Source organism: Amaranthus tricolor, chromosome 10 (genome assembly GCF_026212465.1).
Source record: "Amaranthus tricolor cultivar Red isolate AtriRed21 chromosome 10, ASM2621246v1, whole genome shotgun sequence".
Classification (NCBI taxonomy): Eukaryota; Viridiplantae; Streptophyta; class Magnoliopsida; order Caryophyllales; family Amaranthaceae; genus Amaranthus; species Amaranthus tricolor.
In genome coordinates, this window is record NC_080056.1 from 11,562,702 (window position 1) to 11,634,483 (window position 71,782).

Genomic DNA, 71,782 nt, shown 5'->3' on the forward strand with positions numbered 1-71,782 from the left:
TGCAAGAGTTTATGTTTTGAAAAGAGGAGCGTGAAGACCTGCATTCTACCCAAGAATACATGTTTCTGGTTGGAAAGAACGTGATTGAATTAAGAAGTATAAGTGGACGATAAACGGTTTACTATTTGTGCTTATGTCTTATGAAATCATCTTATGTTGTTTTATAATATAATGTTATCTAGTAGTTACGTGTACGTGTTTGTGTTTATGTTTGATTGTTGATGACTTTCTATGATTGTCCTGCTATGACACATTGGCCTTTGGTCTAATGTCGAGCAGCAGGAGGATCATAGACAGGCGTAGCAGGTATTAGAGCTTCTTTTACATTACATTGCATTGGGGGAGAGTGATGAGGGCAAAGCATAACCTGTGTCATGCCGTTATCTTTCGATTTTGTAGCTCTTTTTTATCTTTTGTAAACTTTGGTTGTATATGTTTTGTTATGAGGCCTTGTGTCCTCCCTTGTATATTTGTATTTCCACAGCGTAGTTTATAACTTTTTATGGTTGAGGAGTTAAGTCATTTTAAAACGCAAGCGTCGACACTGGAACCACGATCCATGCTTGGCATGTTGATTTGAGAAGCCGGCAACGAATCATTCCGCCGGGGACTACTAAATCAACCGGACATAATCCAATTGAGTCACGCCAGCTAATAATAATCTAATACTTTATCAGATGGGAATAACTCCCACTTTCGACTATTAATGAGCGCCCTGAGATAGCAGCACGCCAAAACCCACTGAGCCACTCAAAAAAATATGAAATTCACCTATAAAGGAGTCATTCTAACTCCAAGTGAGGCATAATCCAATTCTTAAATAAATAAAGGGGGTGGTCCCCGCCTCCAACTAACATTCTCATTCTCTATAACTATTCTAAGCGCAAGGATTTCATAGTCGATAGTTTTTCGTATAAAGTGTATTCACTAGTACCTTATAGTTTCGATAGAATGCATATTATCACAATAAACAATAACGTCTTAAAGAAAATTGTATATAAAGGTTCGTTACTGCGTGTACTTACCTGTAAGCGTCACTGGACGACCAAAAGTTACAAAATTCATCCAACTAAGGTTCTATTTTCCTCTTATGAACTGGAAACCTATACAAGTTAGGAATAAAACTAATAAATCCCGTTAACTACTTTGTCATACCAACTAAATACCAAAGTAACCACTATCACCTATTTAACATGAGTTCTTCGATTACTCTAGCACGTACACAACTCATTTAATACAAGTCAAAATCATTAACTCAACACAACGTAAGTCTTTTCACCAATTTAAAAGTAAAAGCATATGTGAATCGTTCCTTTTTATCAACAAATTTTGAGTATATCGGTTCGCACTACCCATCAATAACTAATCACAACTAAGCCTTACAATTTTAATATAATACTTATTCAAAGATAAGGCAAATCTTAGAGTTATCGAATCGCGATATCATTTGTTACTTTCTCCAAAGCTAGAAAGAACTATAATCAAAACAACACGACAAGTAACGTTAGCAACCATCGACGATAAGTTGACATTATGCTCTTGGCTTACTAACATTATGCATTATGACTTCAATAACAACCTAATAAGAGTACTTGTAATTCACAACAATCAAGCCACAATATTAGTAACTATTATTCCCAATTTAACAGCCAAAAATCACTTCCATAGTCAACTAAAATCATCACCATTACTAATTATCACAACAATAACCAATCGACTAAGTCTTAAAACAACTTTTAAGGTTATTTAATAAATTATCACCACAATAGAGCATAAAACACACATCATTAGTAATTTCATTTCTAATCCAAACCCTAGTCATTTCATGTTCAAAGATAATACTTTTAACCATTATCCATAGCAAGAATCAATAAACTAATACACCAACAGAATGTACATGAAAGCCCACACTATTACTAATTTCAAAGATAACACCTTTAATTGTTACTCATAGTAAAATTCAAAGAAACTAACACACAATCAACACAACCCATAATTTCTAATCACACTTCAAGGTCCTAAGTCATAAATATGTTCAATTTATCCATTAAACTATTACCCACAAAAAGATTCAATAAAAATAATACAAAAATCAATACTAAACTCATAAACTTGATAAGAATTTCAGTTAAAGACAAGAGGAAATCAATTAGGGAAGAGGATATAGCTTACTTAGGTGAACAAGAAAAAATGGGTGAAGAGAGGAGTGATTTCTGGGATGGTGGTGACACACAGTGATGGGGAAGACCGAGTCCACGGTGTAGGCGGCACGTGGCAGCCGCTGCTGCTGGTTGTTGGGCAGGAAACGCAGCTGGTTGCTGCTGCTCGTGGAGGAGGAAGTGCAGCATGCTGCTACTGGTTGTGGGGAGGAGCACTGCAGCCTGTTGCTGCCGGTTGTGGGGAGGCGGACCGCAGCTGGGCTTGTGTGTTGCCGGTTGTTTGTGAGGGTAAGGGAACGTGAGGAAGAGAGGGAGAAGAGTGATGGCAGCCGGGTTTTACAAGGTGAGGGAAAGGTTATCTCACTTAAAACTCTAGCCCATCCTTTTTATTTTGTTTATTTACTTATTTATATACATCTTCTTGCGAGGCCCAATTAAGAACTCACCTCCGTATGCTCACACATTTTAATAAAATAATTATTTTGATTCGAACCTCTTTATTTAGAAATCGTAGTTGTATTTTTAATATAAATATATGCTAATATTTAAATTCATATATGAAAGGAATTTATTAAAACTACTTCAAAATTAATTTAACATAAAATCCCCAAAAGTTATTATTAATTAATAACGTCAGAAAATCTCGGGGTGTTACACTTTTCCTTTTCTTGATATCCCTTTTCCTTCTTTTTCTCCTATTAGAACCTTAACTAAATAAGTCATTCCCAACACTCTTCTTTTCTTCCCCCTCTCTTCTCACCATGAACCTATCATTCCTTCTCAACACCGCCAATGCTTGATCAAGAGTAATAGAGTCCCTACCTATGAGCAATGTTTGGACTATGTTTCTATAGTCCTTGGGAAGTGAAGCCAATAGGACTTAGATTTGGTCCTCATCCATCCATTTCTCATCCGCATTGCACACCAACTTGTTAAATGTGTTAATGTGGTATTGCATTGTTGTATCTTCATCCTTTATGAGTTCATACAACTCCCACCTCAAGCAAAGTTTGTTTGTTAGGGATTTAGAAGCATACACCATTTGTAATTTCTCCAACAACTCATCGGGATCGGTCTCCTTCAAGTAGTGATACTTGGCTTCGAGTGCAGTGGGAAGTCGGATTCTTATTACCGCCTTCTTTCTCATTTGTATCCATTTTGCCTCCTCTACATTATTTGACCTTTCCTTTAAAAGCGCATCATCGATGCCTTGTTGCACCAAATAATCCTCCATGGAGCTTTTCTATATTGCAAAATTGATCTTCCCATCAAATAATTGAATACAAAAATCTTCCCTTTCATTCATGATGTGTTTTTTGCTCTTATAACCTCACTTTCTCACACCAAATAGCCCAAAACACTCTTCTGCTCTAATACCAATTGAAAAGAAAGCCTCAAAGAGGTTTAATAATGAAATACAGAATGAAAATTAAATGTAAAGATGAACACAAGTGCTTTATGAGGTATCTTAGATACCTCCCCCTCAAATGTAGTTTTATTCGCTTGAATTCAACAATTGCAAAGTGATAAACCACCCCTTATTTTGAGAACAACCCTCTCAAGATCACAAATTCTAATACTATGACGAACACTCTCAAGTTTCAATAAAGTATAGCTCTCTCAACAAGTTTGTATTTGTGGTGCTTTGTTCTAAGAATGATGCTCCCTTTTATAGAGGAAGACAAGCATCATTCTAGAACCACACTCAATGCACCATCAAAGCACAATTACACACCCAATTAACTATGATAATAATCTCAGCAATAAACATTACAATAAACAATAGAGTAATGCACACATTCAATACACAAAACCGTAGAAAAAAAGAGTCGTTGAGTACCCCTTGACCTGTTGCTCGTTCGAGTGCCCCATATGCTCGTTTGAGCAGTAGGTTTTGCTGCCTTCTAATGCTTTTTGTCTCAGCTGCTCGAACGAGCCGTCCTCTTGCTCGAATGAGCAACTACCTGTTGCACACTACTGTTTTGTTTCACGTTGTTGCCTTGCTCGAGCAATACACCATCCCATGCCTTGACTCGTTTATGGCATGGTTCCTCACTTCAATAAGCCCTTAAACGCTCCATGTTAAACACCTCGTTAATCGTCCAAAACCTCAAACCATCGCAATACGACACATCTTTATTAATTCTCTCCAAAGTACAAGACAAAACATATTCGATTATATGATCATCATTAAGATTATTGCCACTTGCTTTAACAATAATTTTTAAAATTTTTAAACAAAAATTAAAAAATGGAATAATGCGTCATAACTCGTAAGGTGCACAATGTACATACACAATACATTATACATGTACTTATATTACACATTTTGATACTGTAACAACTAGGGGTAGGGATGGCAATGGGTACTGGACCTGACCCGGATCCGTGGATCCGTATCCGTTTTCACGGATCTGGGTCCTAAAAATATAGACCCGTCGGATCCGGGTTGGATCTGGATCCTTTTAAATTTCACGGGTCCGGATCCGGATCTGAAATTAATACCCAGACCCGGACCCGCGGATCTAGAGGACCCGTTTTATTTATTTATTTATTTATTTTAATCTTTTTTATATCTAAAATATATTAACATACTTAGTTACTCTACTCACATACCCTAGCTGCCTAACCCTGAATGAATATGAATCCCTAATACGGTAATACCGTCTCCCAGTAGCTCGGTCTCCCGCCCAAACTCCCAACTCCCAAGTCCCAACTTGCAGTATCCCTCCCAAACTCCCTCCCAGACTCCCATACTTAGTGGTTGATCTCCAACAAGTGCAAGTAATGATACGAAAAGTGCGAATTGCAATGAAGAATGCTTTTGATTGTGCCTTACAAATCTCATTGCCTGATGTTAACAATGGAGAATGATTGAAAGGGGAGAGAAAAATCGGCAGTAATCAGTAATCAGTGAAGTAGCTTTGATGATGATGGAAGATGATGATCCAAAGAAAGAAAGAAATAGAGAAAGCGCGGCACACAGACACGGACTTTACCACTGGATTTGGTTGTCGGTTGTCGGTTGTCCAACGTGTTTATTGGCTTTCTAGACTCCATTTTCGCAACTGGATTATAATTTATTATTTTTCTCTTAAAATGAGGATAGTTGTCTGCCAAATTAAACTTAAGTTAGTTAAATTTTTAAAAAAGTATAAATATTTAAACTGCTTGTATAGGCTCGTTTCATCGTAAGATGATTAATACAAGACTTGTTGATAGCTTATTAACATTAGTCTATAAATATCACTTTATTGCAATCTAAACACATTTTAAAAAAATAAAAAATTAAAACAGGATCCGTTTTGGACCCGGATCAAGAACTGGATCCACAGTATCCACGGATCCGGATCTGGGTCTTGCAAAATTAGACCCGTGGATGCGGGTCCGAATCTGGATCCTGTTCTTGAAAACGGATCTGGATCCGGATCCACTGGACCCGGTCCAGATCCGACCCGTTGCCATCCCTAACTAGGGGTAGTAAACATGGAATGATGTGTCATATTATTAGTAATCATTGATCCTTCAAAAAGTGTACTAACTACTCTATAAATCCACATAAAAACCAACTTATTTCACAACCATTCGAAAACTCCTACAATCTAAATAGAGATCAGAAAGAGTTTTCCTTTTTTTTTTTAAAGAAAAAAAAAAACAAACATAAGAGAGATCAAGATGGCAAGGAGAAATGGTGCTTGGGTTCCTATAATTGCCTTTCTTCTTGGCCTTATTGCAGTTGTTCTCAGTTTTCTTGCTTATTCCAAAAGGGTTAAGGTAAGTACTTGTTTTTTGATTATTAATATATACTTTAAGTGTAATCTTATTATAGTAACATGTATGTCACTAGCCTTTCTCTTTTCAGACCCATCTTTTTGGGAGATTATTTGAGTGCACATTCGGTCCTCTTGGCCCTCTCTTTAAAAGGGTACGGGTATGATATATCTGCTATCTTCCTCCCTTCAAACCCATATGTACGAGATATTGGGTTAATGACTATATTTCTTACTTGAGTTTATAAGAAGTATGTATTAATTAAGTCACCAATGTCGTTTTTTCTTGATCGTTTACTTCTACAATAAATGGGTTGCATCTTATGTTGAATGGAACGGTTATAATTAATTTTTGGATGAGAATTGGAAACCTACAACACTGGACAAATTTTAAAGTGAAAGTGACTAATTAAATTATTATGTACTTTTTATAGGATATAAAATTGCACGTTTAATAATTAAAGTAAAACATGCTATATCTCATAAGGTTTTTTTAATGATTAAAAATAATTTTTTTATCTCAAATGTAAAATTGTGTATATTCGACCTCTTAAATTAGCCTATATAAATATTATTTTTAATAATATTAAAGTTATTACTTAAAATTTTAAAGTAATTAATTGATTATAATTTTAAAATAATTATTTAATGGTCTTAAAATAATTACTTATAATATTAAATTAATTACTTATATTTTTAAAGGGATCAACTATATGGCTAGGATGTACCGGGTCTCTCATTCAACTTTCCTGTTTCACTTCTCAGTTGAGAGGTAATGAATTAATGGGCCACCCAACTACTGCAAGTTGAAAAATAGATTAGTAGTTGTAGGCCGGAAAGGCTAGAAAATTTGAAAACATCATTATAAAAAATTAAAAAAAAACAAAATAATTCAATTTTTAAGTTATTTTCAAAAATTTGTGGTTTGAAGCTGTTCGCAGTTAGTAACTGCAAACAGATAAAGAAAACAAACTAGTTGTTTCCACTAAGTAACTGGAAACAACTTTAACTTTTTTTAACCTGTTCGAAGTTAATAACTACGAACGAACCCAAACCATATATTTGAAATTTTTACGCTTAGTTTTGAACTAAATTGAAAATTATATTATTTTGTTCTTTTTTATTTTTTGTCTTATTATTTTCAAATTTTCGAAAGGCTAAGTATGAATTGTGATGCATACGGGCTACCTAACTGTTGGCCCAACCAATAAATTCTCATTTTCATATGTGTGATCCATGGACTATTTGGAAATTTCTAATTCAAGAGCACTTCAAACTATGGCTTTATTTAAGCTTTCATAATACCTTTTTTTTTTAATACAACTTGTCTTATATGAGACCGTCTCACTACGAGATAGACTCATCTAATTAGCCCATTTCTTAATTGATTATTTCAAGATCGTAGATGATTGTTTTAAGGTTATAAATAATCACTCTAAAACTATAAAACATGAATATTTTAAGATTGTAAGTGATCATTTTAACGATATAAGTAATCACTTTAAGACAAAAAGAATATATTGGGCCAGCCCAATAGAGATGGTCTCACCATGAGACCGTCTCATTTAAGAATTAGTGTTTTTAATAATGTTTACATTACTCTTGTAAGAGACAGCCTCTCGATGATACGATTTCAAAACAAGGAAAACGTATACTAATAATTTGTATTAACTAAGCTATTCAAGCTATATTCGAGACACGTCTCTTGATGAGATCGTCTCATATAAGAATTTGTGTATTTGAATTTTCATGATTTTGAATGTAAATATTTTTTTTAGGGCATGCTTGTAAGGAAGATAAATATTTAATAGAAAATAAAAGTCAAACTAAATAAATTGAGATGAATTGAAATGAAATGAAGGATCAAGAATATTAAATATTTCCCCATATTGAGGGGATTAATGCTTTAATTTCTTCTTATTACTTTATAACTATTTCTTATATTTGACAGCAATAATATTTTTATTATTTTCTATCTCAAAATCTTATTTTTTTAGTTTGACTTTTATTAACCCCATTAATATTTACTTCAAATACAAACATGACCATAAATTTAAGAAACCTCAAATATTATGATCTAAAAAAGTTAATCATTAACTATACCTACCTACATACCAAAATCAAATTAACAACTAATTCTAAAATCTAATCGAATTTTACTTGAGTCTGAACTTGAATCGAATCATACCAAAATTAAATGAACTAAAGTTGAGTCGAACTTATAGCTAATTAAAAATATAGCACCCAAATATAAATTCAAATCGAAATGAAAGCCACAACCAAAATTGAATGAAATTAAATCACTTTTAAACCTGTCAACTACCCATTTGTACACAATAATCACCCGCTTACTAAATCTGCTTCTTGTTACAATCCATGGACCAGATAACAATCACCATTAAAGCTCGGAAAAAACCCATTATTTAGGATTTATGTGAAAGAAAAGTATACAGAAAGTATTACTTGAAGAAGAAGGCTAATTTCATTCATAGTACTATTTCCAAGAGGCATCTCTCTTTATAATAAATGCTAAAGAAAGAATACACAGGTTTGTTATTTGCCATAACAGAATACCAAAACAGAAACCAATATACTAACACTTCTTAACCAATCACAACTAATGTTAGAGTATATAACATATCCTAGGGCCTCAACCATCAGCTTTTGGTTGAATTGGTTCCTTGACATGGTATCAGAGCCAACGTGAGAGGTCACGGGTTCGAATCTCAACCACCCCTCATTTAAAGTGGAATATTCAGCGCCTATGCGCATCCACACTTCTAGCCCAATGGGGTCTCGTGTGAGGGGGCGTGTTAGAGTATATAACATATCCTAGGACCTCAACCATTAGCTTAAGCTTTTGGTTGAATTGGTTCATTGACAACTAAGCCGATCCTAATCAATAACCAAACAGTAAATGACTCAAATCGAGTCAAAATAACCCGGTTAAGATTATTAACCAATTTGCAACCAACTCGAATGAGTCACTTATTATATGCTTACTTTTTCTACATGCGTATAAACATCAATATAACTTATGTTGCATTGGCAGTCTGATGATATTGGGCAGAAAGAAAATGGTGCGTGTGAATATCCAAGCAGTGCGGCTTGTGTCTTGGGTATTTTTGCTGCAATATTTCTGTTGGCTGAGCAAATCATAATAAGTAGTGGTACCACTTGCTTTTGTTGTTGTGGATCACGTCTTTCTTCTACTTGTTCTACTATTGCTTCACTCATTCTCTTCATCATTTCATGGTATGTTACAATCTTTTAGTCACTCAGTCTCTTATGTTTTCCTCGAATTTGCTACATTACATATATTAAAATGAGAGTTTTGACCCGTTTACTTATCAAATTCGAGGAAACGGTGGAAGAAATTACGTACATTGATTTTTACGACACTAGCGCAAAACAAAATCTACTGGATCGCTTTAATTGTGTGAGTCCTGATAATGGTCAACTAAAACCTTGTTTTGTTCATCTTAAAAAAAATAAGCAATTAATTAAAGAAAAAGTTTAATCAATAAAAATTAGTTTTAATCATTATAAATTAGTTCTAATTAGTAAAAATTAGTTTTGATCAGTAAGACTTAGTTATAATTGATTAACTAAAATTCTGCTACAATCAGTAAAAGTCAATATCTATTAGTAAAAATTAGTTACAATCAATCAAAATTAGGTTTACTATGTTTCATTCAATAAAAATCAGTTGAACTAAATAGAGCTTAAGAGACTCTATCATGTAGGTCGTAATCTACAGCCACTTAAAAAGGTCTCCTCCTAATAGACACAAAATAAAAATAGCATATTTTGGATCCTAACACAACAATTAAAGCTTTAATTTGATTGAGTTAATTCTAAACATGTATCTGAGTCTAGATCAAGGGCTCGAATCTCATGCAAGTGTTATTATTTCAAGTAGAATATTTAGCACAATATGTATTGCATCGATATTTTTAGTCAAAAGAACTTTTTTAAAAACGGCGTCAGAGTATATAACAAATTCTAAAAGCTTGGTTAGCAATTTGAAATGAATTACATATTGCAGGTTAACATTTGTGATAGCATTCTTGGGATTAATATACACAGCCATTCTTAACAACAAGAGCTACCTAACAAAAACTTTTTCCGGAGAGAATGGCGACATTTGCGAAATAGGGAAAGAGAACTTGTTCCTTGGTGCTGCGTTTTGGTGTATAATTACCATTTTTTTAGGCCTCATTTCTTATGCTTTATGGGTTTGTGGAAGTGCAAATGGAAAGAGTTATCAAAGAACGGTTAATTCAGCTAATCATGGGGATGGTATTGTTATGGGACAACCGCATACAATGCAATAAAAGTAAGGACATTGATCATATCGATTGAAATTTATTTATGTAGACGAGAAACTGATTCAAAAATTGATTTTTATATTTGTATTTTGTGTTCGGAAATTAAAATTATTGTATGAAACAGTCTCCCCGAGAAATGCAGCTCATCTAATATATATTATGAGAATATGAGCTCCTTATTTGAGGTCGTCTCACTGATAGACTATTTCTCATTAGAGTAGCTAATTATTAGCATATGACTTCTATTGAGAAATGATCTCTCACAAAAGTAGTTCTGTTATTATTTAAGATATTTTAATAGATCGGGTTGAATTGGACCAAATAGGCTCGTAACACGACCCAACTTGTTAAGGTTTTTGTCTGAATCGGCCCGACTTGGCTTGTTAATTAAGAAACTAACTTGTCGCACCCCTTTGAATATTTTTACTTTTATTACAGTTACTTAGACAATCAAAATAAATAAATAAATTGGTGATTACCAACATAATCAAAATTGTACATTTTTACATGTTTACACAGCCCTCAAATTTAGGTTAAAATTCATAAACTTAACAATAAATTGGATGTTATTTAATGATTATGTTTAAGCGGGTATAGAACATGTTATTATATTTTTCTTATTTTCAGGATAATGTTCTCGTTCTCTACAAAAATGAAAAGTTGGTGTGGTTGTAGCCCTAATATTAGATTATGAAGCATTCTAATACAAGTAGCAATGATCCAAAAATATACTATAAAAACAAAACAATGGAAAAAAACTTTATGAATAAAATGAAAATAAATAAAAGAGGATATATTAAAGATTGATGAACGCTTTTATACCCCTATTTTGATTCACAATAACAATCAAATTATTCTTAATCTATTGAAATCACAAATCTAATAACTAAGTTGACGTGATCTTCACATCGACATCAATAATTACCAAAAGAAAAAGTTTTCTCAAAAATGATGTAAACTTTTTGTAGAAAAATTATATCATCATCATACCTATTGTATTCTGCTCATAGAAAATTATGGTCGAAGTCTGAGGAGGGAAGAAAGACGGCAGCTCATACCCATAGAGAATAGTGAGGTTAAAGAGTTCCTCAGCTCAAAAAAAAGTCTTTTAAAATAGAGAAACCTACAACTTAAAAAAGAATTATGTGATGTTGGTTTTGTCATACCATTTGACAAGCCTAAACTCAAAAGTCATGTTTTCTCAATGAAGCTTGAAATTCCTACTTCCTAATCAACATGATCATAGAAGAATGGGACTACTTGCACCAAATTTTCCCAAACCAACAAATGAGAACTCACTATCACAAATCATGAAATGTGACCGTTGGTAGCCGTCCCTACTAATATTGAAAATAATAGTTTTATGACTAACACACATTTATTATATGATAGTACATTATAATATTTTTTTGATATTATTTTATTATACGTTATAACATTAGCTCTTTAGTATTATATGGTCCAAATGCCCCCCTTTTAGATTTCTCAACCCACCATTTATTGCATAAAATTTGACAAATTTTCATATCCCTCGTGAATTATATAGCTCTAGGAGCGTTTTCTCCAACTCCTCTTCACATTCCTTTCATTTACTATTGTACTTCTATCATGTCTCCCTATGTCTAAATGCTATATATACATCTACACCTAAACACATAACATATGTTCTCCAAATTTCTCAAAAATTATTTCGATTTTTCGTTCTTGCATATTGAATTGATTTTCAGGTTACAAGTTTATATTTTATTGTCAATTTAGAGTGAACGAGTGCAGATATTAGTTGTTATCTGTTATATGAGGTATGAGCCCTAAACTACGCGATGCACTAATGTGTACGCCACCCAAGCTATCATTGTCCTACCTCCCAAGTCATAAGCCACAAGCACAAGAATCACCATGGGCTTTAACACCACCATTACATCCCATGGTATCCATTCCCTTTCAATGGGAGGAGGCTCCTGGAAAGCCCAGGCCCACTAACATATTGAGCCCATGTAAGCCCAAGAGTGTAAGATGTTTGGAACTTCCTCCTAGGTTATTTGTTGAGGACAATATGTCTTCCTCTCCTACAACAGTTTTAGATGGGCCTCGTTTGATTAAATCTTTATCTCATAGATTCTATGTTCAAGGATTGGGCCCAGAAAGTTGTACTGATTTGGGGTTAGAGGAAAATAAAAATGATGGGCTTGGGCTGGGTCAAGGGAATGGGAGAAGACAGTTTGGGCCTTGGAGAAGATGGGCTAGTGGTAATGGTACGAAATGGAATCAAAAGCTTGATAAGGGTAATTATGGTTTTTCAGATAGGGTAGATAGTAAATATGAAATGGATAATATTGAGGTTAAAATTACAAGATTTAGAAAGAAATCAAAAGGGAGCCTTTACAAATTAACACATGCAAGTTCTCGTGTACTTGTAAGTTTATAATTTTAGCTTATTTATTCTTAAAACTGATTTTTTTAAGATCTAATCTTATGAGGTATCGCCTATAAAAAGTTTATATTTCATTTTCATAATATACATTAGATCGGCTATTAAACTCATGTATAAGGCGCATCTTTCGGTGAGACGTCTAATATAACAACTTATGTTTAGAAAAAAGAAGTTTTATTTATAGAATAAAATTTGACTACAATATTCATTTAGTTATCTTTGTTCAAAAAAAATATTACTTTATTTACATTTACATTATTCATTACTTTATTTTCATTTTTTACATTATACATGAACTAGAGAATAATAAAGAACGGATAGATTACTTGAGTCCTTGTAATTTTCAATTGAAATTCAATTAATAATTGTACAAAAATTGAGCTAATTTTTATTTGAGTCCTTGTAATTTTCAATTGAAATTCAATAATAATTGTACAAAAATTGAGCTAATTTTTATTTAAAAGTATAGTATATTTGTGTTTGAGTTGAATGTTGTATCGTTGGACTTGGATTTAATATAATTGTTATTTTGTAGGAAAATATTGTTGAGTGCCTTAAGCAAATAATGACGCGGCGGCCAAAACAAGAGAACTTAAGAAGTGAAGAATCAGGATAAAATATAATTTTATAATTGACATTATAGAAAATAGCTTTCTTATTATGTGTCCTTTGATAATCAAAATTGTGTAAAGCTTAATATCAAGGACTTCTCATGATCAGTTCACATTAAATAATTTCATTGCTGGGTTGAGATTAAAAAATTTGTAGAAAATTGATTAAACAATGTTAATTAAAATTAATTTTATGGTATATTTGGCAGCGAAGAATTCATTTTAAAATGTTGAATCGATCCAAATACTATACTTAAAAAATTTTGAATTTAAAAATTTGAAATTGAGTCGATTCCTTTACTCCCTTCTGAATAATTCTCGACAAGTTATTAAGTTTAATTGATCAAACTAGAGCTAAGCTCGCAATGGGATCAAAACCTCCATCCATTTGTTTGTCATACACTTCTCTATCAAATACAGCTTCTCAGACAAGGGGTCTTTATAATCTTATCATCATTAATTAAAATTGTTAGAATAGCCTAACGAATGCAGAAGTATTAAGGTGATTTTAACCAAGAAAGGAATGCAAACATTAACACTATGATTTAAGGTGGTTCACCATTAATAAGGCTACATCTACCATCCTAGGCTAATGTATGATTATGTGTTTAAAGGATATACGAGCTTGAAAGCTCATTACAAAGTTGAATAAATTACATCAATGGGGTTGAGTTTGAGCTATACATGAGTAGAGAAGAAAGATAAGTGTGGTAATTAAGGATAGTATGGGAGGCTTAAGCTTATTATAGCTTGGCTCTACACACTACAACATACATCAATATACATATATATAGGCAAAGGGGACTTAGGGTAGCATTGTGCAAACAGAAGGCAAGCTTCGCTCGACTCTTGCTCGATCGGTTGTTCAATTCTTCGTTTCTTGCTTGCCACGTGTCCCTTTGGTCCCTTATGGTCCCTTCATAGTACCCAAAGCATCTACCAACAGTTATATGTACTATTACCTTGGTAATCAAGGCCAATCCCTCAACAAAGCACTCCATGTATTTCTTCCATCACACAATTTGTGTGTACTATTTCTGTGACTTGGAGTGTCCTTTACCATCATCAAAATACATACTTAAGGTTTAATAATAAAAGTTGTTACTTCTAACTTTTAAGTCCATGACTTAAGAGTTATAAGACTCAAATCACACTCTTTCAAAAATGTATGTCTCCATACTGCTCCAACATTGGCAAAGTTTCAGGCATGGAATCACTCTTATTCACTTCAAGATCTTCTTCCACATTCATCTCAGCTATCATTTTCTCTTAGGATATGCTTTTAAGCCTTCTGCATCAGGCGCATTAGATTCTTTATTTCCATATCTACAATTTTGTGTAAGGTAACCATATTATTGTTTACAAGAATAGGTCAATCTTGTTGAAATTTCCATAAAAATTAGCAATCTTTTTTGAAGTGTTTTCTCTCAAGTACTTCACATTAAATAAGGAAATTTAATCCAAATATGAATGAACCTAAGCCCCTTTTTCTTGAAATCCATATTAGATTGTCATTTCTCAATATAAATATAAAGGTTTTACTTTTATCCATTTCGTTTTAAGATGTTATCACACACTGTAACAAATTTAACATTTTGTGACATTGGATTTAGTGGAATGAAAAAAAAATGTCACTGATTTATATTTTTAGTGTAATAATTGTTGGTTTTTTATTTTAGTTCCATTATAAAGTGATTTAGTGACACTTTATTTGGCCTTTAGTGGCATATGTAATTATTACTATAGTCTATAGTAGCATTTATGAGAAATGTCATTAGATCTTATGTCGCGAAAAGCTTTTGTATAATTTTTAATTATGTTGCTAAAGAGCATAATAAATGTCACTAGATCCACTATATATACTATTCGATATTTAAAGTAGTGACATTTAAATTAAATATCGTTAAATATATCCCACTAAAAGCAAATTATGTTGTAGTGACAAAGGCATGTAGTTCAAGTCCAACAAGACCCAAACACAAAATCATTAATTTTTGATGGACCCATATACAAACCCAGACACTTATGAACAGAAAATTTTACACTCGGTGAGTCATGAATCTCGATTTAATCAATTAAATTTAAAGTTTTACCCTCTAAGGGTTCCATTTGTACATAATTCTAATTTTAGTCCAAATAGATATAGAAATAGGTTTGAAACAAACTTATAATTGATTTTAGATTGTGTAATAAGTCGAGTCTAGAGAGGGTCTTACAAGTTTAAGAAGGGTCTAGAGTGTTTGGGTCTTAAATAGGTCCAGAGAGAGGGTCCAGATCGAGACTGAGTTGGAAGATCCTAAGCCCAGATCAAGACCCATTTATTTTTTTTAGACTCGAAAGCAAACCTAGATTGACTGCATCTCAATGAACTGAACACAAACCCTAAAAATAGAAGTAGGGTCAGTCGGATCATGAGCCATGAAATTTTGCTCACAACTACACAAGGATCAATGGTAGTTATGGATGGTCTTGAGACGGGTCTACATTGGGTCGAACTAGACTCAGACTCAAACCCGTTAATTTTTAGAGAACCCATATTCGAACTCAAACCTTTGGATCTAAAAATTTTAGATTCAGACCAAGATCATTTCTTTTTATAGAATATGAATCCATTAGGTCTCAAATAATTGAATATCATCATCATTATCATCATACCCAGTCTATCCCGCTCATAGGAAAACTATGATCAAGGTCTCGAGAGGGAAGGAAGACGGCAACCCATATACTCATAAAGGAGAGTGCAGTCAAACAGTCCCTTAGCTTTAAAAAGATCTTCAAAGAAGCATGAGAACCTACAACTATCCCAAAAAGCCTACAACTTACACAGATGATGACCATTAACAATAACTAAAAAATCAAATAAAATACATATAAATAAATAAAAATAAAAACTAAAACAACAAGTCTTGTATAAGACCGTCTCACCTTGAGATGAGCCCATACGAGCAGCTCAAAGTTAAACTTAAATAGCACTTAACTAAATAAAAAAAAATTATTAAATTTTAAGAAATTTAAAATTGGGCTAGCCTATATTAAGTCGTCTCATGGTGAGACAGTCTTAATAAAGAATTTGTCAAATAAAAATAAAGATAAAAAGGTAGAAATATAAAAACGAGTTAAAAAGCGATATGTAAAAAGCTAGGGACCATGACAACGACAAGTAAGAGGTATAGAGTTAGAAATCTAAGACATGAATAAGGCGCCGCCAACTAACCCTATCCCTAATCAAGTCCTTAGAGAGTTGTAGGTCCTGCAAGGCATTTTTAATTTGTTCTTCCTATGTTCTCTTAGGTCTTCCTCGACTTCTCTTACCTCCACTATGATGCTCTCAATCCTTCTTACTGGGGCGTCATAAGTTTTTCTCTGCACATGCCCAAACCATCTCAACGTGTTCTCACGCGTCTTTGCAGAGAGAGGTACTTAGTTAGAAATCTATCGTAGTGTACCCACACATCCACCTCAACATAGGCATTTCTGTAACTTCCATTTTCTGTTCGAAAACCATCTTTACGGCAATATTCTGTCTCATACAACAAAGTCAGCCTAATCGCAACGCGCTGAACTTTACCTTTTAATCTACTAGGAAACGTTTTATCACAAAGCACCCCAGTTGCTACTCACCACTTAAGCCAACCGTTTGTATTCGATGAGTAACATCTCCGTCAATCTTCCCGTTACTTTGAATTACCGATCCTAAGTATTTGAACTTAGACGTACATGCAACAACTCCTCCCCCTCATGGTCACCTGTAGTTCACCCATCGGTTCTGTCCCACTGAAGTGCATCACAAACTTTTTGTCTTCGTACAACTAATGCGCAACCCTCTATCCTCTAAGATTGCCATCCACTCTTTACAATTTCCTATTAGCCTCCTCCTTAGTTTCTGCAGCCAAAACGATACCGTCAGCGAAAAGCATGCACCATGTTACAGTCACTCAAATAGATTTAGAGATTTCTTCCATAACGATTGTAAAAATGAAAGGATTTAGTACTAATCAATAATACAGTCCCACTTTAATTGGGAAAGACTTTGTTATACCCACCAGTATAAGAATGTTGGTCAATACTCTGTCATACATGTCTTATATTTCCTCCATGTATCTTTGTGAGATATCTTTGTCCTTGAGGCTATCCCAAACGATGCTTCATGGTATGCTATCATACGCGTTCTCTAATTCGATGAGCACCATACGCAAATCCTACTTTCGCTCCCTATACTTTTCCATCAGTCTCCTCAAAATATGAATAGCTTCGATGGTTGATCTTCCTGGCATGAAGCCGAATTGATTCTCTCTAATTACCATATCTTGTCTAATCCTCCCTTCAATCACTCTTTCCCACAATTTCATTGTGTGGCTTAGAAGTTTGATTTCTCTATAGTTCCCACACACTTGTACATCGCCTTTGTTTTTATACAGTGGGATAAGTGTGCTAATTCTCCATTCTTCTGGCATCTTACTTGACCTCAAGATGACATTAAAGAGGTTAGTCAGCCAACGAATGCCCTTTTCTCCTAAACCCCTCCATACCTCAATCGGAATGTTATCAGGTTCATATGTCTTTGTTCTCCCTATCTTTTTGAGAGCTTCTTTCACTTCCTCAGTGGTAATATCTGTAGTCAATCCATACTCAGGAGTTCTATGGATGTCAGAAGTCTTTCAACCCTCCTCCTTTACACCCTTAGTCGCATTGAGTAGTTAAAAAAAATTACTGATGCCACTTCATTTTGATATCTTCTTAACTAGAGAGCACTCTTCCGCCCTCATCCTTGATGTACTTCATTGTCCCTAAGTCTTGCTTCTGTCTAGAACAAGCTTTTGCCAACTTAAAAATATGCTTAGCTTTTCCCCCTCTTTGGTATCAAGCTTCTAATAAAGGTCCTTATACACACAACCTTTTACTTCTACTACCGCTTTCTTTTTCGCCTATTTTGCTTCTTTATAACTCTCTTTCTTATGTGTCCTTTCTTCCTCCTCTGTGCAAGCTATAAGTTCCTTAAATCTCTTGTTTTTGTCATTTATCTTCTTTTGCACCTCCTCATTCCGCCACCATGACTCTTTGTACACCTTTGGTTTCCCTGTCGACACCCCTAATGTTTGATAAGGATTGTTCTTTTGAAAGAAGAGCTACTGAATGTCCAGCATGGAACTCGTCTTACAAATTTTTGAATCACATAAATCAGCGCAAGAATTACAGGAACTTCCGTTCTAATGATTCGTCATCGTTTTCGTGAACACTGATTAAGAGGTTTGATAACTCTATTTTCTCTTCGCCTTCCATGCCATGGCCTGGAGATTACCAAGAACACGAATAGACAATTGCAAAATCTTGGAATATCCTTCACTAGACTTTTTATATATTTAGATATAGTACTAGTTTACTACTTTGATGAGCTTTTCTAATCTTAAACGTCCTACTTGTATTGTAGACAAATATTTAAGCGTCAAATAAAAGTTAAATTACAAAAATAAAGGTAAACAAAATGTATTAAAAATAACAAAGAAAAGATGATATAATGATACGAGAAGGACAAAAGAAATACAAGATTAAGAATTATACTCATCTTATTTTGGATGAAGATGAAGATATACAATCGTAGGAAATCGAAATGAATGAAGAAAAAGTCGTTTAGAAGATTATTTAAGTTGATTTATTGATTCATATAACAAGTTTTAATTTTTTAGGATTAAGACTCTAACATTATTATTATTGTTATTATTTTAGGTTGAGGGATATGAATATTCCTTTTTTTCAACTAAGGTAAATATTTGTCTAATATTTTTGAATGAAACACAAAAAATAAAAAACTAGGGAAGTTTTCTGAATACATAAGGCTCTAAAAATAAGAAATTAAGTTTAAGGGGTCATAATATTAGTCATACTAAATTTCTCACATTCCTCAACAAGAGAGAAAATTAAAGAAAAAAAGCACTACTTAAAAATTGCTTGGATTGAGAGCAAATATTTAAGGAGTAATAAAAGTTAAAGTAGGAATTTAAAGTTAGTTATGTAAATGATTAAAGAAATTTGATTATTAGAGAAGTGAAAGAATGAATTAGAAGGTAATGAAAAATAGAAAAAATAGCAATAAGTTTCCTTATTTTGGAGTATAAATCTACCCTGGGGGGAGGTGGAGGAATTCTTTGCATCCAAATGAGTGAAATCAAACTCTTTGTATTCATCTTTTTTACTCCTATTCTACCTCTATCACAATTATTTCAATAATTTCATTTGCATTTCTAATTAACTTTGTTACATTAGTTTGGCTTTTTTACTACCTTAAATATTTACTTTCAATTCAAGCGACCCCTTATTGTCCTACTAATACTCCTACGATGATCCACTACTAATTAACTTTTATATTGGGTTAAAACAAGCTAAAAGTGATTAGACATAAGTTAATTAGAACAAAATATAGTACTCCTTCCTAATTGAATACTAACATTATAGTTTGCCTTGAATTAAGAAAACACACATGGTTTAGAACTTAAATTAAATCATATGTGAATTAAGACAAAAGGCCCTTCTCTTCTTATAGTTTGCCTTGAAGAATTGTTGCCTAAGCTTCTTTGTGCTTTCATCCAATTCCAATCCTGGCACAAATTGTAATTTCTTCTTGTATTCTTCCAAATAATTCAACTTTTCCATTTGCCCTTCCTCCTGCAAAATAATATAGAAATTTTTTAATATTAATAATAATATTAATACTAAAACATTTCTAATCAGCTTATTATATGAGATTCGAATCTTATTTTAATGTATCCTTTTAAATTATATAATTAACTAAAATTAATATGTTTCTCCATCAATTCTTACATATCTATCATTTTCTCTCGACATAAGCTTTAAAAATAATTAATCAAAATATACAATCCAAATAATTCCTTAGGTTCAAAATTAAGACTAAAAAATATGTTTTGAAATTGAAAATTAAGACTATTAACCAACAATGCTATTAATATAAGGTTGACATCACGAAAATTAACTTTTTTAGAATATCATCTTAAATATCAATAATAAAGTATAAAACTTTACATTTAATGTTTTCAATTAAGGGAAAATAACGGATGATTATCAAAAACCACATTTCTAATACCTTAATTACAACTAACCAAGAGAAAAAAGAATTGAAAAAATAGTACTAACTTCATAAAAATGCAGTCCCATCACCCATGGTTATTGTTATAAAAATGACACATTAATTATAATTTGATTAATATAACCAAATATTAATTAATTTTACGCTTCTTTACACATTTAATCACCTTTATAATAAATAAATCTCATAGCTAGAAAAAAGGAAGAAATAATTCTTGTACATGTTTGGTTAATTATATCTATTGTCAATATTTTTCACAAAAATAATTTTGAACGGAAACATAAATAGTAATTAACTTTTCTTTTATTTTTTTCTGAAATTTGTCTAATAGTTTTTTTTAACAACCCTAATCATCCATTTTAAAAAAATCAAATCAAAAAATTTATTTACCTTAATGGGACCCATTTGAATCTCACCCATCTCTTATTAAAAAATTTGCATCCCATACGAAAAAAGGTATTTTTTTGTATTCAAACTTTTAGTCTAAAAATCTCATGTTTAAGACTGTGTTGTATTCAAACTTCTAGTCCAAATAATTATTATGAGAATCGTATCAAATTCAAAATATAAAAAAAATAAGAAAAATAAAATATGGACGTACCTTAACACTAGTAATTAGAGCTTCTAAGCTCTTAATCTTCCTATGAGGCCATCTTTTGATATTCAACTCCCTACACCTTTTCTTCAAAACTGTCAACCCTACATTCAACTCTTTAGCTGCCATTGAAATTGGCATATTAAAATACTTTCTAATTTCTTCAAAATCAATGGATTCAACCTTACTCGCTTTCGAATTTTGAACTTCCTTAATTTTCTTAACGCCGTCATCTTCCTCCTTTATCTGAGCTTGGGATTTTGCCACAATATGACCTTCTGCGACGATCATTTCTAAGGATTGATCGTCGTAGAAACATGTATTGGTAACTAAAACTTGATTGTTACTCTCAAAAGGCATAGAATTCTCAACCATGCATGGAAAATTAGTAGGAGGAAGTTGTGAAAGAGGTTCCCATGCATCTTCACATAATGGAGGAACTTCGTCCCATAAGTACAAAGCATTGCTAAAATTATCAATATTTTGGGATTGGTAGGTTAAATATGATGAGTTGGGATATTCATCAATGAAATTTGTTGATAATAAATTGGATTCAAAATCTAAATCCATTGATGGTAATGTTGGTATGAATCCATCTTGATCAAACAATCTGCAACAGATTTTTTAAAGAAAAACAATACAATGGTTAGAATTACATTTAAAATATGCTAAATAATGCTCAATAACTTTCTTAGTCTCAATTTTACTAGTTTTAATTTTTGTATATTCAAATATTTTTCTAAATTATGCACCAACTGCATAGGGTTAGATTATAAAACTTGTAAATTTGTTAGAATTTAATTTGTTATATTTTCTAAAATTGGCAAATACAATAAATAATTAATGAACATTTCAATCAAATTTTTATAGAATTACTTATGTTAGAATCATGATACCTTATTCTTGATATTGCTTCTATGGTCCCTATTTCACCTTTATTATATTTGAGAGGGATTTTTTATTAAGAAAGATAACAAATTATAGTACTTCATATATATATATATATATATATATATATATATATAGGGTCGTGTTGAGGTGCAAACCACGGTTCTATGCAAACCGTGTGAGAACCAAAAAATGTGTTACTTTTTTACAGAAAACGTGCTACTTTTGCATAAAAACTGTGATACTTTTATTTTTAAAAAAATCTGGAACTTGTCACCAAAAGGCAGTAACTTCAGAAAAAAATACAAATCCAAAGTAACACGTTTTTCTGAAAAAAGTAACATGTTTTTATATAAAAAGTAACACCTTTTTATGGTTCTCACGATTCTCATATGAGGATGGTTTTCATTTGAACTTCTCCCTATGTCTATTTATATATATATATATATATATATATATATATATATATATATATTATAATAATAATTATTATAATAATAATAAATAATGAATAAAATAGATAAAATTACCTTTCTAAATGTAATTGATCTTCTAAATAGAACCATTCATGAGGTTGGTTCTCAAACTTTGGTAGGTAAGTAGTTTCCATGATTATTGGAGAGAGCAAAGAGAGAAAAGTAAATGAAAATTTATATTTGAAGAGAATAAGGAGAAGAAAAGTAGTAATAGTAGATAAAGAAAGAATAGTTAAGTATATATAGGAGTATTTAAGTGATGATTAATATAGTACTTAGGAACTTCGTTACCAATCTAGTAAATTGGATCAAACGTTTATTGAGAAGAGCGATTCACCAATTAGCTTTAAAGGGGGTCTGTATTTTAAATGATGATTATGAAGGTTATAATTTTTATAATTAATGCTATTCTAATTAAATTGGAATTTTTTTCTCATACTTAATGTAATTTTCTGTTAAATAAGGTTAAAAATTATACTCTTTCAGTCCCATTAAATTTGACTCATAGATATTTACTATAAAAACTAAAAAAAGAGCTATTAGTTTTAGAAATATATGAATAAAAATTAAAAAAAATATATAAAATATATAATCTAAATTAAAATAAAATAAATTTAATGGAAAGAATTAAAAAGAAAAAATATGATAAATTTCATAAGACAGAGGAATCAATAATCATATAGCAAATGAAATGGCCCAAATTATGTAAGTATCATTCTACTCGCCCATGTTTAAAAGCTTCTTTTCCAAATTAATGCAAAATACTCCCTCCGTTCTTTTTTATCTTCCACATTATTATAACGGGCAGTTTCAAAATTTCTTCCACTTTAGAATACTTTTTATTTTTAGAAAGTTTTTATTCCATTTTTACCCCTTAAAATCCCTCCTTTTCTTTTAATGTACCCCTTTTCTTTTATTTATAATTATTTTTTCTCTTATACTTCTAATATAATAATTACTTTACACTACTATTTAATTAAAATAATACCCACTACAACGTCATACTTCCAATACAATAATTACTTCACACTACTATTTAATTAAAATAATACCCACTACAACCCAAAGATTTTATCTTCCTTAATATGTGTGAAAAACCCAAAATGGAAGATCAAAAAAGAACGGAGGGAGTACTTAATAAGCTCATTGTTTTTTTGTAAATAATGTATACTTAATTAAATAATGTTTTATATGGTAAAAAAGCATTTAATTGATGTGGTCAAACGTCTTGTTTGGTTTAGATTTATGCTTGATTATGAGGACTTGAGGAGAGCGTAGCATAATACACTCTTTAATATGAATTGAAATTAACTTTGCAAATGCATTTCATTCATGTATTAGATAGTATTTGTTTAAAATATTTTTAATATAATATTTATTTTATTTTGTTAAAAAAAAAGGTAACTCCTTTAATTACAATTACAAAAATTAATTTTATATTATAGTAACTAACCATTTTCCGTTTATGAAGAAATTTGAAAATATGAACATGTGTAATACTTCGTATAATCAAATATTTAGTCACTTCGTATGAAAATACATTTAATTGCTAAATGAAAAGGTTAATATACAATGTATACAACTTCGTAAGTAATAGGGAACACAATTACAACTTACAATGTACAATTTATTTCTTGATTTTTTTTTCGTATTTAAATAAATATGATATATAAAATTATAGCTGGTGCATTGAGTACTATTTATGAATTAAATTTATTCTATAAGTTGCGGCTAGCTAATGTATAAGAAAAAAATATTGTCAAATTGAATCTTATTTGAATCGTCTGATTACGTATTTTTACAATATTAACTTTTATAATATTTTAGTTATGCACAATAAAATATATAAAGAATCAAAATAACTTACTAATTGCATAAAAAGTGTAATGTAGCAAGTATAATAAAACGTATTATTTAGTTCTTGTAATACCATGAAAAACAATCTTCTTCTATTGCCATTAATATAAGGAAAAAAATAATTAAAATTTTGAATTTTCCTTATACTCCAATTAATTTCATCAATATTCAAAACATGAAATTTGGTATCAATGTTAGTTTTAAAAAAAATTATTACAGACAAAAATATATTAGTACTATTTTACTCTTGCATCAACTTGTGACATTATACATGCATACATGAATGTACATGTAACAAAGAATTGCTTTTGATAGTAAAAAAAGCGTGTGAAAAGGCGGAAATTTGAAAATTCGTGAGTATTTATGATAAGGAAAATAATTATCCAACCGGTAATTCTTTTTAAGCTTTTTGGTTGAACAAGCTTAGATCAATTTAACTAGTTCGTAATAACTAAGTAATTATTTCGGATTCAACTTTAAAATAAATATATTTCTATCATTTGTAATTTTATGTAAATAAGAAAATCAAATAATTCAAATATTCGATGAGTCATATATATATATATATATATATATATATATATATATATATATATATATATATATATATATATATATATATATATATATATATCCTATTTTATCATTTATTACTTCCTCTTATTCCAATTAAATTTATTATTTAGTTTGATATCAATTTTAAAAAAAGGGAAGATCACATGGAATATAAGTAACAAAAAAAATTAAAGAAATAACAATTTAATAGCAACTATGTTAATAAATAAATCTTATTAGGGCATAAATAAGCCAATAAGTTACCAAACTACAAAATGAGTTATTTGATTTGAATATGTTAAAAAAGAAAATGAGATATTTAATTGAAATTAAAATCATTTTATATATATACTTTATTTGTTTTATTATAATTATTATTGATAATGACATTTTTTCATCAAATAAATTATGAGCTACAATTATTTTGGAGAGCGAGAGGTAATAGTAGTCCTAGTGAAAATTAAGAATAGTGGAAATTAAATAGGATGTTTAAAGAAGAAATTAATGGATAAGTGAAGTAGAAAAGGAATAAAAGATAATAACTAAGGTTGGATTTAACGAAAGTAATGATGAGAAATATAAGTAGGCATGCACGGTTACTGATATTATTATTATTATTATTAATAATAACTATTAAGTAGAGTAATCAATTAGGAGTAATTTTTGGGGGCTAATCTAAAAAACTTATCTAATGATCCTAATTATTCATTTCCAATTTTCTAGATTTTTGTTGGCGCCTCCAATTTGCACCCTTTCCAATGAATAGATTATAGTGGTATGAAGTATGAACTACTTCCTCTTTTGTATTCCCTAGTTAAAAGTTGTTTTTATTTATCATTTTTAGTTATTTAATTTTTTGTTTTTATAAAAATATTTCTTATTTATATCATAAATTTTTTAAAAATTTAATTTTATTTATTTTTATTTAATATTTTAATAATGTTTATGATCTCTACAAATATTTCACTAACTTATAGAAATATTTTGTTAATAGATGTGGTCTTTATCTTTATTTCTACTAACTTTCTTTTGATATTCCATGTTTCCTCCACGAAAGTTATTATTCAACAAAATATTACATCCATCATTTAAAAGTATTTATTTTTCTTAATTCTCGTAATCATTCCTCATAGGAACCTCTTTAAGAATCGACATGAGCGCTTGATTACGTGTTACATTTTTTTTTACGCAATATAATGTGTTGTTTGATTATTTATATCTTGAGTTACGCATAAATAAAAATTATAAAAATTTGATATTATGAAGATACACGATTAGACAATTTAAATAAAATCTCAATTGACTATATTTTTCCTTATAATTAGCCACAATATATATAAAACAAGCTTACATAACAAACAATGCTAAAATACTTGCCCAGTATATCCTTATTTTTAATAATTGCAGCCTAATCTTTTCCTTAAAGGAATCTAATAATTCATAGATAAAAATATCATACGATATATGCCACAGTAACAATCGATCACATACATAATAATTTTAATCAAACAAAATTTTATATGAAATTAAAATGTCACGACTATTATAAAGGAGGTCTAACACTAAAGTATTCCCTCTATCACATCATCGTTGTTTGATGCAGCCTCAGTTGCTGCCTGATCTAATCTAAACAACAATATTTTTTTGTTCAAAACTCTTATACTTCATCCGTTTTCAAATACATGCTACTATATTATGGTTATTGATATTGTTTATTTTTCAAGCTTATTTATATTTCGACTATTGCGTAGGAAAAAATATAGTCAACTGAAATCTTGTTTGAATCGTCTAATATTATACTTTATAATATTAAGTTCTTATAATTCTTAGACGTGCATAACTCAACGTATAAATCATCAAAGTAATACATTGGATTGCGTAAAAAATTAAATATAGCAAATATTATGGAAAGGAGAAAATATGAATTAGTTTAAAAAAAATTCTTTTTGGAATTACGTATTTAGGTTTTTTTTTGAGATAATTATGTGTATTTATGTTTGATATTAATATTAATCACTTTCGATTTTTTAGTTACCTTACTGTAACGGTTTATTTTAACTTCTTTGTCTATTTTAAAATATTTTACATTTTTAGAAATTTTTTTTCCCAATATTTTCCTTGTAATAGAGTACTCGATCCCAACTAGCCATTAAACTAACCAATTATTAGCGTTTAATTGCCATCATCGTCAACAAACTGCAATTACATACGTAAAAATTAGGTTAAACTAACCAAAAGTACCCTCTTTAGACTATATATAAATGAAGATGAAAATTTGTCAAAAAGTATTTAATAATTTTTTTTCAAAAAGTACTTAATAAAAAAATTTTGTTAAAAAATACCGAATAAAATTTTTTTCTTTTTCAAATAGCATCAAGTAACGTTTTCTTTCAGTTGACTGTCAAATATAACGATTGACTGGTCAAAATCAATAAATTTTCATCTTCATCTTCATCTTCTTTTCCAATTTAATTTTGATTTTCAGTAAAAGTAGAGGAAGAAGATAGTGAGAAAATTAAATTGGAGTAGAAGGTCAATCTGGTCGACTTTTCATCGGTCTATAATTAGTTCGATTTTTTCTGACACAAATCGGATTTGGAATTTATTTTTCGAATGGGTTTCGGTTACGAAGCTATCGATTAGGTCAATATCGGATTAAATTGTTGGAGTTTGGAATTGTTTATCATCGGAAGTTCAAAAACATTATATGATTGGCTTACAAACATTAATTACTTCATAATTGAACAAAGCATCAAGTTGATACTTTGACATATATCAAACTATGTATTTCATCATATCATCATACAAAATATATCCCATTTATAGAAAACTACAACATGATATAATAAATTTATTTTTGAAAATATATTTTAATCTAAAATACTAACAATGATATAACAGAATATGAATTAATTACACTTCAAAAATAATTTTGATTTTACTTTCATTCAAATTACCCTTAGGGGCAGTTTGGTTAGGGGTAATAATCAAAGGGAAAGGGAATGGAAATACCCAATTTTCTTTGTTATTGTTTGTTTGCCACTTTCTATCATTCCCTTTCCTCCATTTTAGTTTTGGATTTACCCCAAACTATTATACTCTCATTCCCCACCCCCCTACACTTTCCCATTCCATTCCCCACCCCCCTACACTTTCCCATTCCATTCCCCACTTCATTACCCATCACTTAAAATTCGAACTTTGATTTATGAGTATTGTTATAATTCGCCACTCTTTTCATTTTATCGCCACCCCCTAAATAAAATTACGAATTTGCCCTTGGACTTTAAAAAATTACGAATTTGCCACTGGACTTAATAACACTATTATCAACTAAATTAATAAAAAAATTATTAATAAAAAATTAAAAATTAATTAACAACTAAATTTTAAGTAATATATTATTATTATATTAAAAAATAATTAAACATTCAAATAAATTATTTAAATTCAAAACTAACTATTATAATAACATTATCATAATATAATATTATATTAAAATAAAATAATTTATTACAATATTTATTTAAATAACAATAACTTAAAAAATAAATTACTTAAACAAAAAAATTTCATAATTCGAAATTAAAAAAAAATTTAAAAAAATACCAGTCGCACTTTTTGTGCGACGGGTAATTTTTTTTTTTAAAATTGTTATTAATTTTATTTTTATTATTATTGCTATTATTGTTGTTGTTGTTGTTGTTGTTGTTGTTGTTATTATTATTATTATTATTATTATTTGTAATCAATGGAGTTAGAAAGATATTATTTAGAGTTATGTTTTTTTTCTTCATATTACAGGAAAAGATGATGTAGGTTAATGATTTTTTTTAAAAAAATAAATTTTTTAAGTTTATAATATAATAACTAGTTATTTTTGGAAAAAATATAAAAGAATTTAAAAACTCATAATTTGATTCCTTAACTTGAACCAAACAGTCACAAAGGGAATCAATGAGCATTTCATTCTGTTTCCTGAACACAGCCAAACGACTAGGCTAAATGAGGGGAATCCATTCCTTTCTCCTTCATTCCCTTTCCTCATTCCATTCCGATTCCATTCCTTTCTCCTTCATTCCCTTTCCTCATTCCATTCCGATTCCCTTATGTGAACCAAACGACCCCTTAGTCCCTTAGTAACCAAATAAAAAAGGAAATTTTAATTTTAAAGGTATGAACTTTGACGGGCCGTTTGGCTAATGGTACTAAATGGTGATAATTGGAATGATTTCTAGTGTAATCCATGATAATGAAGCTTTGATCGCTAAAAAAGTTTTTTTGTTTATAAATTTTCATTACCACTTAATACCACCTCTCTCAATGGTAATGCATTAGAATGAAATTTACGAAGAAAATAAGATGATTGAAGTTGGATAATCATGACCATTAAGTTAGCAAAAAAATTTTTCAACTAAAATTACACTAATTTTCATTCACATTACCACCATTTAATACCACCTACCAAGGCAGACCATTAATATTTTGCTTTTGAAGGTTTCAACTATAATCGATCTATTAAAGTTTCAACTTTATATCATTTCAACTTTTTAAAAGTTTCATTTACGGGTTACCCATCGTGGTTCAAATTTTCGTCCTATCTTTCCCAAATATCTTTTGTATGCTGTATATTTTGCTCATGAAATTATTAGAGAATAAAATACACCCAAAAAAACTCACCTAAATTAAAGCATGTTAAATTGCAGATTTTCTGATTAAAAATCACGTTTAACTGCATGCTTATAGTGTTAATTAAATACTCCCTCCATACCATTTTAATTGTCACATTTCTTTATTTGGCAAAATCATATCAATTGTAACATTTCTATTTTTATCAATTTTTTTTACCTAAATATCCTTAGTTCACACAAGTAATTACGAATATATCCCATATACCTTACTTATCCAATTACTCTTCACTAATTACCCTTCACTACTTACACAACTACCACATTTTTAATGGAACTCACACCACCCTTAATAGCCGTGCCAAAACAAATGGGACAATTATATTGGTGTGGACTGTGGAGGGATTATTTGTACTGTGAAACAAAAAACTTTTTTTTTGGCAATCTTTTACAAATAAAAGTTTTAAGTGGAAGCTATTGCTGATCGTTGAAATGTTTCTGGTGGTTTGAATCTATTTGTAAGAGATTGTCAATTCAATGAATATTTGAGAAACCCACACAAATTTTTTATTTTTTTATTTTTTTATTTGACTTTTTTAAACTTCAAAAACCACTAAAAGATTGAAATTTCAGTGATTTCAATTATTGTAACTACATATCAAATGAAGAAAAAACCAAAGAAACCCAACAAAACTGACAAAACTTTTTGTCAATTTCACAATAGAAAGCAATTTTTTTGATTTTCTTCTTAATATCCAAGAAAAATAACGCGGAAAAATATAATATATGTGAACCTCAAATGATTAACCCAGAAAAAACCAGAAAAACCCAACAAAACCAAAAGAGATGAAAAAGATTAAAATGATAAAGAGGCCATGGTTGAAGAAGAAGAGGCCATGATTGAAAAGAAGAATTCAGATGAACAAATCAAAGAAAGGAAGAAGGTAACCTGTAATTCCTGGTTACAAAAACCGAAACATCTTTAAAACCAAATCTAGTTAAAAATTAGATTTCTTAAAAAGATAAATCAATGTTAAAACATTTAAAAGTGAAATAAAAAGTAGTACCTTTATGATGAGAGTATTTGGTAAATGACTGATAATTGCTAGCTGATTATAATGTCTAATTTGACCAGCTGATTTATTAATTAATTTGACAAGCTGATTTTGATCCCGTTGCTATTAGCAGCTTGTTCAAAAACAACTTATTCATATCAATAAACTGTTTCAACTAGTTAGTTCATCAAATACTAACATTTAACTGGTTTGACCCCTCAACCCTTTAATTATATCAAACTAAAATTATTCTAAACACCCCAATAAAAATTTCCAATAAAAAAGGTTGGTCTCCGATGTCCATAGAAAAGGTAATCATGAGTGATAGTAGGTTCACATTTGTTTAACTTCTTATGCTAAGTTGCTCACTAAACTCACCTAAACAAAAACATAGTTATACTAAAACCAAACAAAGTTGAGAAATTTCACTTGGTAATTCTGAGGTAGGTTTTGAATTTTTAATGTGATAACTAAAAATTTTAAAAAATTCACGCAATAATCTTGAGATTTACTAAATTGTTTCACCGTAACTTTTTTGCACATAAAACGTTAGCAAATGTTAATTTCGAAGTTTTAAGGTTGCTATACGTTTATTTATGCGACTCACATTTTAAAATGCCATCAGTTTTAATTTTTTATCCCAAAACAAAAAACCCTAACTCGGAGAAAAATATGATTTGGATGAAAGATGTTAAAGTTAAAGTTTATATTTTGAGGAAAAAGGTTAAAATTAATAGTATTTAAAATAGTGAATCGCATAAATAAAGTATAATAGCCTTAAAGTTTTAAAATTAACGTTTGTTAATATTTTATATGTAAAAAAATCACCGTAAAACAATTTGATAAACTTTAAAGTTAGAGTTTAAAACAAATCATGTCAAAAACCAAAAAAAACTAATTATTTAACAAAGTTTCCATATGCAAAAGTAAACGCCATTTTAATGGGGTAGTACAAAACCCCAAACGCTCCTCCGTATTCCATGTTAGACACTATCATAGTACCATTTCCTACTCTTCTATACCGACGTGCTTCCCTCTCTTAGTCTCTCTCTCTCTCTTCATCAACCTTCCATTGTCACTTCAAATTCTTGGGTTTTTTTCCATTTTTCTACACCAACCCAAACAAAGTTTCCACCTTTCTTTTCATCAGTCTTTATCATTCAACACCCAATTTTTGATTTTTCTCCTTTTGCTAATTCCTGTGATTTGGGAGTTTTCCATCTAATACCCAAGTCATTTTCACCAATTTTGGTGCCATTAAGGAGGAAACTTTGGGTGTTCTGGTGAGGCAATTCCAAAATCGAGGTTTGTTTCCATTTCTATTGTTTATGTTTGCTATAGTCATTATTGTTTGAATTTTTGGATTTTGATTGAAATTTGAAATTTTGTATAACAATGAGCTAAAGCTTTTTGGTTGAGTTGATTTCTTGACATGGTATGAGAACCAATGTGATAAGAAGTCACGGGTTCAAATCTCAATCATGGAATATTCAGCGCTTATGCAATAAAAAAGTTGAAGTATATTTTTCATGGATTTTTAAGGGAATTTTGTTAATGATAAATTAGATGAGTAGTGTCAATATCTTTTTCCCTCTTGTTGTGAAATACTTAAATAGGATCAAGAGAATTATGCTAATGAATGTTTGCAATTGAATTTATGAATTTTCAAAGTTGGGTTTTTTTCTTTTTTTTTTGTATTTTGATTTGTTAATTATTAATTATACTTGAGGTGAGTTTTTTATTTCCCTTCTTTTTTGCCTTTTCTTCTAATTGTCCCTCAATTGTTTTGTTGAAGGTTGGATATGTCTTTTAATGTTTGAAATTCTCTCTTTTGCCAATTGTTGGGCATTAACAATTTGTGTATTGTTGAAGATTAAGCAAAGTTAGGAGACAAATTTAGCTGTTTGGATTACTTTTATCTGTTTTATCTGTAAATTTGACAGTTTTGTTATGATTTTGCTTTGTGGGTAGTACAGAAATATGGATAATTATTAGTATAATACCACTTTTTCAACATGGCCTGCTGAAAATTAGTAATTAGATATGATTTTGCTCCCAACACTCAACACATTCAATTATGTAAAATAAGTCATTTCCATAAATCCTCACTTTGTTCTTAGCCTTTTCTTTTTATGTTTGATCTTACATCAATGGCATAGTCAAAAGGAGGTAATAAGGGTGATTTGTCAAGTTAACAAATCAATGCAATAGAATATAAGGTAGGATTTGATAGGACTGGAGTTTTGTGATTTTAATTTATGTTTTTTTTTGTTTTGTTTATTTTATTAATCTTGTTTTTGTGGTGATTTATAAATTACGGTGATTGACTAAGAATTTCTCACAAGGGAAAGTTTTGTCATACTGTAATTTTTTTGCCAGAAATGTGTTGGCGTTTTCTCTTATAGATAGTACTCCATTTCTTTTTGAACAAAAATTCTAGGTTAAGATTAGAAAAAGTGTTTTCAAGTATCAAAAGACCATAATTATTATTCGTTTTTCTTTTCCTTTTAATTGTGAATTGGGTGGTGATTGTGGTCATATATGGATTTTTATATTATATATGTCTAATTTTGAGTTGAGGCATTCAATATATGGTGGTGGGTGTTGCAGCATTAAACTTTATAGAGTTGATTGTTCTCCTCCATGGAGACTCTGACTTCTGCCGCGGCTTTGCCTATACATCATGAGACATCCAACTATGACGAGATATCTATGCACGAGAGTTTGCTCTTTGCAGACAACCTTAAGGTACTCTTCTAGTCACGGCAGTTGCTCTATGTTAACTCAATCTCGGGATTTCATGTTTGACTTGGATACTTGCCTAAGCATTGGACAAGACTATGTGAAATTATTCTTATTGCACTTGGATAAGGTTAAAGGGAAAGGTTCAACACACTACCACTAAACCAATATTCCTATATGGGTCAAAATGCCTAGCTTTTAGAATAAATTATTTAGAAAGACAGAGTAGTTGAGATTTGTTGTAAGATGGACTAGTGAACATACTATCAAAGATAGAATTCAAAATGAAAACATATGAATGGGTCAAAAGTTGCACATATCAATGAGAAAATCATTTATGTTGGTTTGGACATGTACGAAGTATAACGAAAAATACATACATTAGTTAGAATATGGAGGTTCAAACTTGAGGAGCTTAGAGTACGAAAAGGTAGGTCAAAGATGACAATAGATAATAATATGAAAACCGATATGAAGAATTAGGATTTGCTGGAGCGTATGGCAATAAATAATAATGAAATGGTTCAAAGAATATATGTGGATGATCATTATAATTGATTTTCTCGATTGTAGATTATTTTAAGAGAGGGTCAAATAAAGTATAACTTCTGTAAGCCGATCTCTTATGTTAGTTCCTTTTGGTTCATTTTGCCCATCCTATATTGTTGAAATTAAGGTTTTAACATTTTTGTATAGTAAAAAATAAAGTATCAATTTTAAATATTGATGTCGAAGTGTCAATTTAGTATTAAGATTTTGGCATTGGTATTATTGTTGTATGTCAAAGTGCTAGCTATGCACACAAATACTGAAGTTGAAACGATTAATCCATACGAGATAGCTTTTGCATATTGAGCTCTACTTCATATTCGCTCATCTCTATGCTATTTTGCGGGTTTTTTTTTTTTTATTGATCATTGCATTTGAATTTTGAAGTTATCGAACATCAGTTTTGAATTGTCTAGTTGATCAGATACTTTTTGAACCCTATTCTTGTTAATATTTAGGATTTGAAGAATTTGCGAACTCAATTATATTCAGCCGCAGAGTATTTTGAATTGTCTTACACCAATGACGACCAAAAGCAATTGTAAGACCTTGACAAATTTTACTAATTAATTTTTGAATGATTTTATATGTTTAGGGTTTGTCACTAATTTCTGCTATTTTGTGGCTAACCGTGCAGTGTTATTGAAACATTAAGGGATTATGCTATTAAAGCTTTGGTGAACACGGTAGACCATTTAGGTTCAGTGACTTACCAGGTTAACGATATGTTGGATGAAAATGTTGAAGAAGTCACAGAGACTGAATTTCATGTATCATGTATCGAGCAGGTAGTTTTCTTTTTCCTTCATTCACATGCATGCCTTTTGGAATTCAATTATGATCATTTGAAGATTATTGATGATCGGAAATCAAAATTATCTTATTAACAAGTACTAATGTAAATTCATGCATACAAAGAGCGGATTTATTTACTTTTTTTATGGTGTTAATATATGATTGATACAACTAACTCAACAGATTGATATAACCATATGTGGTGCTTTTTCTCAGAGATTACGCACATGCCAAGAGTATATGGAACGGGAGGGCATAACCCAGCAATCATCAATCATAGATACACCGAAATTTCATAAACGATATGTCATACCAGGCAAGAACCTAATTCTTTTTGCTGTGACTGTGGATTCTTTATACAATGACAACATTAAGTGGCACCCACTAAGGTGTCAAGGAACCAACTCAACCAAAAGCTTAAGCTGATGGTTTAGGCCTCCGGATATGTTATTTACACTAACACGCCCCTCACACGAGAGCCCTTTGGGCTAGAAGTGTGGATGCAACACAACACACAGGTCCTCCTTGTACCTGACGCTTGATAGTGAGGGGTGGTTGAGATTCGAACAAGTGACCTCTTATCATCTCAGGTCTCAACCAAAAACTTAAGCTGATGGTTAAGAACCGCCCCAGGATATGTTATATACTCTAACATAAGGGTGGGGGTTGAGATGGTTGAATGTACACAACTTTACCCTTGTTAATGGTATTATTTACGTCGTCATTTTCTTCATTCAAAAAATCGCTAAACTTAGCTGCCCTGATGTTATCACAACAGCTGGTCAGACCATGAACAGCAGCAGTCTTGCAAATTTAAAGTACAAAAACTGCAGCATAGACGAGGATGACTGGCTTCGGAATGGTAGGTTTTACTCTTATTGATCATATCATTGCTGTTTGTTGGGTTGTAATCTTTGTATCCGTCTTAAATTGTTTATTCAGCTGCTAGAGCCACATTTAGGGACACTCGATCTTCATTTAGAAAGACACCACCCTCAATTAGTGAAAAACCCTCCACAATTAGAGAGACGTCTTCCTTTGCCAGGTAATTCCTGAATACGTCTTTTTGGGTCTTGCTTTTGCATCATGCCGATGACTCTAATTGCGAGCTTGTGATCACATCTTAAGCAGAAGAGGACGCTCTACTTCACCGGCCCCACGACCTCCCCAGTCACCATCGTTATTCACCATTGCTAGCTCCACCTCCCGAAAAGAACAAGGTTTGCATTTTTCATTCAATTTATTAGTTCGTGCAGCCGATCCCAATCATTTGGGATTAAGGCTCTGGCATTACTGTTGTTGATCGATTTTTTGGTTCTTGCAACTAAATCAATAATAAGAGAGAAGATCAGTTTCACCCCATCGGTTTCCTCTTATGCGTTCGGGATCACTTGCTTCAAGACCCACCGCACCAAAATCCAGTAGGCCAACTACTCCAAATCCGGCCCTTGAAAGGCACCGGGTAATATTCGTAATACATATGATCTTGTTAAATATTTTACATCCTCAAATTTCTTCAATTGTCGAGCAAATTCCTCAATGCTTATTATCTAATAATGCTATACTCTGTTATAAACAGTATCCTTCAGATCCTTGGAAGTCAGTCTCTATGCGAATCCCTGACGAGAAGGAGAAGCTCAAGGAAATCGAACGTCATCCCAGCAAAAGCAAGCGTCTGCTCAAGGCGTTGCTCAGCAGGCGGAAGACAAAGAAAGATGAAACATTATATACTTATTTGGATGAATACTAAGAAAATTACACTGGAAAGTAATTGTAATTGGTTTTTAAATAATAGTATTAGATATGTTCGAGCCATTGTGCAGCTTCAGCAACTATGTATCATATATCAAAGCATATGTACTTTTCGGATGGTTCTTTTATTAATTTATTTTTTATCTTATTTTCTTATAAATTACCAATCAAATTTTTAAAAACATCAATAATCAAATTTAGCAAAATTAAACAATCAGCATAACATAGATAAGTATTAAAATGTGTATTTAAAAAATTAATGACACAAGTGTACAAATTTTAAATTATTACAAATCAAAAAAAAATTTAAGAAAAATTATTCTGAATAATCCAATATTTCACGAATTTTCCAAGAGTAATCCAAACTTCGAACTAATCATAAATATCAATAATTGAATGTAGCAAAATCAAACACTCAGCATATCATAGGTGAGTATTGAAATGTGTATTTAAGAAATTAACATTATAAGCCTACAGGGCTGGTCCTATAAGAGGGTAAGAGGGGCTTATACTTCGGGCACATTCAAAAATATTAGAAAAACGACGTTTTTATAGTTAATAGTTAGGGGCATATAAATATATATTTAGTAGTTAGGACTAATAATTAATGTTTTGCTTCGAACCTTACAAATCTCAAGACTGGCACTGCAAGCATAGAATTTTAAATCATAAGATAACCATGAAAAATTTAATTATTTTATTTTCTAAAAAAAGGAAAGCATTTGCGTATGAGCATATTCGTATATCCTCATAGCATCTTACTTTGTGACCTATAAACTATAATAATAATGGTTGGAGAATATTATATTGTATTGTATCTTTCCAATTTCCATCCTCTATTTGCCTTCTAAAGACACTATTCCTGCATGAATTTCTCTCAAATCTCGACTGTCATTAACTCATACCTTGGTGGTTAATAAGCTTCTCTACAAAAAATGTGCATGTAAGAACTCAAGGCAACTTTTCTCATTTTTTTATTTTTAGTTAATTTGATTATATCTTGCATGATTATTAATTATTATTTAAGTTTTTTCAATTTTAATTGACATTTTGATTATTTGATATTCATAAATAATATTGTAGTGTATATTTTTGCTTTTGCAAACGCGATAATTTTATGAGAGATTGCAGACAATCCCAAATAAGAAGTCTATATTATCATATTATATATATTAGATAGGTTATTTAAACTATAAAGCGCGTCTTTCAGTGACACCGGTGTCACGTACAATAATTTGTGCGTGCATATAGCAACTATATATAACTGCAATCATATTTAAGTTTTCTATTATTTTGGGTAAGAATTATCTCCTACTGTCACCAGATAATGGGAAATGATAATCAAACCATTATTATAAGTCCTATCATAAGTGAGGGAAAATCAATCTATGATTCTTTTTCACTATGTGCTTTTTCTTTTTTTTTTTTTCTTTTGATTTGGAATAAGGTAGAGATTCGCTAAGGCAGCAAAGAGATTAATCCTTATAGATTGTGAGGATCAAACCCCTATTTCAAAGGCGAAAGGAAAATGCTAACTAATGGACTAACTCATGATGATTCTGATCTACCTTTAGGTTTGCATCATTTATTATGTTATACGAAATATTTTAACAATTTGGACAAATATAAAAAGAAAAGTAATAAATCGCACAACCACGATCAAAATTTCTTGAAATATTCCACACAAAATTTTTTCTATTATAAATTAAGATAAAAATCGCATACTCATTTTCTTCACCTCTCTAAATCTCTTCTCTTTTTTCATTTCATTTTCTTTCATCCAAACACAGGTCAAGTTATTTAAAAGCGTAATTTCCTTCTCATTGTTGACTCAAGCCTCTAACTAGGGTTGCTACACTTTCACTTGCACAACATTCTCTAACATTCTCTATGTCCCTTTAGTTTTTCCACAACACAAACAAAATTTCACTTCATGTTTTGTAATGTACAAAATCAAAGGTATAGGAGTAATCATCAACCATGCACACCATATCCATCTAGTTAAAGTAATTTAATTGAATAATATAATCCTCTTCAATTCACAATTATTATCAATTTCTTGTACAATGACAATTACAAGTATATGGGGTTTTCCTACTCTTTCAAGTTTCAACTGGGCCTGTTAAAATGGCTTCACAATAACAAGAAAATAGGAGTAAACTGGGGGACACAAAATATTAACCCCCTTCCAAATACAATTTCTCTCCAGGGCAGAACACTTGCCTGCCCTTTTCGATGCAGTCGGCCGCATGGAAATTTCACTGTACAAAACCAACTTCAGGCCCAATTATAAGCTTGCAGAGACTAGTAACTTCGATCCCAAACACGAGCTCACTTCTGCCTAGAATGTAGATAATTTAAGTTGTAAGATACACGAGTAGCAAGGGCACAAGCAACCCATCCTTGGTAAAGGGCTTAAGTGGTGAGAGACGACCCGATCCTGACAGGCTTGAATCTTCCCACAACTCTTCGTACATACTCATACACAACAAGGAAAACACCGAAAAGATAAATCAAGAAACCATTCAATTTTTCGAATACTCTATTCATGGATGATAGACTGCTTCTCGCGGCTGAGGTTGTGGTGCTCAATATCATCATTTGTCGGATCCAATCTGAAAAGGAAGCAAACATAAGAATATAGCTGCTGCTTCCATACAGATAACTGACAAGTAATGCGCAGCGTGCATAATGTTGGATCCTCATAGTTGGTGAATGACAATGTGAGTATAACCCATCTCAGGAGCTTCAAGGAGTAAAACAAATCTGTCTCCAAGTTTGGTATAATCTCGGTGGCCTTTTTATAGGGGTAGGTGTATTTAAGGTTTTATTTAGCTAAGGGTTGTTGTGGAATAGAATCATGTGAGATATGATCGAATCCCAAAGTTTGGTGACTAATGCGTTGGGGTCGAAGTATTCGCAAGTGCATACCTGAGCTTTTCTTATCAGGTAAATTGGTCCATTCATTCAGGTTTGTCTTGCATTCTGATGCCTTTATCAAATCGAGAAGTGCTTCGTTTACCTGAGATTTAACAGAAAAAGCAAATTTGCTGATGATGATACCACATGAAATCTTACAAGAACGCCCTCTTCCTAAGGTGACTCCAACTACCAATACATTAGTACTGCTTAAAAGGTCTAGATATCTTCAACAAATCATAAAAACAACAATGTTTCTTAGCCGCAATGCCATTAAGTGGCTCCCAACTAGGATGGGATTTGAGGGTTCGGATGTACGCAACCTTACCCTTGTTACACACTTGTTAGTGATAGCAAAGAGGTTGTTTCCGATTGACCCTTGTTAGCAAATATCATTTTCACCTTCACATAAATAAGTGCACGTAATTTAATAAGCCATTTTACAATAGTCTTTATAATTCAAAACCAAAGAACTATAAATCTTTATGGGAAATTCCATGTTGTAACCCTGAAGTTTCGGCTTTTCCACGTGGTAGAAAAACATTTTTTTCAATCCACGCAGTGACCTTGACCTTCCAACTTTTCCACGTGGTAGACAAAAAGAAAGTTTCTTTTGCTAACTTTATGCTATTTTTACCCAACATAATGACATGTTTTTTCATAAAACGAACGTAGTGATCACCCTAATTAACCACGTATTTCAAAATCAAGTCGAAATAAGTGCTTAATTTAACCAAAAACTTAACATTTTGTCTACTATAAGGAAAAGTTGAAAGCTCAAAATCAACACGCGAATTTAAAAAAAAATTGTGCAAAAGCCAAAAACTCAGGGTCACCACATAGAATTTCTCAATCTTTATTCATAAGAAACCCATATTTTAGATTTACAGAAAAATCATTGATACCTCATTGGTCCTCTCATGGCTCACTAAATGTCCTCCATGTAGATCCACCATTCTCGCAAAAGGATGCAACTTCTCTGCCAGTCTTTTGGCATGGCTAATTTGAGCTATAATGTCATGCCTTCCATGAATGACAGAGATGAGGATACCAGCTGAGCGAATTCGTTCAATGTCTGTTTTGGTCACTTTATGAGTCCAACATGCATTAATTTGCCCTTCAAAACCATGATTAGACTGCATCCCAGTTTTTGAAATGCCTTTGACATATTCCTACAGTAGCAAGTGAAGTGTGAATTTAGCAGTGAATGAGATACTTATCAAGCATAGTACAGATAGCTGTGGGCTAGCTTAGTCTCTGCTGAGTCCTATTCATCATAAAGAACACACATATATGAAGAAACCATAAAAGTTTATAAAAGAGGGAACACATGAGAACTTACTTTTACATTTACACATGTTTATGCTAAAACTTATGTTTCATGTTTTCCTTTTAAAAAAGAGTTTAAAACTGTATCGAAGAAAGATCAAGCTTATTATGACGATAACATGGGTTCGATTAGATCAAGCTGCACGTTAGCAATGTGCGATATAAGCAAATATTATCCATAGAAGAAATCTGTTGAATGTATTGATCAAATAGTTTATCTATGTGTCTATGCCTCCATAGAAGAAACCATGTGGCACCTCTAAATGAGAGTTTGACTCCTAAAAAGATCCCTAACTGAAAAAATAGCCTTTACAGTCAGATTCCTGGGAAAAGGAGGGTTGCAATAGGTAGGCGAGATAAACAGAAATTTGTCACATTCACTACCAGGCACCAACAGCCAATTATTCTCTTAGGATTGAGGATGTTTATAAGAGAAATATACTTGCCTCTTCAAGTTCATGACACCAAAGACTTCTACCTAGTTAGAGGAAATTTAATAATAAATATAATAAAAAGAATACAGTCCATGCTCGGACAGGAGTTGGAAGGTTGATTGATGTGGGGTTTAGAAAGAGCAAATTGTGGAAAGAGTAAAGATATTACTGGCAAAGTAGTGGAAACTAGTCAATTCTACATTGTGACTTTGAAAGAGGAAACTAAAGTGGTTCACAGTTAATCTAAAACAACTTGTTTGTTAGTGATATCACAAACAAGGGTAAAGTTGCATACATTCGACCCCTCAAATGCCACCTTAGGTGGAAGCAACTTAATGGCATTGGGGTAATCTAATGTAACGTATCCCATCAAATCCCTCCCACTTATTATCTAAACAAAAGATTTTTCATTCCTTAAAATCCTCCCCTTTCTTCTCCTTGATTTCCCCTTATTTAAACAAAATGTAAAAGTTCTCAAAATTAAGATAATTTTTAAACGTTCAAACTTCAAATGTTTAGAAAAATTAGAGGTTAGTTGAAGTATTTTGCATTCAAAGTCTGAAATTTCTAGGATATTAATGGATAAAAATGAGTGTAAAATTTGAGATACAAGAAAGAAAAAGTCAATATTGTTGGCTAGGTAACTTGATAAAGCTTTATCCCTTACATGTAATATGCATATTCTTTTTAAATATTCTTAAAATCATGCAATACATCAACTACAAGAATGTATACGATGCTCATGTTCAATTATAGAGTGAGGAAGGTTCATGATTTTCCTTCCAAATATTTCCAAAGAAGTAAATAGACATAACTCCTTTCTATTCCGCTTTCTTTCCTTCTTAACCAATTTTTATCCTACTAAGAGATGAGTCTTTTTTTTCCTGACAATGCATTCCCTTCATTTCCCTTCCCTCCCTTTCACTCCCCTCCCCTTCCCTTCCATCTTAAAACTCTATCTAAACAAAGTGGAAAAGTTTTCTCACATTTAAGAAAAACGATGTAATTGAAAATATTATAATTTGAAAATGAGATAAACTTGCAATAATTTGAAATATTATAATTTAGAGAAGAGAAAAAAAAGTTTTTCATTCATTGGTATAAATTCAACTACTAACCAATTAAATTGGGACATTAGAGAAAGATTAGAGGCAATGATGATCCCATACCGTTTGCTCTGGGCATAAACAGTTGGGTGCTCAAATTAAATTTCACTAACAATGGTTCATCCTCTAATTCTTAACATCATGGGCCTATAAGCTTATAACCCCATAAACTCTAGTTAATCGAAGACCATAATTTGATTTTAAATTTGCCATATAGAAGTATGATAAAGAAATAGAAACAAAAGTATTTTTGCAGTGAGCCAGTGATTATCTATAGTTCAATTAATTGAATATCATTGTTGTATAAAGAAATTAGCATGGTAATTGATTTGAGGTTGACTTTAGAGTGTGTATATTTTAATTTTTTATGTGCAACATACAAGTGCATAACAAAATGTAGCCTTTGTAATGGGAATGTTATTTTATGTATGATGGATTCATAGTAATAGGAATTAAAAAAGTCAATATTCCATTACTGATCGCTCCCTTTCCCTTCCCTTCCCTCCTATTCCCTCTCCTTCTTTTACTTCTTAGGTATCGCCTGGAATCCAAAAACTAATTTTCGGATAAATTTTAATAGGTGAAAAAGCCAAGGAGAATATTTGAAGGGAGAAAATAACTGTTAGAGAACAATCGATATGGTTTGACATATTTACAAGGAAAATGTTAGATTAATCCAGATTTTAGACCAAGAGAGAAAGAACCTAACTAAGCCCACCCCGCATTCTACCGGAAACTGTCGCCTCAATCATGTTGTCACCAAAAGATCACCACTACGAAAGAAGAATGTTAAAAATTCTAAATTTTCTATAAATTGCTTCAAGATCACGGTCTAAAATCATTAAAATCAATAAAAATCAAAAGATTTTGAACACTTCCTCAACGATTTGCAAAATTCTATATGGTGATTCCGTCCCTCTCTCAAGCTCAGTAATGGCGTCTTGAGTTGATGGAATTTTGACCTATACTTCCAGTCCTAAAACTTTTCCATGGAGGAATAAGAAGATTTGATTTGCTACTCAAACATCAGATTTCTATTTTGGGGTTTAAGTGAGTTTTTAATATAATTTTCTGGCACTTTATTTTTTTGTTTGAGATCCGCAGTTTTAGTATTGGTATGAAGATGAAGAGGCAGGATTGGTATGACATGGAGAGGCAGATAAATTTGAGTTTTTTCTGTTGTAATATTACTCAAGGGTAGGGTGGAGTACTCTATTACTCCTTTATTGGGGGGAAATTTTACGAGCCCAATTATTTTCCTTGAGTCCACACTATTATGACTTTTTACCGGGGTACTTTTTAGCTTTAGTTCACCCAATCCAAGCGGGTCCTTAAATTGCTATCCAAACAAAGTGTTAAGGTTGAAAAATGTCAACACGGGCCATTGCGGAATTATCTTTGTTGATATGAAATGAAATTACATCACTACCACTTGAAAAGCAAAGAGCTTCTGTCACACAAAACAGCTTTTGCACCACTAAAACTTGTCTATAATGTGGTATGTTTTCAGGATGCTAACCTGATATAAAATTGATCGTCTTGTTCTCTGTCCAACACACTCAGCAAGATAATCCTGTACCCATCACCAAAATTCTTATGAGTATCTTCTATCACTATGATTTGTCATGCAAGAAGGCAAAAGCATCCAAATACAGTTTTGTCATTATGACTTCATGAGTCCTGATTAGTTTTTGCAGCATAATCAAACAAAGAAATTAATTTACTTGGCTATAATGTGTATCCAAGTCCACAGCAGCCCTTTCCTCTGGTGTCTTGGCCAACAAGAAGCGCACCGCAACTGATAGAGTTAACCGGTCAAGCTGAAATAAACAATGGCGAAGTCATTCAAGAGAGAATTAAATTCAGCATCATACTGTATTAATTCCAATAAGACATTGCTATTCTTAATATAATTGAGATATTAACTCATTATTGATCTTGTACTAGTCTGCTTACCCAGTAAAGGGCTATTCTCACGTTTCAATTTCCATTAAAAACAACAAACTTTAACATCCAAGTGTTTCCGCATGACTACAACACAAGAAGAATATGAGGCTTTCTTGTTTTAAAAATGATGGAAGTCCAGAATTTAACCTTTCTATTCTTTGTAGTCTCCACTCAGTAACCCCCCCTCCCCAAGGTGTGTAGATAGATTGAATTCAGAAAGTTATATTGATGCTCATTTAGGTTCTCGAATTGCTTAGTTACACGCAGTACACTTAAAACAAAGACAAATAATGCTAACTTTGAACATGGCAACAAAAAACAATTGACTCGGAAGAAATAGAAGGATCTAGCCGTACCAGAATTTGAATATTATGCATGATCTTGCAAAGAAATATTGTCAATTTAAAAACATGTACTTAATTTCCATGCTTCCAAGAGGCTATAAGAAAGGAAAGGTCCATGAAGCTTTCTATTCAGTTTTCTTTATATCAACAACAATGTTAAGACCTCCATCCAAAATATGAGGTCGGCTACATGAACCGTAACAAACTAAGTTGAGATCATTGGTTACAATTATTGTACTTCATTTGGTCCTATCTATCACTATATCTACAACTACAAGTAAAAATAGTTGTTCGTTTATAATCTCCTCCTCCATTCATGCCTATCCAATGCCATATACTTCTATTTTATCGAAAGACCATTATATTTCAATTTATTAGTTATTGAAAATATTCATAAATACACCAATATCCCCATCCAAGAAGAATTTCAATAAGCGGATCATTAATCAAATATCAAGTCAATCATACCGATTGTTGCACTGGGAAAAAATCAACCAATACCAATCAATCTACATATAGTAGAGATACATACATATAAAATACTACTACTTATGCTTAAAATAACAATTCAACCTGCACCATATATCATGAGGATAACAATACATTTAATATGAAAGGGTTGCCATGGTCCATACCTTTGGAAGACATTGAAATCCTCCTCCAGTTACATTAAGTAATGCTAAAGACAAAATTCTGTCAGGCACTAAAGCCGCCAATTTGCAGGCTATCATACCTCCTGTTAGAACACAAGGGAAATATCAGAAAGCTAAGCTTTCGAATGGCTTAAGCAATGGTTCAAAAGCAAGAATCGATCAGTCCCCAATTGAACTCACCCATTGAATGCCCAAAAACATGTGCTTTTTTCCAGCCCAAATAATTTATTAGGGCTATCGTATCTTTCGCCATGATCGTTGTACTGCATCAAACAACAATACCACTTCATCAATCAAAAAACATCATTTGGGTAGAAACAATCACATGACTCATTCAAGTAATTGTCAACTAGCATAAGTTCAGGTCATCAACATAGCCATCTTTCTTCACTAGTTCAGCAAACAACAGCTCATTTGTCAAAAAGCATAATTATTAATTACCCTCTTGCAATCAGGGTCAACAGAAAGTTTACCAATTCAAATTCATATTCAAACAACATACCCAACTAAAGTAGGTACCAGATACTTTCATAGTTCCAAAATATCTCAAAAAGTAAAGAAGTAACATATAAATTGAACTTTTGAGTCAAGACATTTATAATCAACTAATCACTAACAAGCTTGACAATTTGAACTAAATTGATTATCTCTTACAAAAATATCTCAATTCACATTTCGCAATCAAGTTACTAGTTCAAAATTCACATTTCATAGAATTAACAATATAGTGAATAACATTTAACAAAATTAAGCATAGAGAATTATGGGTTGGCCAAAGCTCTTCCTTTCACCATTTTGAAAACAATTCGATTCTCAACACATACATGCTTAATTATCTCTCCCTTGCCCTACACCCGATAAAAGAAATAAGCATAATCATTATCATCATCATCATTGTACCCGGAGTATCCTGATAGTAAAACAACAAGCATAATCATATAAAGCAAAAGAACTACAGACACCTTAATTTGAGGAACCCACAAATAAAATGTCAAATTGAACATAGCTCCCAAATGAGGAATCATTTCATCATTCAAAATTACATAATTTCAAAAAAAAAATTTACGAATTACGGCCTTAATGTTTTGTATATTTTTTGCGAATTAAAGTTTACAGATTCAGACCAAAAATACATAGCTCCGACCAATGGTCGGAATTCCGTGTTTTGGCCTAATCCTGTAAACTAAAAAATGAGGTTGTAATTCGTAAAAATGCAAAATTTTGAGTCTGTAATTCGAAAATTATTTTTAAAAAAAATTGCATCTTTGCCCCCAAAACACTCAAAATTGACTAAATGACAGGACAACAACAGCAATAATAGCAACAATGCATAGCATTTAATCCCAAAAGATTGGTCGGCTACATGAATCAAAACATCTGGTCATTTTGTTGAATTCTCATTCTCCATTCATACATGACATAATCATAAGGATGAAGTATATGATATTCGTCAAACAAAGCTTACGTGTACTCGGATTTCTTAGTGGGAACGGAGCTCCGACCCATACCACGATTATCAAATGCACAAACCTCCACACTCCCATTGCATAACCCCGCATCATCAACCGTTGATTTTTCATCATTTGGAATATCAGTCCCTGCAAATCGTTTGATTTGAGGCCCCCATGAATCGTGGGTTCCAGCTAAACCTGATCATTTAACATTAAAAAATTCATCAAGTTTTTAACAAACTAAAATAAGCCAGAAAAATTGACAAAATCTAGATTCAAAAATCAACAGAAAAATGAATCACCAATAATCAAAAGAATTTTTATAGGTCCATTTCCATATGTTCTATAGAAAATTCGGGTCCCATTTTTTGAGGTGGATTCCTCACCAGAAATATTGCAATACGGCATCGTTTTGAAGTGCCTATTTGTAGAGAGGAGAGAGCTTTGGGAGAAAGAGAATGAGAAAGGAGACTTTGAAAATATGAGATTTTTGGAGCAAATTGAGAGAAAAGTAGCGAGCCAAAAATGACGAACATATATAATGTCGAGGAATTGGGGCGACTATTTTATTTATTTTATTTTATTTTTTATTTCTTAAATGAATGGGTGAGAGAAACAGGGAGGATAGGTATGTATGGATGATTCATGAAGGTGTAAGCTTGATATGCATATGGGTCACGTCACTTTATCAGTGCTTAATGTGTTTAAAGTAGATTCGATGATAAAATAATCACTTATTTTTATAATTGAATTTGATTTAATCCGACTTAAAAGTAAATTTATATTTATGTAAATATCAATATAGATAAAAATATGATTTTAAATCCACCCAAAATATTTAACCCAAAATCGGTCAGATATTCCAAATGAACACCTCTAATCAGTGGTATCTTAAAATATTTTGGATTCTTATAGTTATATTTATGTATTATAATATTTAATTTTTTTCAATTGTTACCTTATTTTTTTTAAAAAAAAATTATCAGTGTTTCTCTTTTTTGTATATTTTCCAATTTTCAAACCTAAAACATAAAGAAAAAAGAAATACCAACTCACTCCACCACCCTTTCCACCACCATCCTCTCATCCCCAATCCCCAGTTTAGCCCTTACCCTAGCCCAACCGGCAACCACCACTCACTAAATCACCCCTTCTCACCTTTAGTAGACCCTAGCCTCAATTGCCGCAAACTAAACCATCAAAACCAAAAACACCGTTTGAGTTAAGCCGACCCCATATTTGATTTTTTTTGACCAATTTGTCTCTTTTCATAGTTACATTTGAAAATAAGTTGAAATATAACTTAATATATGTTTTTTTTATTATTTTACTTATCTATTTCAAAAATTCTCTTTATAATGGGATAGTCTATCATCTTAAGTCTTTCTCTTATATTTTGGAAGAAGAAATTAGAAATATAAGAGTTCACACAACACTACAACCTTGGGAAAGACAATCTTTTTTTATGCAACTTCTATTAGATATCTATGTTGCTTTTTTTTTTTAAAATCTTTTTGGAATATTTTTTTGGGATAATCTTTTTAGAAATAATTCCTTTAGACCAGCCAAGATTATGCTTGATCGAACAGGGGCTTTGAGGTATGTTGGATCTATTCTTTCTAAAATAATTCTTGATTTTCTAAAATTAATCAGTAAAAAATTAGAATTTGTACACTTTTAATCTAATTTTTTTTATCTACTCTCCCTCGCCGTTTTTATTCATAAATCTTGTATTTTTCTGTCTATTTAATTTGCAGCATTTTCTATTTTTATCTGTCTTACTTTATTTGTATTATTTTTATTTTTAACACTCTTTTAATTTCATCCACATAATTCATTATCTCCTTTCAATTATTACCATTATCCATCTTTTACTTAAAAAACAACTTTATTCATTTTCAACGGTTTTTTTTTTCTTATTTTAGAGTATCATTTTAAAAATGATAGATTATGACTAAAATGTTATAGAAATAAACTATTTTAAATTTGAATAAATTTACCTAATTGATACACATGCTTTATGTACATTTTATCCCTTAATTTTAACTCATATTTATGTCATCCTTATGCTTTAATGTCGAGGATTTTACACTTTTTGGTACTGTGTTTGTTGTTTTGCCAATTTCTGTAGGTTTTCCTTCATTATCAAGCCGTCACAAGCACTAATTATATTTATCCTCTTACTTTCGGAGGTTTGGTGACTTTAGGAACTAAGGTGGTGACAAAAGGGAAGTCAAATTAATGAAAAGAAGCCCAACCAAAGAAAAGGTACATTTTTCGATTTGCAAATGCAACAGGGTTCACTTATAATGATAATACCCTTCACTACACTTGAAATTTGATAGGTTTTTTTGATTGCAAATTAAACCTGGGTTCATTAGCTTCGAAACGATTGGTCACATGCCCGATTCCTATAAGAAACGTCCAAGTTATGACATTTCAAAGACGCGGTGCGTACCAGGTACAAACCAATCGACTGGTCGACCAGGACCAGTCGACCCAACTGTTTCAGGTTTGCGGATAACTGTTTGCTTTTTGACCCGTGATTTCTTACCTCATGCTTCCTCCAATCTTTCTCCTTGCGTGCTTCAGATCTCCTACTCCTGTGCATGTAGTGCTAATGATGGAGGAGGTTGCTTGTTGGACCATCTCTACAATCATCATGAAGGCAAGTGGATGAGCACTTGAAATTGGCTATAAATATCCCTAAGGTTCTCAAGGGAAGTCACACCCATCAGCTCAAAAGTTGAAGTTAGCTTTATCCTCTCTTCTTCCTTAGCATATTCATCCTTTAGTGTGTTCAAAGTAACTCTTTAATCCAAAAACTTTTCCTAGACTTCACTTAAACATTTCATTTAGCATATTAGTTCCTAATTTCAAGCTTTAAGTTCTAATTTAGTTGATAAATATTAATAGCTAGAAGTTCTTTTCATTTGGTAATCAATCAAAGTACTTGGATATTCCAGAATTTTGTGGGTTTGAATGTACAATTTGTTGTAGAGCATTTGAATATAAATTACATTGAAGTTCTTGTTCTTATCATAGTTGTCTTCAACCCCTCCATAGTTGAGGGTAGTAAATTCTTCTAAACTCTTACTTCTATTTAGTTTATTGGAAAAACCCATAGATGATATGATGATTTATGTGTATATTTCATTAAACATGAGTGAGTAGTCCACTTTCTAGAGTTTGAGGATGTAGTTAACATATTAATTTGCTTATGGGGAAAATGGGTTGAGTATAAATATGTGCATGAATGAATATGTGAGTTCCACAATAAGGAATCAAAAGTCCATTTCGATCTCTATCCATGGACAGTTTATGTTGATTGAATGTATTGAACACTTGTGAAGAATGATTTCATGCTAGTAATGAGTAGCCTAGAAGCTAACTTTATTAGGATTCTTTCGAGACCTAGTTAGTCTTTAGTATGATGAACCATGTCTATCTTGTATGATTGCTTCTCGTTCAACATAAATTGGAAGTTATAAGCATATATCAGAAAGTTAGTAGTATGGTTGAGTTCTACGCCCAGAAGCGGAATCTCCTAAACCATATTAATAACTATATAGTTCCTATGCTAATAAGTTGTGGAGTTAAAATAGAAAGACTTTTCTCATCATAAAACTTGATTAAAAAATATTTTCAACCTATCCCTTTAGTAAATTAAGAAGTTAACTCCCCAAACTCTAGTCTTTACTTTATTATTTGATACTTGTCACATAAATATTTTCCTACGGATCGACCCTTTACTTACCACTAATGCTAGTCATTGGGAGTATTTAAGGTGTATAATTAAATTATTGTATAGAGCAGGTTTAGTCAAATCATCAACGACCATAGGACTACAACTCCGAACCTCTATCACTTATACAATTATATGACTGATTAATTTGAAAAAAGACTTGTTTTTAATAGAAAGTTATAAGTCGTTTCGGATACACAGATAAAAATCATATATTAGTTTTTCCTCTTTTATATCATTTCATAACAAAATTATATAATATATTATGATCGAAATTTTATAAAAGAAAATATTTTTTAAATTTAATTAAATTATATTTTACCACCTTAAATCCATGTAAAATCATACAAAGTAAACATTTTTTTGTATTGATATAAGCACTTATAATGACAAATTGAATTAAATCACATGCACTATATAATCCAATTTAGTTGGTTGTATTGTTTTATGTGTCAAACTTTTATAAGGATGTGATTCGAAATTTTTCAATCTTTAAACAAATTAAATTATATAATATAATATTAATTTGAAAAAATATGTATACTTCATCGGTTTTAATATACTTGCTACATTTCAACTATTACTTAATTTATTTTGTTGATTTGATCATATATATCTTAATAATGCATAATTAAAAATTTTAAAATTTTAATTGTGAAAATATACAATAAAATGATTTATACATAATTTCACCTGACTATACAAAAATACCTGTGTAGCAAGTTTTTTAAAAGGAATTAGTATAATTTGGCATTTTAGGGTTAAGAGAAAAAAAGGTCAAAAATAGCAAACGAAAATGGAGGATTTGTTATTTTTGGTAAAATGAAATTCTATTTATATGGAAGTTTCACTATTCAAGTTCTCCAAAAAAACAATGGCAGCCAACGTCACCAATATCGGATCTTTTCGGTTTATAAATACAACAACTACTTCCAAACCCTTTCCATAAAACCTCCTTTAAACCCTGTTTTATTCCACAACAATTTCAAAATCTATCTTTTAAAACTAACTCACTAAAACCCTTCAATTCCCATCAATTTATTCATAAAAATGTGCCGAAATGTTCTCTAATTTTACCTCAATTCAAACCTCGAGTTCGATTAGGGTTATAAAAACTCAATTATTGACTGCTACAGCTTCTGAAATGGTTAAATTGCTGAATTTATAGTGATGTTTTAACGATTAGAATTTTGTTATCTTGGTTACCTAATATACCTTGAGAGATACAACCTTTGACTGTCGACCCTTTTTTAAGTCTTTTTTAAAAAAATAATTCCACCCTATTTTGGCTTTTCTTGTACTTGGTACTTGTTTCGGTGATGAAACGAGAAAGTGCAAGAGACACTTAAAATACCTGAAGATTGATGGAAGAGTGATCAGGTGAAACGGTTTATAAATGGAAGCGACTTGAATTCCTGCAACACAACACGTTAGCCTTGTCCGGGGGGTGATCTCCCGGAAAACCCCTCCGACGCTCAAGTTAGAACGTAGATCAGATATTTATGAGTGACTGATTAATGAATGAATGTAAGAGTGAGATTGGGATTTCTAAGGTTTATGCTAGAGTTTGAGAAGGCTAGGGGAATAATGTAAACAATAGTACTCTTGAATGCTATTTCAGATGATCTTCCCCTCTTGATGGTAACCCCTATTTATATTGGTGAAGAAGGGAAGTTACATCAGGGAAAAGGTGGACAATCATGGGAATAAGGGGCAGTTACCATGCCTGAAGCAAGGAGAGCCAAGCATGTATGAAGAGTGGAAGGTGGTGGGTGGTTATTCTCCTTGAAAGGAGGATAGCCACAGGAGAGGGATGGCAAAGTAGTTAAGTATTCTGTAGGTAAAAACCCATGGGCCTATCAAAGAAGAAAAGAGGTCCAGCAAAAAGTCTATTGACTAAAAGTCAAAGTCAAATCCCGAAAGGTCAAAGGGTATTTTAGGGATATGATACTAATTATTAAATAAATTAATTAATTAAAAACAATACCATGACATTTAGCCCCACGCATGAAGGATGATGTGAGGGAAGAGTCCCAACGACCTGAAATATCTTCCTTTATGCGGATAAATATGCACCCACCATAATTGATTTGGTGAAAGGATACGATCATAAAGAACATGCAAAAGCCCCATGAGGATGAACACATACACAATCTGGCGAATTTTCTGATGAATCATGAAAGTTGAGCTCGCAAGCTTCGAATCGACTGTTCATATGCCAAATTCCGAGTTGTAACGAAAAAGATATGACCTTTTCAAATTAGTCAAGCAACAAATCCAAGTCAAGAAGGCAAACAGGGCCGCGGCTTTAAAGCATGCCGCGGAATAACCCCGCTCCTTTGTGTGCGGCGGCAGCAGAATCAAAGAGAGGGTGCGGATCCGCGTCCTCCCCTTCAGTGCGTTCCGTGACATCGCCTACAACAAGTTTCATACTTAAAATCTTTTTCACACCTGGGCCAACAGGGGGGTCCGACTTGTCGACCCCGCGGACGAGCTGCATACTTGAAAGATCTTTGACTCTTGACCCCAAAGGGGGTCCGACTTATCGACTTAGCGGTCAACACAATGAATCTTCGGGACATCCCATTGTATTATGAACAAGAGACCGCGACTTATATTATGCCGTAGGATGATTAGAGTCACGATCCAGGCTCCTGCTTTGTGGGTATCACGGAAATACTCAAATACTTAGAATATTTTCAACAAAAAAGCACAACAGGAGGGTCCGACTTATCTACCATACGGATGAGATCTTCTGTTTGTCCTGAACTGATGGTGCGGTACACCAGGAATATTTATGAATCAAGCCCCAAGTAATGACGCGGCAGGGTACTCTTACCAAGACATTATTACCTGTTTAAACTATGCCGCGAACTAATGGTTCAGCACGAAAATCCCTTTTCGACACTTAGAAAATTTTGAGAAAGAGGAGGACCACCTGGGGGTCCGACTTATCGACCGCACGGATATCCCTGATATTTGTGAAAAGATGTCCAGGACTTCAGCAATGCAGCCCCCTTTATTCCATAACCTGCAGAATGAGCCCCATAACCCGCATCTTCGATCCCACGGACACACAGGAGGGGATTTATACTTAGAATTTTTAAACTTGGACCAGGGTTATATGGGGGTCCGACTTATCGATCATACGGAAATCCTCTTGAGAAATTTTCATGTTTCCTTCCATCATATCTCATTTATCGTGTCCATAAGTCGGACAGCTGAACGTGTGACCTTCATTCTTCAAGTGATTTCCCTTTCAGGGGATCCAATTTAGGGTCCGACTTATCGACCCTCCGGACATTGTCTGAAGGACTTAGAATAATTATTTATATTCTACCCCTCCCTGGGGGTCCGACTTATCGACTCACCGGCTGGATGGTTTGAGACTTAAACAAATTTATGATGTTGCTCTCTAATTGGGGGTCCGACTTTTCGACCTCCCAGCTGAATTCAAGGAGTTTAACACTTAGAAAAATTTTGACTTATCGACTTCCCAGCTTTCATTTGGAATTCCACCTTTTCTTTCGACTGTTCAACCCCAAAATTACTCCTTCAACCAGGGTCCGACTAATAGACTTTACGGACATAATCAAATACTTCAAGAGAAAATCTGTTGGCTTCCCCTCATTGGGAGTCCGACTTATCGACTTCCCAGCTTTCATTTGGAATTCCACCTTTTCTTTCGACTGTTCAACCCCAAAGTGAAGCATTTATTGCTGTTATAAATAGGGTAGTTGGAATAGTTCCATCTCACCTAATCTTCATTAACTTCCTCCAATCTTCAAATTGCAAGAAAGAGAAAAAGAGAGAGACGCTCTGACAATCTTCATCCTTTCTTCAAACTTCTGACAAGTTCTTTGAAGATCTTCAAGGTTTCTGACAGATCTTCATCAAGTTTCTGACAAATCTTCAACCTTCTTCTTAAGGTATTCAAACTTTTCCCAGATTTTTCGAATTTCTTCAAGTTGTTCTTCAAGCTGTTCTTGAATTTCTTGAATATCTTCAATCTGTTCATGAATGCTAGCCTAGAACTTTGAATTTGTTTGTGAATTTAGTCTCCATTCTTTACAAGTTTGAACTTTTACTTTATTATTAACATGGATGTCGCGACTACTAACTCAGACACCAACCCTACTAACTTGCCGGAAACTCCTCTGATAGTACGTAGGCGTCTTAATAAAAAGGGGTTACCAATGAATGACTCGGATGAAAGTAGTTCAGTGAGAATTACCCCCCATTATGAACCAATAAAAGCTGGGGATGAGTCGTCCGTATCCCCTATATACCCTCCGGAGATTATGAAAACTGCTCCTTGGGAAGTGAGCATTGCTTTCTTTCCAAATTACTTGCCGCGAATAAATCCTGACCTAGAAGGGTTATTGTATGTAGATATGGAAAACCTTGAAGGATCAGCCGAGTCTTCGGGAAGAGAGAGTGCGGCGCCAGCTCCTCCTCCATTCTACATTCCAGACGGCGGACCTCTAAATTACTTCATTGACCTACAGACCAAGAGAGATCTAGACAACCGTCGGGAGGCCATCTCTCAGAAATGGGGTTTAAAAGATAACATAAATATTATTACCCCGGGGAATTATGACACCGTTAGGTTTCCTCCCCCGCATTGTATAGCCGTATACTTCCCTTCTTTTGAATTAGGGCTTAGATTTCCTCTTCACCCGTTTTTTAGAGAGGTGTTAGAGTTTTTGAATGTCTCAGTGCTCGAATTATACCCGAACGCCTGGGGTTGTATGGTGGCCTTTTTGATCTTATGTAAATTTTTGGCCGTGCCACCAACACTCACAGCCTTTAGATATATATTCAGAGCCCGCCTATGTAATTCCCAATCATACGGCTGCGGCTGGATAACTTTTACACACCGTCGAGGACTGAAGATAGTCCAAGACCTCCCCGATAACCAGAAGGGGTATAGGACAAAATTCGCATACTTATACAACTCAGAGGGGTGGAATATCAAGACCTCTTTTGACATTAAACCCAATCTCTCGGGTTTTAATAATGGGATCCCGCAATGTTCTTTTAGTGATGCGGTGATCATAGAATACGCAAAGATGGACGTTCAATTGGGAAGGAAACCAATGAACGTCCAACTTAACTGGATACCCGGTCTTCCTGAGTTGGAGAATGAGAACCTCCTCTCAGCCTTCGGCATCAGCTTGGCTATCGATCGGAGTAAGAGTTGCCGGGTTTCTTCCTTTTCTTTTCTATATTACGTTTGACTGCTTCTAACTCATGCTTCTACAGGGATAGCCAAGCAAAATCTTCGAGCCAAGAGTCCTGAACTGATGAAGAAGTTCAGTGTTCTAAGACTTTCTTCCGGGGCCATCCAGCGGCCCGAGGATAAGCCTCTTCCCCTTCCTCCAAAGGTATATCTTTATACAAAGTTCTGTTGGAAAGATTTTTGTTGATTCTTCCTAACTTCTTCTTTTGTAGGACTCGGCAACCGTGGAGAAGGGTCTGGAGGACGTGCCTTCGGAGCAAGAGGCTCTCCGACTTCTCGAAGAGAGAAAGCAAGCTCATATCCCCAATGAATCTGAGAGGGTGATCTTCCGCGGCTCCTTCCTCACAATATACCGAGGTTTACCGTCGTCGGGAGGTTTCCCCTTTTCGACAGGACACACCCTTCTCGGAGTTGGGGCATAAGGGCTTAGTGGTTCGCTTCAACAGGGCGACGTCCAACTTAATCAGCAAAGTGGACGTCAACCTTCTAGAATCTATGCCCCCCGTGACAGGGTGCGTCAAGCACAAGCTTCGGCGGCGGAGGTAATAACTTTTAAACTCAGTAGTATGATTACTTGTTACTTCCGGATTTCTTTAATAGTTGTTCCTTTGCAGGCGTTCATACGGTTGGCTTTTGAACTCGACGCCAACCGCCAAAGTGCCACGGACCAGGAAACCATGGCCGCCCTTACCTCCCGCTGTGAAGAGTTGAATGAAGAATTATCAAAACTGCGGGAGGACCTGCCGAGCCTCAAGGAAAAACTGGCCAAGTGTTCTGAGCTGAAAGAACGCTTGGTCAGAACAGAACAATGGCGGGAAAGGGCGAGGAAGCAGCTGGATCAGACTGTCGAGAACTTGGATGCTGCTTCCACCAGGTCCGCGAGCATCAGCCATGAAGTCGGCTTGCTGATGGATACTCATGCCAAGCTCGTTCATCAGAACCAGCAACTAATGCAGCAAGTGTCGGCCGATTCTTCCCACTTCAAGATGATTCTATCCGCGGCTAAAGTATACAAATTGTGCCTAACCAGGAAGGCCCGGATAGCTCGAGACTGGCTTCTCTCGGATGAGCCGGAAGCGTCGAAGTTTCTCGGAGATCTGACGACCGAGATGGTGAAGGCCGGGACCATGATCAGTGACGAGAAGTATCGTCTGGCTGCCGCAGAGTTGGGCATGGATTTTACTTTCCTTCAGCAAACTGCTGAACAAAAGGGGAGTGAAGCTTTGTCCAACCTTGCTCCTGTCTTGGACGGGGAGTCGGCGGTACTGGTCGACACGGTCTGGGACGCGGCAGAAAAGAGGGCCTGGTCTGAAAAGATAAACGCCGAGGCTGAGAGGGAGGCTTTATGTCTCGACTTGGAACAGCTGGCCCTCTCTTCTCCCCCGGCGTCAGATGTCCCAGAAAATTTGACGCTCTCCAACCTGGAGGTTCTGTGCCTTGATCTATCAAATCTCATTATTGACGAAGGCCGGAACCTTCAGAGCTTGTCCCGGGAGTTGTCTGAGATCGGGGTGGAGCCGTTCAATGTTGAAGATTATGTCAGCTTCACCCCTAGTCTCGAAGAGGGAAGGATCGAATCTCCTCCGCCGCCGGGTGAAGATGTCGAGGCCTTTTTTGACGATGTATAATCTGTATCTTATTAACTTTGATTTTTGTAAACATTCAACTATATTTTGAATATTTGTATATATTTCCATTCAAAGTTTGTTCATAGTATTCCTGTTATTGTTTGTTGAGCCGTGGCTTCTCTTGAGGCCGCGGAATATTATTTTGTCGCGCGCCCTGTTTGTTGAGCCGTGGCTTCTCTTGCTTGAGGCCGCGGAATACTGCTTTGTCATGCACCAGCGTCATCAATGAAATCTATACTTAGAATATTCCACCCTTGAACCCCTGTTTGGGGGTCCGACTTGTCGATGTCCCGGCAGGGAAACACCATTAAAAGACTGAATTTTATTTTTTGAACTTAGGGACCCTAAGCTGAGGGTCCGACTTATTGATGTCTCGGTTGGAAAACATTGCGAGAATTTTTAGAATTTTTTGAACTTTAGGGATCTCCATCTGGAGGTCCGACTTGTCGAAAATTCGGTTAGGAAATATAGATTTCAGAATTAAAGGACCCTAATCAGGGGGTCCGACTTATCGATGTTCCGGTTAGGAAACATCTTAGATTTTTGAATTTAGGGACCCCAATCTAGGGGTCCGACTTATCGATGTTCCGGTTAGGAAACATCTTAGATTTTTTAATTTAGGAACCCCAATCTAGGGATCCGACTTATCGATGTTCCGGTTAGGAAACTTAGATTTTTTGCATTTAGGGACCCCAATCTAGGGGTCCGACTTGTCGATGTTCCGGTTAGGAAACATCTTAGATTTTTTAATTTAGGGACCCCAATCTAGGGATCCGACTTATCGATGTTCCGGTTAGGAAGCATCTTAGATTTTTTGCATTTAGGGACCCCAATCTAGGGGTCCGACTTGTCGATGTTCCGGTTAGGAAACATCTTAGATTTTTTAATTTAGGGACCCCAATCTGGGGATCCGACTTATCGATGTTCCGGTTAGAAAGCATCTTAGATTTTTTGAATTTAGGGACCCCAATCTAAGGGTCCGACTTATCGATGTTCCGGTTAGGAAACATCTTAGATTTTCTGAATTTAGGGACCCCAATCTAGGGGTCCGACTTATCGATGGTACTGATTTAATGAGATTTGCAAACATAAGAGTCGGATATTATATGGAACCTGTTTATTAATGATTGATAAGGATACAAGTGATTGAAATAATTGAATTACAACGTGACATTGTCGTGGAATGATACTGATGAGACGCGGAATGCTACTGATGAGACGCTTACTGTCGGCCCCTTGCAAATTTCATTAAATGAAGAATTTTTTCAAATGGTCTCCATTCCATGGTCGTGGTAGCTTTTTCCCTTTCATGTCTTCTAGCCCAAAAGTTCCCGGTTTGATGACGTGGGTAACTTTGAAAGGTCCGTCCCAGTTGGCCCCTAACTTTCCTTTTTCCGCATTCTTTCCCGTGGCTTCGACCTTCCGGAGGACGAAATCGCCAATTTGAATATGTCTGGTCTTGACATGGTGATTGAAGCTACGGATCATCTTCTGTTTTTGTGCTATTGATCTCAGCATTGCGTTTCCTCTTGTCTCTGGCAGCAAATCTAAGTTAACTCTTTTTCCTTCCTCATTTTCGTCGTGCGAGTAGTAGGTGACCCTTGTGGAGGGTACGCCTATTTCAACGGGGAGCACGGCTTCAGATCCGTATACTAAAGAGAAAGGTGTGTGCCCCGTTGCGTCTTTAATGGTTGTTCGACTTGCCCATAAGATACCGGGTAGTTCTTCATCCCAATTGCCTTTGACCCCCTCTATTTTCTTCTTAATGCCGTTCAGGATTTCTTTGTTTGCGGACTCTACTTGACCATTGGTTTGTGGCCTGGACACCGAGCTGAATCTGATCTGGATGTTAAATTTGTCGCAGTACTCGATGGTATTTTTGCTGACAAACTGCCTTCCATTATCCGTTATGATTACGCGAGGAATGCCGTACCTTGTGATGATATTCCGCCATATAAATTGGCAAACTTGTTTGTCCGTGATTGAGCTAAGGGCTTCTGCTTCTACGTACTTTGTAAAGTAATCAATGGCCACAATGATGAATTTGCGTTGCCCTTTTGCTGGAGGGAAGGGACCAAGAAGATCCATGCCCCATTTGTCGAAAGGCAAGACGGCTTGTATGGCAGTCAAGTAATTAGACGGCTTCCTTCCTATCTTGGAGTGGTATTGGCATTCAGGACATCTTTTGATCAAGTATTCCGCGTCTTCTCGGAGTGAGGGCCAATAATATCCACTTCTCAGGACTTTCCCGATGACCGTTCGCACTCCCTGATGTATACCGCATCCTCCTTCATGTATTTCGCGAAGGATATAGTTTCCTTCTTCAGGGGATACACATTTCAGAAGGGGGTGTGTATACGACTTCTTGTAGAGCGTTCCTTCGTGGAGTTCGAACCATCTTGCTTTCTTCTGGAGCATATTGGCCTGGCTTTTATCTTGGGGAAGCGTCTGATTTCGCAAATATTCGATGTACGGCTCCATCCATGTATCTGATCTGTCGATGGTGTTGACCATGAAGTTGATGCTGGGATTAGGAAGTACTTCCCAGATAATGTCTCGAGCCGCGGACGTCTCTGCTGAGCTGGCCAGCTTTGCTAGGGAGTCAGCTTGGGCATTCTGGGATCTTGGAATGTGTTCCAATGTGAACTTGTCAAATTTTTGAACAAATTCTTTCACCTGCTGCAAATACATCTTCATGCTATCATCCTTAGCTTCGAATTCCCCGTTGACTTGTCCCACGATCAATTGGGAGTCAGAGAAGGCGGACAAGTTTTTGGCTCCTGCTTCGTAGCAAATTCTCAATCCCATCAATAATGCTTCATATTCGGCCTCGTTGTTAGATGCTGCGAACTCGAACCTGACTGCTCTTTCCATACGGACCCCTGCGGAAGACATGATGAGGAGTCCAGCTCCACTAGCTGATTGTGTTGAGGACCCATCTACATACAACTTCCACTCCTGATTGGGTTCAGGATGATAGGGGAAAGTACTTTCAGCAATGAAATCAGCCAGAGCTTGAGCTTTGATTGCCGTTCGAGGCTCATATTCGATGCCGAAATCCGCCAGCTGGTTTGCCCAATCTGTGACGCGGCTCGACTTGTTTTTTCCTTCCAATATCTTTTTCAAGGGTTGATCAGTCCGGATGATGATCTGGTGGGATTGAAAGTAGGGCTTCAATTTTCTGCTTGCCATCACGATTGCGAATATGACTTTCTCGACTTCACCGTAGTTTCCCTCAGAGCCGCGGAATGCATGACTCACGTAGTATATGGGAAGCTGTTTCTTTTCCCTTTCCGCAACCAGTACTCCGGATAACGAGTACTCGGATACAGAAACATATAGGACTAGTTTCTCCCCTTTGATGGGAGAAACTAGTTTCGGTAATGAGGACAGGTGCTCCTTGAGTTGGCGAAAGGACTCTTCTGCTTCTGCTGTCCACTCGAACTTCTGTTGTTTTATTGTTTTAAAGAAGGGGGAACATTTATCCGCAGACTTGGAAAGGAATCTTCCGAGAGCGGCTATGCACCCCGTGAGCTTTTGTACTTCTTTTACTGAGGTGGGGGATCTCATGTTCTGTATGGCCCGGATCTTATCGGGATTTGCTTCAATGCCCCGCTCGTCTACCAGAAAGCCGAGGCACTTTCCTCCGGTAACTCCAAACACGCATTTGTCGGGATTGAGTTTCATTTGGTGTTTTTGCAGGGTTAGGAAGGTTTCTCTTAAGTCCGCGGCGTGCTGATCTGCTTGTTTGCTCTTCGTGATCATATCATCCACATATACTTCTAAATTTCGTCCAATCTGAGATTGGAAGACCTTGTTGACCATCCTCTGATAAGTTGCTCCCGGTTTTTTAATCCGAAGGGCATGACCTTGTAGCAATAGACCCCCGTGCTGGTAATGAAGGCCGTGTGAGGTTGATCTTTGGTGGCCAATGGGATCTGATGATAGCCGGCATTGGCATCCATGAAGCTTAATAATGCATGGCCTGCCGTAGAGTCGACCAGACGATCTATCTTTGGAAGTGGATAATCGTCTTTGGGGCATGCCTTATTCAGGTCTGTGAAGTCGACACACATCCTCCATTTGCCATTTGGTTTTTTTACCAGAACAACGTTGGATAGCCACTCTGAGTATTGACATTCTTTGATAAATCCGGCTTTCAGTAACTTCTCAACTTCCTCCTTGGCGGCCTCAGTCCGCTCTCTTCCTTGATGTCGCAGCTTTTGTTTTACGGGTTTATAGCCAGGTTTGATGTCAAGTTTATGACACGCGACACTGGTAGGGATGCCAGGCATTTCTTCCGTGCAAAAAGCAAAGACGTCGCGGAATTCAGCAATGGTGGCCACTATGTCCTGCTTGACCGTGTCAGGAAGATCTTTTCCTATCTTGATCTGTTTCCCCTCGAACATATCTACTTCCTCGTATCGTTCTATGGGGCGGGGCCTTTCATGCGTGTTAAGATTTTCCCTGTACACGCTCGTGACAGCTGGGACCTTGTCTTCCCTTTTTCTTTTTGCAGGTGTCTCAGAAGACCTGCGCTTCAGGGTGTTGACGAGGCATTGGCGAGCCGTCACCTGGTCTCCCTTCAGAATGCCAACTTGCCCGTTATCAGTTTCGAATTGTAGCAGGAGTTGATGGGGAAAGATGGCTGCCTTGATCTTGTTAATGAGCGGGAGCCCCATGATGGCATTGTAGGGAAAGTTGAGATCTACCACCGTGAACCGTATGGGCATGGTACGGCTTTCATTTTTCTCCCCTACCCGCACGGGGAGGATGATCGTGCCCAACGGAATGACCTGACTCCCTCCAAACCCAATCAGGGGTTTGTCTAGGGGTTGCAAGTGCTTTTCCTCGAACTTCATTTGTTTCAAGCACTCCATTGTGATAAGATCGGCCGTGCTTCCCGTATCTACCAGCACCCGTCTGACCTTCATTTGGCCGATTTTAAGAGTGACCACCAGAGGGTCGGTATGGGGTTGTTGCAGCGGTTGAGAGGTCGTGGCATCGAACTTCATGACCGGTCCCTTAGATGAGGCCTTGGGAGGCCCTTTCAGCAAAGTGTGGACACTGTTCTTTGCAGCCCGGATGGTGGGATATTCCTCAGTGTATCCCCCAAAAATCATATTGATAGTTCCTTGAGTGTCGGAACTTTCGTGTCGGGCTTCGTTCCTCTTTGGGGATCTGCGTTTTTGTTGCCACGGCCTCCTTTCCCCTTCTCTTCCCGCATTATAATCCCTCCGGTTGAGGAATCTGGACAATTTCCCTTCGTCAGCCAACTGATGCAGGATTCTTTTTAGTTCGCGGCATTGTGCCAGAGTGTGGCCGTGCTCTTTGTGGTAGTCACACCACAGATTATAGTTGCGCCTATCAGAGGGGGTGGTAACAGGAGGTGGAGCCGGCAATTGATCTCGAACAGCAAAGAAAATGTCCCTCCTGTTTCGATTGAACATTGGGTCGTTGCCTCCGTCCCCCAGATTCCGCGTCCTAGTCTCTCCTCCTGCGACATATACCTGTCTGGCTCGTGGAGGTCCCATGTCAGATGGTGGCCCAGGACGACGCGGCATGTAATTCTTCTCCCTCGGAGAATGTTCCTCTCTACGTCGTGAGGATTGAAGAGAGGACCCGGCTTCCTTCTTTTCGGATTTCCGCCGTTTCGGGTCATGGGCCTGACATATCTCCGAGGCCGTGACGTAGCTTTGGCATTGTTTCATGGCCTCTGCATACGTTTTTACTTGACTTTCAACCAACTGGAACTTCAGCCGTTGAGCCTTCATTCCGTTGATTAGGGCGTTTAGCGCAACTGACTCCTCCAAATCAGTTACTTCCAGCACTGCCTCCTGGAATTTCTTGAGGTAAGAGGATATGGATTCTCCTTCCAACTGAGTGACACTAAGCAGGTGGAAGTTTGATTTCTCCTGCCTTTTTGAGGCTACAAAATGGCCCAAGAACTTGCCCTCTAATTGGGCAAAGTTGTGTATGTTTCCTCCAGGAAGGGAGGTGTACCACGTCAAAGCTACTCCTGTAAGAGTAGTTGGAAAGAACTTACACCATAACGATGAGTTGGTGGTGTATAACAGCATAAGATTCTTATATGCCGTCAGGTGTTCCTGTGGGCATGACGTGCCATCGAAAGCAGCCATGTTTGGTACCTTTATTTTCCCGGGATTGGGAGTATTCAGTATCTCCATGGCCAGGGGAGAGATTAATGATATGGGCTCTTCGGGGAGGACACTTTTGGTGGCCTCATTCCGCGGCATGATGGCGGAAATGAGGGGGCGGCTAGATCCAGCGAGTTCCGCCTTCTTTCTTTCCTCCCTTCTTTTATCTACCAGGGACTGGACGCTCTCGGACGTCTTTCGTTTTTTGCTCTCTAGGAAAGTTCGAGCATCTGGAGTGGCGGTTTTGGAGTCGCCATCTCGTGTATCTGTCTTGCCAGGGTGCGGGTAAGTTTTGGACCTTTCCCGCCTGTTCTTATTGCGTCTGCTGGAGTGGGAAGTTCTCGAGTTCCCTTCTTGAGATTCATGGGATTTTGGTATCTCAGGATGGGGCTCGATTCGTTCCTCCAGGTTTTTTATCTGTGCAGCCATATCTTCCAGTACCCGTTGCTGAGTAGGGGTATTGTTTATGACGGCACGAAGTTGTTCAGAGAACGCGGCCGTGAGATTTCGTGCTAGCATGTCCAGATCACGACGGGTCACGGCTTGATTGTTAGCGTGACCAGCGGAAGTGTCTGTATCTGTGCTATGCACTGTTACAGTTTGTGTAGGATTCTTTTTAGGAGCCATGACTTTTTGTTTCAAGTCCCCACAGACGGCGCCAAACTGTTTCGGTGATGAAACGAGGAAGTGCAAGAGACACTTAAAATACCTGAAGATTGATGGAAGAGTGATCAGGTGAAACGGTTTATAAATGGAAGCGACTTGAATTCCTGCAACACAACACGTTAGCCTTGTCCGGGGGGTGATCTCCCGGAAAACCCCTCCGACGCTCAAGTTAGAACGTAGATCAGATATTTATGAGTGACTGATTAATGAATGAATGTAAGAGTGAGATTGGGATTTCTAAGGTTTATGCTAGAGTTTGAGAAGGCTAGGGGAATAATGTAAACAATAGTACTCTTGAATGCTATTTCAGATGATCTTCCCCTCTTGATGGTAACCCCTATTTATATTGGTGAAGAAGGGAAGTTACATCAGGGAAAAGGTGGACAATCATGGGAATAAGGGGCAGTTACCATGCCTGAAGCAAGGAGAGCCAAGCATGTATGAAGAGTGGAAGGTGGTGGGTGGTTATTCTCCTTGAAAGGAGGATAGCCACAGGAGAGGGATGGCAAAGTAGTTAAGTATTCTGTAGGTAAAAACCCATGGGCCTATCAAAGAAGAAAAGAGGTCCAGCAAAAAGTCTATTGACTAAAAGTCAAAGTCAAATCCCGAAAGGTCAAAGGGTATTTTAGGGATATGATGCTAATTATTAAATAAATAAATTAATTAAAAACAATACCATGACAGTACTCATGCTTCATCAATAACGAATTTGAGGTATGTTGGTTTTTGTTTTCTTAATTGGTTGGAGTTTTCAAATTTAAATTATGATCATTTTTAGTATTTCAATTATATATATATATATATATATATATATATATATATATATATATATATATATATATATATATATATATATATATATATATATATATATATATATATATATATATGTATATATATATATATATATATATATTAAATAAATTAGATAGATTCCCGTGTAAAATACGGATGTAATAAATATTTACTTATATGAACATATTAATATTAATTTATAAAATTAATTCATTTACAACATAAATTTAATCATTAAATCTTGTATTTGTTATAATAATATAATTGACAAAGCGGAGAAATAATTTATTATATAATTATATCAAAACATGTATGTGAAAAAATAGACGAAAAATCACCATCAATCGATAAAATTTTATCAAATTGATTATCGTTAAGCTAAATTATATTGATGAAATCACCCAAGTCTATGTCTCTCAATAGTTTTTTATTAAATTTTAAAATCTAGAATATTAACATGCAATAGAATTGTAACCGCCTCGAATTATAAAGGCAAACACTAACTGAAATTTTGTATTAATCAAGCGGAAACACTAACTGAAATTTTGTATTAATCAAGCGGAAGCTTACTTTTGCCAACACAATTAAGGGGTTACTTAAAAGGTCAAACCAATATCCAAGTATAATACTTGAATTAAAGCAAAGCAATATAACGAAAGTCTTAACTGTCCAAAATATGAGAAAATTACAACCAAATCGAAATAAATCCAAAGTTCAAATTACATCCTTAAAATAATCTAAATGTAAACTAATAGTCTCTCAAATACAATAAAGAGATCTAAACAAAAGGGGAATCATACTCCAACTCGGGTTTCCGCTCGCATATCCATTCTCCGTCGAAGTGCCATAGGGGTTTACTCTAAAAACAAAACCATTGGAAAAACATAAAAAGTATAGTATCAGCAAAAAGGCTGAGTATAAACACACTGGTGTCCGTCAAACAAGATATTAAAACCTTTTTTTATTTGAGTAAATTCATTTTGAAATATGCATTTTCATTTGATAAATCATATTATCTTTCAAATCCAGTTCAATAGCTCTATAGATTTCAAATTCACATTTTTCATCATAATTATAAGATCTCAATGGATCCAAATCAATTTCAAACTCATATCATAAGTTTACATGGGTACTCTGTGAGTCATCTTGTGACTCGTTTGGTAGTCGGTCTACCGTCCGCGACATGTCCGACAAGGGTAACACAATAGTATTGTGAACAATACGCGCTCACCATTGGTGAGTCGTTTAATCATGCACACAACATTTGCTATGACATATGTACCCGCCATTTAGGCTAAAACCTTTTTTTTATATAATATATATATATATCTTGTAATTTTAATAGCATTTGAAAGTCAAAAATATTAATTTTTTTCATATGATAAACATCTTTTATTTACACATAGCAAAACATACTTTATTTGCGACTTAGCAAAATCAAATCATAATATTTCCCACATGGGTAAACATGCTTATTATAATCATATCATTAAACATAACCATATTATATTTGGGCATCACTAACATGTATGGAAATGCATCGTAACAAAAAGTGATTAAAGTTCAATAAGATTTTTGTAAGGAAACCACTAAAATGTTTCGTTTCAATCCTTCTTAAAGTAAATATAACTTAAAAGGGTTTTGAAATTCATTCAAAACAACTAGAATATCATTCATAAATCTATAAAATCATTATGACAGAAGATTTCATAAAACACTATTTTCTTAAATGCGAGATAGTTTTGCCGGTAATAAAATCGATAATTGATTTACAAAATACATATTAATTCTTCAACAAGGCCCAAATTAATGAAGTCATTATAATACCTTATTTAAAATGAATTTAAGGTTGTCCCATCAGATTATAATTGGTTATGCGAATGTATAACGATCTTACAATTATTTTCGACAATTTGGGTATTTACCGTTATTTAAATGGTGTCTTAAATCCGTAAAATTTATAAACCATCTAATTTAAACTTATTTTATAGTATGAGGCAGTAGGTTATTAATATAATTATAAATTTTTGATATAGGTCTATTTTTACCCAAATTTAATTAACAATATTACACCTTTTAATAAATAAACATTTTTTATTAATTTGATAATTTAGTAAATAATTAATAATTTATTTTATAAAATTATACCAAAGTTCTAGAAGTCCTATAACATGTTTATTAAACCATTTGAACTTATAATAGTCATGATATTTTATTATTTTGCATCGACATTTTATCGATAAATAGAATAAAATAGGTTTAAAATTATTTGAGTCTGAATAAAATATTATAAAAATTATATGATATTCCAGAAGCTATTGTAAGGAGTATAAAATTTTAGATAACCATTAAAAATCATGTGGGGTATTTTTAATAATTAACAAACCGAATAAAATTTATTTAAGTCCATATATGGTCACGAAAATCTATATAAATTTTTGAACATAAATCTACTTTTTATATAAGTGTCTCATAGACATCATTTAGTAAAAATTATTAAGGTTCTTAAATGTCAACGAAACCTTTCCAAACTTTTACCAATTTTACCTACTATCCATATGAGTATGTGATAAAAATTTCAAGTCCTATGTCTTTATTTGGTAATTATTTTATAATTTACCATTTTACTATTTACCGTTAAACAATTTAATGATTATTCAAAAATCATATAAAAAAATTACAAACTAAATATATTCTGGCCAAATCTTGTTGGATACATTATAATATGTTTTTATTAATTATTTTTGATGATGAAGAGTTCATCTAATACCATGTTTTATAATAAGAGTATTTAACACCATAAAATGCATTAAAATATCAATTTAACGAATAATCTCAACAAAAAGTATCCAAGAAATTTTCTTAACATATACTAGTGAAAATTTCTTTTAAAATGAATTTCAAATATTTTCAAGTTCATATAATTATTTCTATCACAGTAGTGTTAAACATGCCTTTAAACATACAAAATTTATAAAATTAACATGCATGATGCCCACAATAATAATACATGTAATAAATTATTTCATACTTAAATTTATGATTTTGACATTATTTTTCAAGATTTCACAACTTCTCTTTGGGAATTTTATTTTTTTAAAAAACAAGTTTATACACAAACTTTTCCAACTTGTTCTTAAATCCTTTAAAAATCACTCCATGTGACATACCTTGACTCCAAGCCTATATAATTATTCCGTAAGCTCCTTGCCCTTCAAGTCTCAACTCCAACTCTTCAACTAAACATATTGCATTCATCCAAAAATCAATAATAAGTTTAGATTTCTAACATGCACTTAACTTTCCCTAGTTAGAGTTGTTAGACTAATACTTGTAATGATTTTAACATATTTGGAGTATACTTATTATGTTGAGCAACATACTTAGTTAAGTCCCATAATTTTACTTGAATCCTTTAAGTAACAAAATTTATATGTTAGTGGAAATACATCTTCTTACTTTCTATTATGGCCGATTTTTATAGATTTATAAGTGATGATTTTCTTAGTTTAGAGATAAATACTCATTTTATAATGATTTTAGTTTATAGAAAGATTCATGTAAAAAAAAAAGTTTTACATGAATAAGTTTTAACAAAAAACTAGTGGAATAAAGAAACGAGCATAACTTACTCTATACTTGGTGAATTTCTTCAAGTTTTTTGTCTATGCAAAGCTCTTAAGATGAAGATTATTTTTATGGGAGATGTGAGTTTATAAACATACAGAAGTTTCAGGTGGGTTTTTGAAGAAGATTTAATGAGAAAAGAAGGTGTTTTAGTTATTGAAAGTTTGAATGATTCTAGTACTTGTTCATGGATGAACTTGGAAACAATGTGTTGGGGTTTATGGCTGAATAATTATTCAGAAAATAAAGTGTTTTTGCTTCAAATATTTGCCTTTTGCATGCTTGTAATGATGCACAAGCTTTGGGTAGAACAAAAGGGGTTCTTGGGTAGAGTTTTTAGCTTGTATATGTAAGTATACAAAGGGCTATAAGGGGGAGTAGGACAGCTTTAGCATGGCTGGTTGGGGTTGTTTTTTTTGGTGATTTTTGTCCATCATTTGATCTATTATAATGTAGGAAAGGTTTATCTAAGATAGTTTAAGGTTTGGGTAAAAATTGTTGTACATGTAACAAGTTATGTAACTTGTACTTCATGTATAAAAATCACTTGTATATGTGTGAAATATTTAATTTACCCCCATCATGGTTATATAATATGCTTGGGTAATAATTAAAATTTTCTCGAACTGTTATGGATAGTTGCTCAACTTTAAAGTGATAAATCATTACTTTAAGAACCTTAGTGATAGTGTTTAATTTTGTTTGATATTGTTTAATTTTATTTGTAAAGGCTATTAATGGCGTGAGATTTTCAAATGCTCGTTCAATTAAAGTTTATTGTATATACAATTTAATCTCATATTCTTATAAAAAATAGCAGCTAACAATCCATTTTTTGACAAAAAAATTAATTAAAAAAGATAATGTCAGTTATTAAGTCATTTTCTATACATATATGACAGTTATGTATTGTGATCTGTTAAATTAAAAATCAATTATTTTAAATTGTTTTGAGATAAATTTTTATTTTTGGTTGCTTGTAGCTTTGTATGAGCTCATTTTATGGTGAGATGATCTCATACAAGACTTGCTGAGCGTAAAAATAAAAACAGCCCCTCTTGTATGAGACTGTCTCATCGTGAGATAAGTCAATATAAAAGGTCTATTATATTGAAAATTTTTATTATTAGACTATTTAATTCAAGTATGAGAAAGAGAATGATTTGATTTGATAGTTGTGGTGGTACAAGTTGGGTCATACTCATGCCTTGATCGGTTTTATAAAAGCGTGTTGTATTTCTGATATTATTATCCATGAGTGATCCACGTGTAAATTGGTATGTGGATAAGTTCCACAAAACATGGTCGGTCAACTTTGATTAGCTTTGTCTCTGGACTATCCTCCTACGGAGTGCTCCATTTCATCATCACAATAAAATAATGATAATACTCCTAATAAAACAATACTCAATGTAAATACTTTATTTTAAAATCAATTTTTTATTCATTATTTTTACAAAACAAATGAGTGGAATAATAAGAGCTTGAGATTAGAAGAATAAATAATTTATAAATAAAATAAAAAAAATATATGTTAAAAATTAAATTATAGAAGATTATATGAAAAAAAAAGTTTGGTAAATTAGTTAATAAACTGAAGTTGGTATTATTCTAGGAAAAAAAACCCCTTAAGTTGGTATTATTCATGGTTAATCAATAGCTGGTATTATTGTAAGAAAATTAACGAAATGTTGTATTATTCATGGTAATTTTTCCAATAATACATAGTCAAATGGGATCTTATTTGAATTGTCTAATTGCATATTTTCATAATATGAAATTTTTATAATTTTTAGATGTGTATAGTTCAATATATAAATAATCAAAATAATACATTAAATTTGTATAAAAAGTCAAATATAGCAAGTATAGTGAAACAAAATAACCACATAGACTATTTCTTGGTAAGGAAATGGAGCAAATAGGTGAGAGGGAAAGAATGTGCAAAATTATATGGACATAGAAGAGTAGTTAATACTTATCAATACTTATCGATCCACAAAAAATTTAAAATAAATAAGCACTTTTAATAAAAAAAAAACAACTTTGGGTAAACTTAATTCTAAAAATAAGCGTCTTCATGTCCACGCCTAAGGTAAGGTATGTACAGTTATTAACAGTGAAAAAAAAATTAGTCAAAAAAAGTCGAAATTGTTTGTTCGCAGTTAGTAACTGCGAACAAAAGGAAGATATGTCATAACGTTAGAAAGAATAAAAAAAAAGCAAAAAATTATTTGTTCGCAATTAGTAAATGCGAATAAATATTATTTCCATTTTTTCTCCCTTTTAACGTTATTCGCAATTATTAACTGCAAACAAATAATTTGATATTTTTTTGATCAATTTTTTTGTTCGCTGTTAGTAACTTACTTTCGGGTTTCTTAGGTTGAATCAAATTTTTAGAGATCTAAATAACACATTTGATTATAAGAATAAAATAATATAGCAATAAAAGAGAAAAATGGAAAATAATTAGTGCTTGTAATAATTTATAGGTACAATACTATTGACTCTGATCAGTTCATTATTCTCTATATCTCCAACTATCTGTTAGTATGTACTTGTATTATATAATATATAATATATAATATATACATGCATTTAATTTAAGGGTATGAATTGAAAGGACTTATTTTTTGGTTATTGACACAAACACAACTGCACAAACAAACCTAGAAACTGAACTGATAGTAAGAAACAAGGCTTATTTTATGCCATTTCTTTAGCTTATTCCTTATTAATGTGTCGTATCGGTACACAACGCCTTGTGTATGATCTTAGCAGTATGGAGGATCAATGAAAGCCCACTGAAACACCTGCTCATACTGAGAAGCAGCAGTATCCCATGTAAAATCTTGTAGCATCCCTCTCTTCATCAACCCTACCCATGACTCCTTGTAATCCCTGTATGTTCTTATTGCATTTCTCAGAGCCTGCCACAATACCAAGTTGGCATAAATATTACTCGCGGGGAAGAAATCAATTCGAATACACCGCAAATACTAATTTTTTCTTGGGCATCATGGCTTCACCCTTGTCTCAATCACAACAAATTTCTAATGCATCACCGGCACTATTTGAAGTAACACCATAACTGCTAAATTTGGGCTTGTACACAAAACCCATATAAGATTTGACTGCCCACAAACCCAATGAGGTTTCATCCTAAAACAAATTGTTATTAGGAGTAGCCCATCAAGTATATATGATAGTGGACCTCTTTGTAATTCTTCGATGTGGGATCACAAGTGGGTCTCCTTCCAACAACAACCATCCAAATCGCAAACTACTACTAAAATTCATGCATCATGACATGTCTCTGGTGCAATATGAACACATCTAATGTAACACCAACTATATGGAATTAGCCGGAGGCGGATCAGTAAAATATTCATTCTTTCTAGCTGCTAAGTCAGAAAAAATTGAGATCGACAGTAGAGATACT

General features: G+C 33.5%; 6 protein-coding genes and 2 long non-coding RNA genes across 14 annotated transcripts in view; 4 read left to right on the forward strand and 4 right to left on the reverse strand.

The window, feature by feature from the left end:
• Positions 1–5,702: 5,702 nt before the first annotated feature.
• LOC130825046 (uncharacterized) lies at positions 5,703–10,383 on the forward strand. Of its 2 annotated transcripts, XM_057690072.1 has the most exons (4): positions 5,703–5,933; positions 6,022–6,090; positions 8,982–9,184; positions 9,978–10,383. In XM_057690072.1, the coding sequence occupies exons 1-4, from the start codon at positions 5,835–5,837 to the stop codon at positions 10,264–10,266; spliced, it is 660 nt and encodes a 219-aa protein (XP_057546055.1). In that variant the 5' UTR covers positions 5,703–5,834; the 3' UTR covers positions 10,267–10,383. The 2 variants fall into 2 exon arrangements, with proteins under 2 accessions (XP_057546055.1, XP_057546056.1); XM_057690073.1 differs by lacking the exon at positions 6,022–6,090 and having other exon boundaries at positions 5,715–5,933.
• Positions 10,384–11,770: 1,387 nt separating this feature from the next.
• On the forward strand, positions 11,771–13,503 carry LOC130825047 (uncharacterized protein At4g00950-like). Its single transcript, XM_057690074.1, has 2 exons — positions 11,771–12,673; positions 13,227–13,503. Exons 1-2 carry the CDS (start codon positions 12,062–12,064, stop codon positions 13,305–13,307), a joined length of 693 nt encoding a protein of 230 aa, XP_057546057.1. The 5' UTR covers positions 11,771–12,061; the 3' UTR covers positions 13,308–13,503.
• Positions 13,504–31,364: 17,861 nt separating this feature from the next.
• On the forward strand, positions 31,365–36,447 carry LOC130825048 (protein ABIL2-like). Its single transcript, XM_057690075.1, has 10 exons — positions 31,365–31,760; positions 33,066–33,203; positions 34,205–34,287; positions 34,384–34,534; positions 34,758–34,857; positions 35,320–35,403; positions 35,484–35,586; positions 35,673–35,761; positions 35,882–36,003; positions 36,121–36,447. The coding sequence occupies exons 2-10, from the start codon at positions 33,099–33,101 to the stop codon at positions 36,289–36,291; spliced, it is 1,008 nt and encodes a 335-aa protein (XP_057546058.1). The 5' UTR covers positions 31,365–31,760; positions 33,066–33,098; the 3' UTR covers positions 36,292–36,447.
• A 1,552-nt stretch (positions 36,448–37,999) lies between these two features.
• On the reverse strand, positions 38,000–47,067 carry LOC130825050 (uncharacterized). The gene is made up of 9 exons (XM_057690076.1): positions 46,779–47,067; positions 46,491–46,674; positions 45,206–45,288; positions 45,008–45,108; positions 43,806–43,901; positions 43,601–43,654; positions 40,118–40,384; positions 39,225–39,315; positions 38,000–38,908 (listed from the first exon to the last, which is right to left on the reverse strand). The coding sequence occupies exons 1-9, from the start codon at positions 46,882–46,884 to the stop codon at positions 38,709–38,711; spliced, it is 1,182 nt and encodes a 393-aa protein (XP_057546059.1). The 5' UTR covers positions 46,885–47,067; the 3' UTR covers positions 38,000–38,708.
• Positions 47,068–48,360: 1,293 nt separating this feature from the next.
• On the forward strand, positions 48,361–49,466 carry LOC130825051 (uncharacterized). The gene is made up of 3 exons (XR_009046830.1): positions 48,361–48,744; positions 48,822–48,988; positions 49,069–49,466. It is a non-coding gene; the product is annotated as an uncharacterized LOC130825051 (long non-coding RNA).
• Positions 49,467–58,339: 8,873 nt separating this feature from the next.
• On the reverse strand, positions 58,340–63,768 carry LOC130824839 (uncharacterized). The gene is made up of 9 exons (XM_057689858.1): positions 63,138–63,768; positions 62,914–63,020; positions 62,476–62,838; positions 62,110–62,367; positions 61,411–62,019; positions 60,961–61,311; positions 60,571–60,844; positions 58,691–60,522; positions 58,340–58,582 (listed from the first exon to the last, which is right to left on the reverse strand). The coding sequence occupies exons 1-9, from the start codon at positions 63,766–63,768 to the stop codon at positions 58,340–58,342; spliced, it is 4,668 nt and encodes a 1,555-aa protein (XP_057545841.1).
• Positions 63,769–65,387: 1,619 nt separating this feature from the next.
• On the reverse strand, positions 65,388–68,566 carry LOC130825052 (uncharacterized). The gene is made up of 3 exons (XR_009046831.1): positions 68,343–68,566; positions 67,881–67,949; positions 65,388–65,569 (listed from the first exon to the last, which is right to left on the reverse strand). It is a non-coding gene; the product is annotated as an uncharacterized LOC130825052 (long non-coding RNA).
• A 1,966-nt stretch (positions 68,567–70,532) lies between these two features.
• LOC130825053 (starch synthase 1, chloroplastic/amyloplastic-like) overlaps positions 70,533–71,782 on the reverse strand; it is an 8,437-nt gene continuing 7,187 nt past the window's right edge. For 2 of the 6 annotated variants that reach the window (XM_057690083.1, XM_057690080.1), the window contains one exon: positions 71,131–71,676. In XM_057690083.1, the coding sequence (XP_057546066.1) occupies positions 71,630–71,676 (47 nt within the window). In that variant the 3' untranslated portion in view covers positions 71,131–71,629. Of the gene's footprint in view, positions 71,692–71,782 lie in introns of all 6 variants that reach the window. The other 4 variants (XM_057690082.1, XM_057690081.1, XM_057690079.1 and 1 more) reach the window with 3 other exon arrangements.

Bases quoted from the DNA above. Each gene is read 5' to 3' on its own strand.
- LOC130825048 (XM_057690075.1), top strand. From the start codon at position 33,099: ATGGAGACTCTGACTTCTGCCGCGGCTTTGCCTATACATCATGAGACA. The intron at 33,204-34,204 runs GTACTCTTCTAG...GTTAATATTTAG, and splicing joins TCTTTGCAGACAACCTTAAG to GATTTGAAGAATTTGCGAAC. The intron at 35,762-35,881 runs GTTTGCATTTTT...ATCAATAATAAG, and splicing joins CACCTCCCGAAAAGAACAAG to AGAGAAGATCAGTTTCACCC.
- LOC130825046 (XM_057690072.1), top strand. From the start codon at position 5,835: ATGGCAAGGAGAAATGGTGCTTGGGTTCCTATAATTGCCTTTCTTCTT. The intron at 5,934-6,021 runs GTAAGTACTTGT...TTCTCTTTTCAG, and splicing joins CTTATTCCAAAAGGGTTAAG to ACCCATCTTTTTGGGAGATT. The intron at 9,185-9,977 runs GTATGTTACAAT...TACATATTGCAG, and splicing joins ATTCTCTTCATCATTTCATG to GTTAACATTTGTGATAGCAT.
- LOC130824839 (XM_057689858.1), bottom strand. From the start codon at position 63,768: ATGCTAGCACGAAATCTCACGGCCGCGTTCTCTGAACAACTTCGTGCC. The intron at 63,021-63,137 runs GTAAGTTCTTTC...GCCATTTTGTAG, and splicing joins CACCAACTCATCGTTATGGT to CCTCAAAAAGGCAGGAGAAA. The intron at 61,312-61,410 runs GTCTTTGCTTTT...GTAAAACAAAAG, and splicing joins CCATTGCTGAATTCCGCGAC to CTGCGACATCAAGGAAGAGA.
- LOC130825050 (XM_057690076.1), bottom strand. From the start codon at position 46,884: ATGCCGTATTGCAATATTTCTGGTGAGGAATCCACCTCAAAAAATGGG. The intron at 43,655-43,805 runs GTAAATTAATTT...TGATGGGTACAG, and splicing joins TGGATACACATTATAGCCAA to GATTATCTTGCTGAGTGTGT. The intron at 38,909-39,224 runs GTATGCACTTGC...CTTCCTTTTCAG, and splicing joins ACCTGATAAGAAAAGCTCAG to ATTGGATCCGACAAATGATG.
- LOC130825047 (XM_057690074.1), top strand. From the start codon at position 12,062: ATGAGCCCTAAACTACGCGATGCACTAATGTGTACGCCACCCAAGCTA. The intron at 12,674-13,226 runs GTAAGTTTATAA...GTTATTTTGTAG, and splicing joins ATGCAAGTTCTCGTGTACTT to GAAAATATTGTTGAGTGCCT.